This window comes from Sander vitreus, chromosome 4 (genome assembly GCF_031162955.1).
Source record: "Sander vitreus isolate 19-12246 chromosome 4, sanVit1, whole genome shotgun sequence".
Taxonomy (NCBI): domain Eukaryota; kingdom Metazoa; phylum Chordata; class Actinopteri; order Perciformes; family Percidae; genus Sander; species Sander vitreus.
In genome coordinates, this window is record NC_135858.1 from 2,087,194 (window position 1) to 2,158,473 (window position 71,280).

Genomic DNA, 71,280 nt, shown 5'->3' on the forward strand with positions numbered 1-71,280 from the left:
AGGGCGTTACAGGATGTAGCAGGACACAGCAGGGTTCAGCAGAGCATAGCAGGGTGTAGCAGGGGGCGACAGCTGCAACCAAGATCTTGGTGCCATCCTAATCCAGGGAAATATGCTGGGCGAAAAAAAACATAAGGACTCCAGGGAGTAAACTCCCTAGAACTAAGTTAAGGCTAAGTGATGTTAATTCACATTAATACAGTAATGATGTGCACTACATATCGGTATCACTTATTATAAAGTGTGTTTACACAGTGTAAAGAGTAGTTTTGGGAGTAACTATGTCACGTCTTTTACATGATCATCACCTGTTTGTTTTAATCAGAATCACACATAAGTCGGAATACACTTGCACGCTGTTTGTGTGATTTCTTTTTTTTTAACGTGTTAATGTGGTTAATCCATTTTGGATTGATAAATGTATGTGGAGTTTTTGTTTTTGTTTTGTAATATCTTTTAATTAATGGCATATTGTTTCTATTAAAAAAATACATTTTGACATGTACTTGCTGTTTGATTGACTTTTATTTTTTAACACTGTAATCTTATTGATATATACCATCATGAAGGATGGAAGATGTGAAAGTGGAGTAAAGTTGTGAGTTTTAAACTCGCATAATACAATTATCACCCAACTTTTGTCTGCAGTGCTCCTCCAAAACTAAACACTTCATTCCGTGGTTTCTGCAGGTTTCGACCAGTCAAATTTAAGACCTTTTTAAGACTATTATGAATGAAATTTAAGACCTATATGACAATATAAAAGTACAACGAAATGCAGGGTCACAAAAGTGCTTGCAAAGTAAATTAAATTATTAAAATTGAATAAAAGCAACAGAGAAATAATGATCTGTACATATACAGCAAATTCTTTTTGGACTAGCGAAATAAAGAACTACAACACCACAGAATCAAAAAAATATATTTCAATGAGCATTAAAGGAAGCGTTACATGGGCGTAGAAACATTTAAGACCTGTTTGGACCTAGAATAGAATACTTGCGAATTTAAGACATTTTAAGGCCTAAAATTAAATAAATGAACGTGCGGTCTTAAAGGTAAATAAAAACCCGGCGGAAACCCCGTCATCATGATGGGCAGCGGTCTTCCAGCTCTTATGACGGACTCAAGTTATTGAATGATTAACGAGTGCACAAAGGGGGTAATTGGGACCTGAATTATTTGGGGTGCATAATGTGGATGAATAAGTTGTATGTAGTCTAACCCTTATAGACATAAGACTTTGAAGACTGCAATCTATGGTCTTATCCATCCAATGTTTCAAATCAATGTTGACTGAGATTTCTTTTTGCATTTTTACCTTTTTTGGATTGACAAAAGCCGAAATACAAAGATGCATGGCACTTAACTGGGGATGTTGCAATTAGGTGCCAGTTTTCTTGACTCTGTCCGCAGAGGAAGATCTCGTGTAGCCAACCAGACCTTATCTCCGACGGCATAAGCGGGAGCTGGGATACGGCGATGATTAGCCTGGAGCTGATACAGGTCAGAAACTCTAAGGAGGGCCCTTCTGGCCCGATGCCAGGTCCGGTGGCAACGGTGAATGTGGGCTTGGACAGAGGGAACCGAGAGATCCTTTTCCTGAGAAGGGAACAAGGGAGGTTGGTAGCCGTAAAGGCACTGGAAGGGACACATCCCAGTGGCAGATGTGGGGAGAGTATTATGGGCATACTCGACCCATGGCAACTGAGAGGCCCAAGAGGTGGGGTTGGAGGAGACAAGGCAGCGAAGCGTGGACTCCATCTTCTGGTTGGCTCTCTCAGCCTGACCATTAGATTGGGGGTGAAATCCAGACGTGAGACTGACTGTAGCTCCAATGGCCAAACAGAAGGATTTAGAGACAGCTGAGGTAAACTGAGGACCATGGTCGGAAACAATGTCACTAGGCAGACCGTGGACCTTGAAAACTTCCCTAACAAGGATTTTGGACGTCTCAGTGGCAGAGGGAAGTTTGGAGATGGGCACAAAGTGGGCAAACTTGCTGAATCTGTCCACAATAGTCAGAATGACAGTGTTCCCATCTGAAGAGGGCAACCCAGTGACAAAGTCCAAGGCCAGATGTGACCATGGTCGCCGGGGAACAGGTAGGGGGTGAAGAAGTCCAGAGCTGGGCCGATTGGTACTCTTATTCTGCGCAGGTATCTTCTCCCATGGCAGGCCACCAAAATCGTCTGCATAGTCTCCAGTGGTCCCACGCCAGGATGACAAGCCATCTTGTTGGCGTGGGACCACTGGAGAACAGCAGAACGGACAGACTGGCACAAACAACCGACCGGGTGGACCGTTAGGACCGGGCTGGGTCCGAAGGGCCGCCATAACCTCCTCCTCAATCCTCCAAGTAACTGCTCCAACGACAAAGTCCCGGGGAAGAATCGTCTCAGTCTTGGCCCCACTCTCCTCCGTCTTGGAGAGCGTCCGGGACAAGGTGTCCGCCTTGCCGTTCTTTGAACTAGGTCGGAAAGTCAGAGAAAAATTAAAACGTCCAAAAAACAAAGCCCACCTGGCCTTACGGGAGTTGAGACGTCTAGCAGATTGTACGTAAGCAAGATTCTTGTGGTCAGTCCAGACAATAAACGGTTGCTCCGCCCCCTCCAACCAGTGGCGCCACTCCACCAAGGCGAGTTTAACAGCGAGAAGCTCCCGGTTTCCCACATCGTAATTTCTCTCTGCAGGCGAGAGACAACGAGAGTAGAAGGCACAGGGATGGAGTTTACTGTCAGTGGAGCTTCGTTGGGACAAGATAGCGCCAACCCCCACATCAGATGCGTCCACTTCCATGATAAACTGACAGGAAGTGTCAGGTTGAGAGAGAATGGGGGCGTTGGTGAATCGGCTCTTCAATTCCAGGAATGCTCGGTCCACCTCAGGATTCCAACAGAAGGTTCTGGTGCTAGAAGTCAGGGCAGTTAATGGAGCGGCCACACGGCTGTAATCACGGATGAATCTACGATAGAAATTTGCAAACCCCAGGAACCTCTGGAGCTGCAATTTCGTACCGGGCTGGGGGAAATCAAGAACCGCCCTAACCTTCTCTTGGTCCATCTTAATCTCTCACTTGGAGATGATGTATCCGAGGAAGGATGTGGTGTGGGCGTGAAAGTCACACATCTCTGCTTTCACAAACAGACGGCTCTCCAATAATCGCTGCAGGACCTGCTTGACATGCTGGATGTGGCTGGAATGCTCCTTGGAGAAAATGAGAATGTCATCGAGGTAAACAAAAGACATCATATCTCTTAATGTTTTTGTTCTTGAGAGAAACAATTTTTTCAATAATCTTTTTATGGTTTGAACTTAAACTTGAAAATATATTCAAGGACACATATGTGATTATGTTTTGATTTAGTGCATCTGACAGTATGTTAGATTTGACTGGTTTTATTACCTGCACTTTGAATGGAAGTACAGCAAAGAAAGAAGCAACAACAACAACCCCACCATTAAAGCCCGGCCATGCACCAAGAACAATCATACTGATCCATATCGTAGACTCACCAGTGTGGTGCCATAAACACCTGTAAGACCTGTTTACCGGAATGGTTGCACAATATCACCTTTTAACTTGCACAATTGGTGCCTTTTAGACCTGATGGCATTATGAAACCCAACACTTGTAATTAAGCTTTCAAAAGAACCATTTAATGTGGTCATGTAAATGTCACATTATTTTTAATCTATCGATACGTGTTCACGGGCACGTTTTTCTCGTTTTTTACGTGGTGGCCAGCACAAAAATGTGAAGTAATGTATTTCAATGGGAAGCATATTTCGTGGCTACAGCATGAAAATGGTAGGGCGTAGTATAAAGAGAAGAAAATCCGCGTTTTGTTTCCCGTAGTCTTCCTAATCACAACCGTCCCGTTATTGTCGCACGTCCCCCACGGCCGTCTCCTGGCGTGTGAGGCGCCCTTTCCCCGTAGGGTTTTTCCTAAACCCAACCTCCGACTCCCGGTAAAAAAACGTGCCCGTGAACACGTATCAATAGATTAAAAATAACGTGACATTTACACGAACTGCCATGAGACTGGGTTGGAAAATCAACATGCATGAGTAAAAAAAAAAAATCTGTGTTAATAGATTGTGCAGGGGAACTGTGTGTGTGTTTGTGGGTGTTTTAAGCCCCCAACGTTGTCTTCCAGGCAGCGCTGCATGGAAGGCACTAGGGCAGTGGCGTAACGAGCCAACACCGGACCCCTATGCAGGATTATCAAGGCGGGCCCCCCAACTACAGCATGTGATGACGGCGCAATGTCCACGACTAGGCTACCATGAATAGGACAGGATAGGATCATAGAGACACAGCATATAAGAGATGAGATTACTGACAAAATCAGGATTAGCCTACGCACACCACAACAACAAAAAAAACCACACAAGGGCAGTCCCTCCAGGATTTTGCGGCCTTTTATTTAGATTGTTGCGGCCCAAAATGCTTGATTTTGCGGGCGTTTTTGTAAAAAATTGCAATAAAAGTTGCAATGTCTTTTGTATGTTTGTTTCAATGAAGTTGCAGAAGACAGTGAAAGTTGCAAAAAAAGCTTTTTGTATAGTTCTTTAAAAATAAAAAGGAAACTTGTTTTGGGGAGAATAATAATTATTACTATTAATGAATTACTCTGGGCTGAGATTTCAGCGCTCCCTTGAAGTCGACGGTGGGGACTTAAAACACCATTGAGCGTGTTTGTGTAATTACATTGTGACCTTTGACAGCTGTGAGTTACCGACTGACTGAAAACTTTATCAATCTACCATTGTTAGATTTCCAACATAAGATAAGCTAAGATATATTTTATTGTCCCCGAAGGGAAAATTGTTTTGGACTCCGTTCCGCAGCTTTACACAAAATACAGAAAATAAGCATCTCTCAACACATACTCTCATGCAACACAAAAATTTTTTTCATGCTTCTTCCAACTGACACTGACAGAAGGTGGTTTTGATTTCAGCTTGGTTGTACAACAGGTCTGGTCTGTTAGAGATGCCATGGCATGATAACAACTGGATGACTTGTCCTTTGTAAAAGAATTTCCTTAGGTGCCAACGACTGCTAGGATTCAGTGCCCAGTCATACACCAGAAAGTGGAACAGCGGGGTGAAGTTTTAACGTTGCAACATCGTGCAGAATGTTGTTTCCCACTTACGTTTCAGTCAGCGTGACAGTTCAACCCAGTCTCACGGCAGTCCAACCTCCGTAAGGATGCTTCCCATTACGTGCTGACCACCACGAAAAAAACCGAGATAAACGTGTCCGTGTACACGAATCACATATATACAGGCTTACGTGAACCACGTGACCACCCCGCTAGCGAGATCAACAAGTGTCTCAACTCTTGTCTCTCTATGGCTCTGGTTTTATCCTTTACATTAACAGCATGCACTACGCTACGTTAAAAATAAAAGATAAATAAGAACATGTACATTTCAGGACAAGCACGAAAACCAACAAAATAAAATACTAACAAAATGCAAACATATCTTTGGAAAAGTATTGTTAATGATTCAAATAAGGATTTCCATGTTCAAAAAGTAGTAGGAAGAAGTTAAAAAACACTTTTCTGGCCCTGCCCCCTTTTTTCTTCTTTAGTTATATACAAACAATCTAATTCTTCACTTATTTATACATGTATACCTACACATACATGCATATATACCTACTTACAGGCACATATACACATGCATACCCGTATACACATTCGTACACACATACATACTGTATACACATTATTTGTTTCTTTTTCTTTTCCCGCTATCAACTACCGGTGTCCATGTTTCATCTGTCAGTTATAGCATCCGAATAATAACTTATCCAAGCTAGACGTAATATATAACCAGTGTTGGGAGTAATGCGTTACAAAAGTAATGCAATTACAGTAATGTATTCCTTTTTAATTATTAATTATTAATTACATTTTGGTAATATTACACCCGTTACAATGTCGGTAACGCGAGTTACAACGCATTTTAATGCAACATTTAGTGGTATTTAGTTTTTTTTTTAAATTCACCGCGAAACATTTCTGCACAGGAAAAGCCATACATATTATTTCCTGTTGCTGTATTCGATGGTTGAGGTGACTGCAGAGACAGCTACATTTGTGAGATGGATATTATTTTCAGGAGTTATTACGCTGCGTTGAAGCGAGCTGTCCTGTCACTGTTCCCCGTGGTCAGAGCCAGAACCAGAGACGGTATGGACAACATCTGTGTCCCAACAGGTGACGGTACGTCAGCGCGGACAGCAGTATGTCCGAGCTGCTGACAGATAGAAACATGTCAGGAATTCATGTTTAGGCTTGCTGCACGTAAATATCATTGCATTTTATCAGCCGTGGAAAGTAACTATGCCATACTTCAATACAGCTGCAAGGTACTTTTAATTGAGTATTTATATTTTCTCCTACTTGCCTATTGTACGTTATACTTCTCTATTTGTATAGCTTTAGTTACTTTGCATATTAATTATACAAAATATTATGAATAATCAATGATGTATTAAGGTGGATAAAGATCAGACTTTATTGATCCGGTGGTGAAATTCACAAGCTACCTGCCAAGTCAAACTTCTGGTGTTATTTTGGTGAAAGTAACTCAAAAGTAATGCAAAAGTAGTGAAAAGCATTACAATTCAGAGACAGTGTAATATAACTAATTACTCTCAAATGACAGTAACTACGATTCTACAGTATAATGTATTACATTTTGGAAGTAACTTGCCCAACACTGTATATAACCCCAAGAACAAAACAGTCAGTACACAATACAATCACATCGAGTCTTTCTCGTACCCGTTCAACATATTCATTTTAAAAAGTCTCTTGAAAATGCTCATTGTGGCGGTGGAGCAGGTCTGTGAGGTAGGAAGGAGCCTGGTTATTGAGGGCTTTGTGATTAGGAGGACTTTAAACCGGATGTGTTGGGGAACAGGGAGCCAGTTCTGGTTCAGGTTCTAGAGGACGGGGGTGATGTGGTCACGGGAGCGGGTGTGGGAGAGGAAGGCGTGTGTCAGAGTTTCGGCAGCAGGGAAGGTGAGTGATGGGCGGAGACGGGCAATGTGTTTTGATTTGTGTCTCTTTATTGCACTACATTTGATGATCCAAGAATGTATTAATCATTGCTAACCCTGAGAGCCCTTTCAACAGAAACAACACACCTGATACACCTGTTAATTAACTATCTGAGCAGAGCACTCTCAAAAACAAACACGCACACGCACGCACACACACACACACACACACACACACACACACACACACACACACACACACACACAGAGTAAGGTGAGAGCAACACAACTCTCCTCCTACTAGGTCAACATACCTGTCTGGCAGGTAGATTTGGCAACAGGCCAGAATGTGTCAGTAGCACGTAGCTTACTGGAAACTTTGCAATTTGTGCCAGAAAATATAAAAGGGAAGGAGGGAGGGGTGGGTATTTACTGCTATGATCTCAGTGTATTGTCACTGGATAAACACATGAGAGAGTCATTATGCTTATCTCCAAAGTTACTTATTAAACTAACCTCTTACACTTTCATTTTACACTTTTCACACAGTCATCCATCCTGCTATGTTGTATTGTTGTGTATAGTTTAATATAGTTTGTGCCAGTTTGTGCCAATTTGTTACTATTATTATTATTACAGTATTATTATTCGTTGACAGCCACAGTTTCTCAAATTGCCGAGAGCTGGAATAAGCTAGAAGCATACAATGTGAACTGAACTGGTAAGGAAAGCTGGCTCTGTTGTTGGCATTGAGCTGGAGTCACTCACAACAACTGCAGAGGAACAGACCATGAGTAGGATGCTGTGCGATCATGGACTATGACCATGATATATATATATATATATATATATATATATATACATCTTATAACTTATTCCCTGTTATATATTGTTCTTATTCTTATTCAATCAGTCAGTTAATATGTTATTATAATAATATTGCATAGTCATAGTTAATATTTAATAACATTCTACTGCACTGTTCAATCCCTGCACTGTTCACTCTATATTTTTCATCTATCTATCTGTCCAATCTGAGGTTTCTGTTGCACGACTAAAACTTTTGAACGATTGTGATTGGTTTAAAAAAATGCCAATAAACCAAAACACCTTTTTCTCCCATTCCAGAATGCTGTGTGGACTAGCCAGACCCTCCTCCACAGCGCTGTAGAGGAAGGTCTGGCTATGCGAGACTATGTAGTCCCTAACCAATTTTCTATTTATTAGATTGCTACAAACAAAACCTTGGGCTGCCTTTGCCCATGTGATTATCCTGACTTGTCAAGTTAAGCCCTTTCCATTGTGTGAAGGTCATTCTGACAGGTTCCAGCTTATATGGCTCAGACATTTACAAAGTTGGCAGCAACGTTTACTGTTGGCAGTAAAGGTCATAAAAAAACCAAGCAGTAAACTTCCTAGCAGGAGCCTGAGATAGTGAGGGTCATAGTTAAGGAGAGGTCTCTGTCATAACACACATTATACTATCTGTTGTTATCAGTACAGCAATGCCTCTCTGACTGGAAACAACGGAGCAGTCATTGTAAACGTTTCCTTGCTCTTTAGCTTCTGAAATAATAAACGTATGATCCTGTTCCTCGAGCTTTAATGTGTACAGCGTCTCTCTTAATGTGAACACAGCAGCTCTGCTCTCTGCGATGTTCACATTTTAGAGAATGTAATAATATAAATATGAATTCTCACCCACAACCTATCCGCTATTAATCAAATATTGATTTTTATGACCTGACCTGCACAATGGCTGCGGATATAACTGCAATCTCCAAGTGAGTGTGTTTGTGTGTGTGTGTGTGTGTGTGTGTGTGTGTGTGTGTGTGTGTGTGTGTGTGTGTGTGTGTGTGTCACACTGATCTACCAGTTTGTCTTGCGGCTGGCTGTGTGTGCTGTTTTTGGCCTTCTGCATGACTCTGCTGCAAATGTGAGCTACTGGTTAAGAGCGGTATTTGAAATGTGTGCGGTAAGATAACCAGACAGTGACGGTGGTGTTGTATCGTTAACATGCAAAAACAAAAGTCTGCCAGCATGTTCAGTGGCAGACTTCTGTCACTGTCATACTCAACAGACAGGTTGAGGAGGTCTTTTGTCCCCAGGGCCATCCAGCTCTTCAATACCACACAAAGGGGGAGGGGAGAAATGGACTTTTCAGCATGAGCCTGTCTCTCTCAGCCCCTACCACCATTATATCACTTTGTCTGCTGTACACCTGACTGTCTTATAGGCTGTATTAGCCCTCCTACACAATCTGGACTCTGGTCATAACATATACATCTTATAACATATTCCCTGTTATATATTGTTCTTAAAGTATATTATTTGTTTTCTTGTTTGTCAAGAAATCTTTCATCTATCTATCTATCTATCTATCTATCTATCTATCTATCTATCTATCTATCTATCTATCTATCTATCTATCTATCTATCTATCTATTAAATAGAATCCTGCTGGCTTGCAGGGTTTGTTTATTGGTTCTGTGTGGTAGGAGAAGTGGCTGTCATGCACCCATATTCTGCTATAGTGCACACACAGCTTGTGGTGAGATTATCTGTAAAGAGGATTTGCATTTTGCTTAAGAAATGATCATGCAGTAGGCTATAGGAGAGGACACAGTAAGTAAGGCTGGTAGTTTGTTTTTTATCTGATGAGGGAAGGTGGGTTAGAGGGCCAAGGTTTACGAGTCACGTTTCGCTATTAAATGTAATGACTGGAAAAGGTCAGCCTGTGCATTTTGTTTTCTTCAATACTACTTATCTTCTGTGTGTGAATGTAATAAAATATGGTTATTTATAGTCAAGATCAACATCAAGATGAACTTTACTGTCCCACAAAGTGGGAAATTTGTCTTGGGCACTTAACCCATGCTGCAGCCATAAAGTAAAAAAAAAAAAAAAAAACAGACAACATGTACAACAGATGCAGTACAATGTCATACAAAAAAACATAATGGGCCCTATTTTAACGATCTAAGCACACGGGGTGAAGCGGCTGGCGCAGGTGTGTTTTAGGGCATGTTCAAATCTACTTTTGCTAGTTTAACGGCGCATGGTTCAAAAGGGTTGTACTTAGTGTCAGGTGTGTTTTGGGCATAACATGCAACAAACCAATCAGAGCGTCATCTCCCATTCCCTTTAAAAGCCAGGTGCGTTTGTACCTTGGTGCATTGCTATTATGATGGAGGATTTGCTAGGCAGGGTTAGCAGGAAGGACAGATTGTCAGGAGAAGAAACTGATCTGCTCGTGCGTGAAGTGAAAGTGCGTGAGCAGATCATATAATACAATTTCACATTGTAATATGTCTGCATGTGTGTGTGCTGCTGCACGTCCCTGTGTGTGTAACATAGTGTGCGCGCGCTGTGCACGAGCCTAGGCGCATTTTACTAATGCACTGTTAAAATAACAATGAAATGCTGCATTATTGACTTTAGACCAGGTTTTTGTTGCTCAATGGCGTGATCACTTTCCGCTGACTCAAGATAGCAATACGCCTAGAATGCACCTGAACACATCTCCCTGTAAGACCAGCACGCCCATGGGCGCACCGATAGGCGCAGGTGCATTTGCTATTTAAACCACGTGGGCGCTGGACAGGAAATTGACAACTGCGTCGGTCTTAAACTAGCAAAGACACTTGTGTCGGGCTTTGCGCTGCACTACAGTTAAACATTACTCAAGAAATAACTAATAAAAACAAATAGTGTCAGTGCAGAGATCACAAGCACAACAATAACCAACAATAATAATCACATTCCCATCGTCAACACAGGCCTGTTCTGGCTTTTATCTGCAGCTATTTAGGAGCTTATTACACACATGAATAAACCCGTTTTTGAATCAGTTTAGTCTGCAGCGAGGAACTCTAAATCTCCCACTGGAGGGCAGCAGCTCATATTCTGTGTGCAGAACATGAGATGTGTCGCTAACAATTCTATTAAGCTTGTTGTAAAGATGCCGGTTCATAAATACTCTGCATGGAAAAGTGCTCTTTAAAAAAAATGCCGAAAAAATGGCCAAAATGTTGAAAAATAGTCAAGAAATATGAGGAAAAAAACTTCAAAAATGTCGTAAAAAGCCTCAAAAAAAGGGACAACGTGGACTCTAATTTCCCAAAACCATCCTCCGTGGCGGACAAAAGTTGTCGGAGCACAAATCATGCAATTCCAAACATAAAAAAACTAAAATACTACTGTGAATCAAGTTCTATGGACAATTTCTGTTTAAATTAGAGTTACATAACTGTTAATACACAGATATTTCTTAAAGTTTGAACGAAAAAAAACGGGAAACGTGTTTTCACTGTTGATCTGTTTTTTTTTTATTCAATAATTGCAACATCTTTCCAAAAGTCGATGAGTAAAATTAAAAATTAAAAGTTGTGTTAAATTATCATGATTTCAATATTGACCAAAATAATGGTGATTCAGATTTTTTTTCTTTAACACCAATGATTTTCCATGCAGTATGAATCAAAGCCAAGGTTTACGATTCACGGTTCACTATTAGACGATTGAAAAAGGTCAGCGTGTGCATTTTATTTTTTTCAATACTACTCATCTTGTGTGTGAATATAATAAAATATGGTTATTTGTGGAGGAGGAAGGATCATGCATTTTCCCCACAGTCACTCAGGAAGGGTCAAGAAAAGATATTTGTAGCTTCGGGGAGGGTCAAGAAAAGAAAAAAACTAAGTTGGTGCTCATACGGACCTGATAACGCTGATCAGTGGATCACAAAGGGAGAGAGAGGATTGAGGAGACTGGGACAGATCTAACAGCTACAGTAGGCTACAAACAGAGCATTAGTTAGCGCCATGGTTAGCTCACATTAACCAGGGACACAGAGTCTATATCCATGACCTTCCACTTTCGGGATTGCCCTGATGCCGCCGGTAATTCCGCCGTATGTCCTTTTTTTCGGCCGAATGTCTGTTACCTTCTGCTTCCTTTGTGTTGGCATTTTAAACTGGTGGATTTGTGAGGACTATGGTTAACTGCTCCTCAGATCTCTGCAGGGTAAATCCAGACAGCTAGCTAGACTATCTGTCCAATCTGAGTTTTCTGTTGCATGACTAAAAAAAAACTTTTGAACGTTCCACCAAAAACAATTTCCTTCCTGAGTTTATTGGCGATTAGCGCCGCCCAAGATGGTTGTGATTGGTTAAAGAAATGCCAATAAACCAGAGCACGTTTTTCTCCCATCCAAAGATTTGCCAACGGAAAGTGATACAGTAACTCCAAACAGAGGCTCTGGTCTCTGACCTGTTTAGTAATTTATGAGACAACTCCCAAGTCTAATGTATTAATTTCAGATATGTTGAAATCTAAATCAAAAGATGCAACTGTGTGATGTCAGTTTACTAAAACTGTCAATCATTCCAGAGATCCTGCTAGATAAGTTCAGCATTTCATTGCTCTGCGACACAAAATCATTCTTTTTTCAGAAATGTCTGATCATTACATCATTTGGTCGCTATCAAAGTTGTTAATCTTTTCCACAGAAACTGAACCAGTCACCCAACACACAATGGGACCTGTTATGGGAGGACAAAAGGTGATTGAGGTGTCAGTTTACTGGATGGGAACAATAGTGAGACGAGCCCAATTTACCACTTAGCTGACACAGTGACTGACGTCTCAAAGGGTGCCACTTTAATCTTAATTTGCTCACACAACTCAGTAAAAGCACTTACAAAGGCAGCCGACTGACATTTCTTTTTACTTCTACATAACTTGAACATGCAACCCCCTGTGATCAAAGGGTAAACTTACTAATTATATTGTAGAAACAAAAACGTTTGCCTATAGGAATTTTACCCTTTAGGCAATGATGCACACGCACACACACAAGCACGCATGCACGCACACACACACACACACACACACACACACACACACACGCACGCACGCACACACACACACACACCCAACCCTACTTGTTTTCCTGTGTGTATTATATAACAAATTCCCAGGAATGGAAACTATGGCTGCCCTCTTGTATGCGGAAAGCACAAGACAATTGATGGTGTAACACTATTGTGTTTTGGTGCTTTCAGAGGACGCAGGTTTAGATTTTGGCCCAGCATTTTAGGAATAGTTCTCGTCTTTCCTCTCTTTGGTTCCCACTAGACTCTCTGAGGGAGGTAAGATTACGAGAATGTGACAGTGTTTGGGTGGAGTATGGGTCTTGTTAATGCCTGAGAAAAACCTGAAAGTCTCCACTATCAACAGACCCAGGTGTGAAAACTGAGACTGAACTCATGGCAAGTGGGGTTTCATGTGAGAGAGTAACTCTTAATGTGATCAAGGTGTATGGCCCTCCCCCAGGAGTCATCTGCTTCTGCTCAAAGTTGTTTCCCGTTATAGGGGAGTTTTTCCTTGCCTCCGTTGCTCATGGGGGAATTGTTGGGTCTGAATTATGGAGTATGGTCTAGACCTGCTCTATAGGACGTGTCTTGAAATAACTTCTGTTATGATTTGACGCTATATGAAGAAAATGTACATTACTTAATAAGGGACACTTCCAAGGGTATATTAGTCTTCTCTAAAATCAATGATCCAGGCTGACGATCCTATTTTACAGGAGGAACTCAGAGCTTCTCCTTACTAAAGCTTAGAAGTGGTTTACATGCATGCATAGTCTAGCAAGCTGTCTGGATTTACCCTACAGAGATCTAAATAAATCCACCAGAGTTTAAAATTCCAACAAAAAAGAAAGCCGAAGGAAACTGAAACCAGCAAAAATACAGCGGTGCTCATAAGTTTATGAACCCATGCTAAAGTTGACTAAAAAGAGGAATAAAAAAAAATCATCTTTTGGAAATTGATCTTTATGCTTTAATTAGAAAAAGAAGAAAAATCCAACCTTTAAGGACACCAATTTTCTTTGTTAATGAATAATGTATCGTAAATAAATAAATAAATGTTCTTCCTTATAATACAGGGGGCATAAGTATACACACCCCTATGTTAAATTCCCATAGAGGCAGGTAGATTTTTATTTGTAAAGGCCAGTTATTTCATGGATCCAGGATACTACGCATCCAGTTCCCTTGGCCTTTGGAATTAAAATAGCCCCCCATCATCACATACCCTTCACCATAGCTAGAGATTGGCATGGTTTTATTTCAGTTAGCCTAATAGCTGGTTTGATTTGCATTGAGAGATGATCTTATGGAAAGTACCCCATGCCAAATGATTTCTAAAATCACAATTATTATTTTAATAGCTTAGTATTGTATGCCCTTAAAAGCTATATGTGTAAATGTGTAAAGGATTTAAGCCGCCCTACACGTTATTGAAGGCCCAGTTTAATACGCAACTTTATTTGTACAATATATGTAGTAGGGGGTCCCTGATCCATCTCTCTCAGTTAGGGGGTCCTTGGCTAAAAAAACTTTGAAGACCCCTCTTTTAGGGGTAAGGGTTTGGGTTAGGGGTGTGTGAACATATTACTGAGGTAACATAGGCACATATTAATTGCCACATTGACATGTATAGACACAAATATATTTACCTTAAACCAAAGCGACATTACAATTTCCATAACCACATTTACTGTGGGCATCTTGATGCTCCTGTAAAGGAAATATGAAAAAAATACTCACACACACACACACACACACACACACACACACACACACACACACACACACACACACACACACTTGCATATTTTGTTGTTTTGGTCATTTTTCCTGGATATTTGTGCTTCTATCAGAGAATTTCTAATAAGGGGAGAAGTTCCACTCTCGGGATACGTCCGGCTTCTGAACTGGTTTTATTTCCACTTTGGTTCCATTAGGGGGCGCTCCCGGGCGAGTGCAGAATGAATGGAGGTCTATGGAGCTATACCCCTCAAAGTCCATTTTTCTCAGGATATAATTTTTTGTCTAGTAATTTGAATGTTGCATTCGAGATACTGCTTTACGGCAAGCTCTGAGTCACCTTTTTTCTCTCGAGGCATCGACAACACAGCTGACAGGTAAGGCTCTCCCTGTCAATACACGACAACACAGCTGACAGGTTAGGCTCTCCCTGTCAATACACGACAACACAGCTGACAGGTTAGGCTCTCCCTGTCAATACACGACAACACAGCTGACAGGTTAGGCTCTCCCTGTCAATACACGTGCTAGAAAGAGTTTTGCTAATGTTTTAAAGACCACGCCGAAAAAATCACTTTGACATTCTCGTTCCGCATCGGATGCCATCAAGTGAGATCTCTTATTGTAATCAGTCCTTCACTGACCAATCAGCATTCCTTAGCAGAATGCTAGCGTGGTATGGGCAACAATGACTCAACCTGTAAGAAATCGAAAGGACATAAGTACTCGTTCATTCAACTTTCAACCTATAATCGTACCTATAATCGTAACCTATAGTTGAACTTGCAAAAACTACAATCAAATCTGAGATTTCTCAACGACAATCAGGCGAAAGAGACAAATGTAGCCGTCTAGCTCCATAGAGGCCCATTCATTTTGCACTGGACTGCAATCACCCCCAGTGGAACTCTTTGGAATTGCAACCAAATTCGGTATAATGGGGCTTAATAGGGAGTGAAAAGGCTAAAAGTAATTAATCACATAGTTAAATCGTTTCTTCCATTTAAACGGTTATGAAAGACACAACAACCTGTGTGCCTATGTTTGAATGATGAAGCATAATGATGATATGAGAAAGGCCACTATATTTTTTTAGTCTGACCCGATGCTTTAGCCCTTACATTTCTGGTTGTCAAAAATTGCACTTTTCTATTATGCAGTTGTGTGTAGAGCTGAAACATATGCCCTGTTTCTTGGTGTGCCTGTGATAATAATCTTGGCAGATAGGACTTTAAAAACTGCACAACTTCCTGGGAATGGCCAGGGAAAATCCCTTCACACTGCTGTATGCAAATCAGCATCTGCCAGCATGTAGGCAAGGCAAGGCAGCTTTATTTGTATAGCACATTTCAGCAACTGGGCAATTCCAAAATGCTTTACATAAAAAGGATTAAAAAAAAATTAAAAACAGATAAAATACGAGAATAAAAGTTGCAGTGCAGTACAAGAAATTAAACATTAAAGAGCAGTTAAAAACAGTTAAACATATAAAAGATGATAAAATAGGAGATTTTAGGGTGCTAGTATGGGACAATATATAAGCCGTTGCTCTATACACGTAATCCAAGTGCAATCCTTGACATTCCCAGAACGGGCCGGTTCCACCGGTCTTACTTTTTAATTCTCTTTATAAGCTTATATAGATTGTCATACAGTTTCAACAATGCAATTTCAGTATAAGAAATTACTATTTAAAGAAAGGCAACATCAAAAAGGTAGGTCTTCAGCCTTGATTTAAAAGAACTGAGAGTTGCAGCGGACCTGCAGTTTTCTGGGAGTTTGTTCCAGATATGTGGAGCATAAAAACTAAACGCTGCTTCCCCCTGTTTAGTTCTGACTCTGGGGACAACAAGCAGGCCTGTCCCAGACGACCTGAGAGGACTGGGGGATTCATAGTGCAGTAGCAGATCAGAAATGTATTTTGGCCCTAAACCGTTTAGTGATTTATAAACTAGCAAAAGTATTTTTAAATCAATTCTTTGAGGCACAGGAAGCCAGTGTAAAGCCTTCAGAACTGGAGCGATGTGATCCACTTTCTTGGTGTTATTGAGGACTCAAGCAGCAGCGTTCTGAATCAGCTGCAGCTGTCTGATTGATTTTTTAGGGAGACCTGTAAAGACACCGTTACAGTAGTCAAGTCTACTGAAGATAAAAGCATGGACAAGTTTTTCCAAATCCTGCTGAGACATAAGTCCTTTAACCCTTGATATATTCTTAAGGTGGTAATAGGCTGACTTTGTAATTGTCTTAATGTGGCAGTTAAAATTCAGGTCTGAGTCCATGACTACACCAAGATTTCTGGCTGTGTCTGTTGTTTTTAACATTGTCGTTTGAAGCTGAGTGCTGACTTTTAATCGTTCCTCTTTTGCTCCAAAAACAACCACCTCAGTTTTTTCATCATTTAATTTCTAGCACATCCAGTCGTTAATTTGTTCAATGCACATACTCAGTTGTTGTATTGGACTATAGTCCCCTGGCGATAAGGTTATGTAAATTTGTGTGTCATCCGCATAACTATGGTAACTTATTTTGTTGTTTTCCATAATCTGAGCCAGTGGAAGCATGTAGATATTAAACAGAAGAGGCCCCAGAACTGAGCTTTGGGGAACTCCACACGTCATATTTGTATGCTCAGATGTATAATTACCTATAGATACAAAGTAGTCCCTATTCTTTAAATAGGATTCAAATCACTTTAGTACTGAGCCAGAAAGGCCAACCTAGTTTTCCAATCGGTCTAGTAATATGTCATGGTCGACCGTATCAAATGCAGCACTGAGATCAAGTAATACTAAGACTGAAATTTTGCCACACTATCTGTGTTTAAGTGGATGTCATTAAAGACTTTAACAAGAGCCGTCTCAGTGCTGTGGTGTGGTCGAAAACCCGACTGGATTGCATCAAAACTGTTGTTTAGTGACAAGAAACGGTTGAGTTGTTGAAAAAACGCTTTTTCAATGATTTTACTTAAAAATGGAAGGTTTGATATCGGCCTATAGTTGCTCATTAGTGATGTATCTAGATTGTTCTTTTTTAAGAGTGGCTTGATTACTGCAGTTTTTTAGGGCCTGTGGGAAGATACCTGAAAGAAGAGACATGTTTACAATCTGTAGAAGATCAGAACCCAAAAAATTTGAAAATGTTTTGATGGTAAGAAGTTTGTTCATAAAGCAAAAGCAGGCAGTGTCCCTAAACAGGACCTGTTTATCTACAAGAGTCACATTATCCAAAGTGAAGACAACATATTGCCTTTGTAGATTTTACTGGAAGCAATTGTCAAAATGTGAAAACAATATTAATGCTTTTTTTGTTTAGAAGCAGAGAATGTGCCATTTTAACAAAGTCCTCCATGCAATTATAGGACATCCAGAAGCTTTTTAATCCATAATGGAATTACATTGTCTTTGTGTGGAAGTATTAATCCTAAAATCAAGTCACAACATCTCCAATATATCTGCATGATAGTGAGCAACTGGGCCTTTCCAAAGAGTGCTTCGCTGCCTTCGTAGCCTTTCCAGAAGCTTAGTAATCCGACCTGAAACTTCAGTGACATTTCAGAGACTTTGGACCGTAATTCCAGAATGATAAATCCACGACTGAATAGCTATTTGGTCATCTTTTTGTTTGAAAAGTGTTCTTTTACTGTTAGCCACTGCCATCTTGGCTGCTGACTGTCTTGACTGATGGCTGTGTCAACCAATCACATGATGTCATGTCAGAAGACAGGCAGCTTGCACAGCGAATAGATTTTCCTAGCAGGAGGGCTTTGTATGTACTGTGTGTGTGTGTGTGTGTGTGTGTGTGTGTGTGTGTGTGTGTGTGTGTGTGTGTGTATTGCAGGCAGACACAATTATGTCAGATGAAGCCCTGGATGTGTAAATGAGTGTGATTTGGCCTCCTGATGTCTCATAGGAGACAAAAAATGACAGAACTAACTTTTTGGATAAAAGCAAATAGAATTTTCTAAATATCTAAATAGTCTAAACATCTAAATAGTTTCATATTTGTGTTAGTTACAGTGCTTATTTTCATTTTGCCTGATTGCCAAGACTTGGGAGAATAATTTTTAAAAGCCAAAAGTCTTACACATAATTGTTCTCTGTGTGATTTCAATACATTTCTGTGAGATCAAATTTGTAACAATTCATGAATTCATGTGACATCCTTGCAGCATGATGATGAAGATGTCTATAACTGTGCATAACAGAGTTGAGGGTATACCAGCATTACACAAGGAAACTAAGTGTAACCATGTGTGCATATTCATATTTTCTTGCTGTCATTGTCTGGGGGTGTCAATCATGATATCAGCAGTTCTCATCAGCTGGTTACATCATCCTGCTACTGCTGTTTCTTTTTCAGTGTTGGGATGTAACTAATTAATTTGTTTTAACTAGTCTTGCATTGCCAGTTCAATCTCCACAGCACTGTGGAGTAAGGTCTGGCTGCACCACAGATGCATTCTGGGATAGGACCAACAAACACTCTGGGTTGTCCTGGGCGGCACTAAGCTCCAGATGAAGTGACGGTGGTTCTGCTAAATAGTCTCGGGAAGGAACTTGTTTTGGTGGAACAGTTGCACTCCGCAAAAGAAAACGCCACATACAATATTAACGGAAGTTAACTGTTCACACAATACAGTAAGGGAAGCTTAATGTAATTTGCTCTTACCAGTGTATCGCCGTGTGAACTTCCACAACAATCCCACTCAATCCCAATCGGTCCCAACACGTCCCAGTTAGAGAGTAAATGCCGTAAACATATTCTTTGTAAATCTTTATTATCATTCCCTGAAAGAAAAAAGCAGGCCTTCCTTGTTGCATGATCCAAATTTGCTTCAAAACTTGCCATTGTGAGAGTGTAGCTTGCTAGCTCGAAGTTTGTTTACCGAAGCGAACGGCAACACAAAGAAACAAAATGTACTGTCTTGATCCAGACTAGTTAATAGCTAACTCTGGTACTGCTAAGGAGTTGCGCATTGTCCCTTGTCAAATAGATAGATAGATAGACAGATACTTTATTCATCCCGAGGGAAATTTTAGGCATCCAGTTGCTTAGACAACCATAACACAACAAACACATACACACATATATCTCACATACATAAAAATCACTCACAGAAATTTAAAGAGTTAAAGGTGCTAAGGTAGAGTGTGTGCAATGGTGGTAGTGCAAAAGAGAACAGAGCAGGGATTGAACAGTGCAATAGCTTATTATTAAATATTAACTATGACTATGAAAAGACAAGAATGTAAACTTAATGGAATTAGAATTGCTTGACAGAAAATAAATAATATATGTTGTAAGAACAATATATAACAGTGAATAAGTTATAAGATGTATATGTTATGACCAGAGTCCAGATTGTGTAGGAGGGCTAATACAGCCTATAAGACAGTCAGGTGTACAGCAGACAAAGTGATATAATGGTGGTAGGGGCTGAGAGAGACAGGCTCATGCTGAAAAGTCAATTTCTCCCCTCCCCCTTTGTGTGGTATTGAATAGTTGGATGGCCCTGGGGACAAAGGAGCACAACCTGTCTGTTGCGCATGACAGTGACAGAAGTCTGCCACTGAACATGCTCCTCTAAATAAAAAAATAACTAAATAATTTAAATATGTGCAAAAAGCACAAGATCACCGATATGGTATTTTCATTGGTGGCTCAGTTAGGGGTGCATTTCACCCTTTGCGGGTGCTTTGAGAATTGCATGGTTTCTTTTTGTCTCATTTATGCAGCAGCAAAAGCTGAACAATCCTTTTATCAGTCTGATCTTTTCCAGTCCATAACTGGAATAACTACTAGTCCAGCCAGTATGCACTCGTGCCAGGGATCACTCAAATACGCAAAAAAAATAGTTTGGCATTTTAATATGATGCCATTTACTGGTAATATGCTCTAATTAGTTTAGTGACAGTGATGCTTTAACAATAGCTTACTCAACAATGTTTGTGTGGAAACCTTGCCCGTGGTGGATGATGGATTGCTGAGTGTTACATTAGTCTACAGGTTTACAGACCTTCTGGTAAACAGGCAAACCTGTCTTACTACACGTTTACTGATAAAAAAAATGTGTCTTATTTTCTTCTCCTAAAATACCAAACAAGTGTCTCATTCAAGGAAAGATTGCTATATGTAGCCTAAACTCTGTAAACTGAATCAAGCTCCCTAAAAGGTCAGGTTCAGATAAAGCGAAAGGAGACGGTTGCAGCCACGTGTTCTTTATCAGATTATTATTATTTTTTAATCTTTTATAGGTTTTTTGTTATGAATGATTCTGAAAGCACGTCACGAGATCGCGGAGAACAAAGTAACACAAAGCAGGCTTCATTTCATAAACATTTACAATCGCTCTATTCACTTCGATAACATGAGAGTATATACAGTTAGGAAAGACGCTCCATAAAAAAATTATAAAAGATATCATCAGAACATTTGTTTAAGATTGGTGTAGATATTGTTTTAGTCATGCTATTTTAAGGTCAAAGTCTGTAACTGCTATCGGCTAAATAAAGATATCAGAGAGAAAAGATTCTGCTGAATGCGTGGGTGCAGATTTTATGTTTGTGGTGTTAGAATGTTTGTGGTGTGAGTAACCACTGCCAGTTAGAAAATGAATAAGAGAAGGAAAATTTGGAGATGTTCTGTTGGGTTTTATTTATGTAGGTTATGTAGGTTTTAATGAAGCACAGCGTAAATTCCTTCAGGAAGACTTCTAAATGTATCACTTTTCTCTCTCTTCTAAAACTGAACAGCTGTTAGAGGCGTTCACTTCCACCTCCAGTCTTCATCACACACAGCTCCCTGGGTCCTCCTCCGGCAGACCGCTCCCGTCAGCTCCTCGGGCCGGTCTTCGGGCTCCCTTACACCACCACCAGTGTCTAGACTCCATCGGGGGGATATCTTTTGTCTTTCTACCCCTTTAAAAATCATTCTCCCCGTCAGGACGCAGGACACATTTTAGAAGTTCTGAACTGCTGCTAAGCTATGGTAGGTAAATAAGCAACAGTCCCTGTAGTGACCCCTTTACCTATCAAAAGCCGGTCACCATGGTTGCTGATGGTGACATTGACCAAATGTTCATTGTTTTCAATACAAAGACAATTTATTTCTTTGCGTTCGTTAACAGATTGCAGTAATTTCATTAGTTTTTTTCTCACTCATAGACAAACAAAAACGTAACATTCCATTACCGTACTCTCAAAGAACTATTTGCTTCTGCATCCACGACACCAGGAGTTCAGTTACCTTTTGATTCTAATACCTTATTGTAATTGACAGTGAAAAACTGCAACAAGCAGCAGTTCAACATAAACCAAAATGTCTCTTACAGCCCTTTTAGCCCTTCATCGTACCTTTCTTTTTGTGCCTGAAGAGTCTGGTGAGGAAACGACTTTAATTAAGTAAAGACTGCGTCAAGGCTTTGATTGATTCGGTTAGCTGCTTGAAGAATGATGAAAGATCTGCTGCTATCTTTTGTGAGTGTGAACTGAAGAAATAGACTGAATTAGACTGCTAGAGACTATTGAAATCTTTTATTATCGTTTATTGCTGAAAGAACAGAGCAAACAGGAGGCAGAAAGCAAATAGACAGATATATTTTTTGGATCTGAACAGATGATGTCTTTGTGAGCAGCAGCACTCAATTTAGAATTTAGAAATTTGGAAGTAGACAGCCCCACGCGTGAAGCGTTCGTCCAATCAGGTGCAGCCATCGCGGTTGTAGGAGGGTGTAGCCTATTTTTCTTTGCTTGTCAGTGGTCATTGAAGAAAAACTGATAACTGCTAGTGGCGAGCCCATTAAGTGTCCGATGCTGGGAAGCGGGGCGATCCCTGCCGTAAAAGAAACGCCACAGTGGACACAAACCATTAGAGCCCCAGGGGCCCAAAAAGCTCCAAGTTCCATCTGTGTTAGTTGGGTTCTGGTCATTGGATCCATTTCAAAATTATTTGGTAATATGCACTCCAATCAAATGAATATTAACAGTTTTTCTTTTAACGGGGGTGTCAGTCAAGTCTCCCCAAGCAGGTCAGTCTGACCATGTAAACAGATATGTGTCTTTTATTTAACTGTCACAGTCATATATCTATATACTATATGTGTATGCATCTATTTTAATTGATGCTACCTAGCAGGGTTTCAGGAGCAGGGCTACACCTCAAACACGGTGTTCCAGTATTCCTATAAATACCCACCTAACCCTCTCATCTCATTCGCTCCTGCATTCTGCACCACTCCCTCCCACCCTGTTTCTGTTCCTCTCCTTTCTCATATTCTTTAGGTCCTAAGGGTGTCCATCTCCCCAAACGCAGTCAACATCAAGTCAACTAATGACTACAAGTGACTTTAGGTCTTGCATTCCAGCGATTCCATGCCTCGCATTCCCATCATCTTTCCTTATTAAATTGTTCAAAACGTATCTGGTTGATGGTGTGGTCCTTGCTAGTGAATTGTCTGTTGTCTGTTGCCTTGTATGTTTTTGACATGCTCTATTTAATAATTGTGTAACATTGTATCAGTGTGCTATCTTGGCCTAGGCTGACAAGCCAGACCCACATCAAGATGTAGATTAAGGTGCATCTAGATTTCTAGGCTAATCTTGGCCAGGTCTCCCTCAAAAAAGAGATTTTAATCTTAAGGGACTCCCTGTTTAAATGAATGTCGAATAAAAAATAAAAATAAACAATGTGGTGAGCAGAAGACTAAAGCTGTAATACAGCCATTTTAATCCCATCACTTTCTTACAGCGCTCATCTCAACACAATGTACATCAGACACAGTTGTCTCTCACACATGTAGAAGCCACAAGCGGTAAATCCAACAGTCCAGGATACAACCACAAACTAAAGTGGGTGTACCCTCAACTGCTGAGGTAAGTCAGAGGTGACAGAAGCTCAGATGCTGAATGTGGAGGAATGATACAATTGTGTATACAGGAGCTATCTGCTACATAAATAACATATCCTGAATATGAACATATTGTGTCTTTCCCTTTTTTTCATTTCAACACATTCTCACTCCAAGCGCGTCAAAAAACCACACATGATCAAGTGCCTTTGGCGTTAGTTACTGACGCAAAAACTCTCCTTTAGCGTTTAAGTCAGATGCAGCCCATTGGCGTAATTTTTTACTGTGCAGAGTAAAACCAAATAGTTAGGGAATGATTGTAGGTGGGGACACATCCACCTCTCCAACCTTCCACCAGGTACCAACCAACCTTTGGTTGGTACCTGGTGGTTGGTCTTGACCATAGACATCACTTTTTGACGCACTGGTTCGGGACCGATTTGGTGATATTGATATTTTTCAACGTGCAGGGTTAAACTACTTAGTTAGGGTTAGGGAAAGATCGTGGGAGGACTTAAACAATGTACGTTACAGTGACACTTGAAACAAGAATGGGACATGAATCCTGGTCTCCTGGGTGACAGTTGTGTTTTTTTTTGCTTTTTCTTAAATTTTTCTGATTTTATTGGATAGGAAAGCTGAGAGAGAGGGGGGGAAGACATGCAGGAAAACCGTCACAGGCCAGATTCAAACCCTTGACCTTCTGCGTTGAGGAATAAACCTCTGCGTATGTGCTCCCGCTCTACCAACTGAGCTAACCGGCCACCGGTACTGTCTTGTTTGACCCATCCAACCCCAACCTGCCTCCTTATGTGGATGTTAGGTCTTTCATACTACTGGCTACCGTTGTCACTCTTTATATTGCGTCATCTCACAGTGCCGCGGTCAAGCTGCTGCTCTGCCCTGTACGTCCCATTCAGACGCTAAAGGGTGATTTTTGCGTCAGTATTTAATGAGTTGGGAATGAGAATGGGTTGTTGATTTACCTAATCAAGGTGGAAATACTGTAGAACCCCATAAAAATCACTGTGTGCAAAAATGTGCAAAAAGAAAACATACAAGTGTAAAGACCCAATGTCTGAGACCAGGACAATCCCAGATGTGGAAGCCAGATGTCGTCATTACTTCCAGGAGTTGTGGGGAGGGTCCTTCACCATGGCACATAAAGTGTGATTACAGCATTCACAAACACACTAAAGCAAAGTCAACACCCTGACTCATACACACACAGCTATTCTACTCTCACAGATTCATATGGACTATGAATATGAATCACTTTCAATCAACAACAGTATCAACCTGAATCATCTGTAGCGATGATGTACAAGTAATGATGATGATGATGATTGCGGACACATTCCCAACTGGATTCCTGTGTCAACAGAGAGAAAGAGAGAGAGTTTTGAGTTTTATAAAAACACTCCCATGTAAAGTACATTCATTACAATACACTACAATACACTGGTTAATGCCCCACTTCATTACAGTTTTTTCCAATTGATAAGGCCACTTAATGAAACTGGGTTCCACTTGATCTTTATCATCGCCTTCTTAGCACAGCAGAAGTCTTCTCTTGCAAATATTCTACTTTTTCATTGGTTTCACACATTTTTCACACTGTTTTTTTTTACAAACAGTTGACACAGATCTCACGGAAAGACCTGAAACTGTGTTGGATTAACTATGTTAAAAATCAGCAATCAGTCCTAAACTAGGTCAAAGCCTAGTGTATGACTGGTCAAAAAAGAATGAAATGGAAAAATCTGGTGCAGTACAATATATATTTTTTTGTCTCTAAATATTTCTGAGTTTGGGCAAAATTCTTTATTGGTCTTTTGTTGAAGAAGGAATGCAGTGCAAAAGCTGTACCATAATGAATGTCCAATTTGTCTAGTCTAGGAGTTTACTGTTTGGGAGTAAACTTAGGGAGTGAGGAGTGTCAGAGAACGCCAAGACCAGCGGGGAAGGATGTATAGCTGCAGCTGTGCAGCTCTTAGTTATGCTGCTATAGTTTTAGACTACCGGGGGACTTCCTCTGACACACTGAGCTCCTCTCTCCTCTCTCTTTTCATCTGAGTGCCTTCATGTCCCAGTAATGCATGTTCATTGTTTTCTCGCCCCGTAGATTTCCCTGGATTGGTGTGGAACCCAAATCGTGTTTGCAGCTGCTGACACCCTGAAATGCCCTGCACTGCTACTGCTATTATTTATAATCACAGTTCTACTATCCTAATTGTTACTATAATTGCCACTGTTCCTCATACCAACTTCTATAATTATTATGAATCATGTAGAGTCCTACATTAGGCCATGAGGTGGGACCAGGGGAGAACTTGCCTGGACGCCTGTTCTGCGTGCCAATAATCAATGTCCAAAATCTGTCTGCATTTCGGTGCTGTGACCCATTTATTTTCCTGACGGCCTGCTCACCATCGCACAAGCAATACAGTCCATTTAATTTAATTTCTGGTTTAGTTCCGTTCATTTTCTTTTGCACACAAATCAAACAATAGCAGGCAAACCTGACACGGTGAAAAGCTGTATGCTTGCCCCTTTTTCCACACACCTGTGTACCTGTGGCTGATTACCTTTATGCCTTCCCAAAGGCAATGCTCCACCCAGTGCTCAAACATAAAACTGCAGATTAATTAGCATAACCAACGTGGTATATAAACAAAACAAAACAAAGTGGTGTAATGGCTCCAACAAATCATATTTCTGTATATCTGTATCAGTGTCTCTGTGTCCCAACTGGAAGTGTTTTGATTGATTGTCAGTGTTTCTAGTTCATCAAATCTTACTGAAAGTGATCCCAACAATATAGTTCGCCACTGCCATTGTCGTTATAGATAGTGTGGACTCCACCATCCACTGGGGTTAGAATGATTTTTAAAACTATAAAACTAATAATAAATAGCTATGGTTATTGTTATAGTTATCGTTCTTGGTGTGGACTAGAGCTGAAGATCTTTGCGGTCTTAATTTCTATCATTGTACACGGGCTCGGGCCGGGCTCGGGCCAGGCTCGGGCATGCGCTCCGGGTTGCGTGGTAAATGAGCGGTCAGGTGATGCGTTTCGATTTGCGCAAAAACGGATGCTGAGGAGGTGAAACAGAAGCTGGCCTCTGGAGGACTTATTTTATTTCTTTGTTCCAGCTTCCAAGTGGCCTATAGCCTACGTTAGTCATGAATAAATGATGTTAAAAAATGTATAAATGACTCATTCTTGACAAAAGGCAAAAGAGCTGTGTGCGTGCGGCGCAGTCTCTTTTTTCTTTCTCTCCCTTTTTCTCCGAGTGGTGCGTGTGCCCGCTTGCGGTGTGAAGCGCGTGTCCGCGCTATTCTCCGACACTGTGATCACTGCTGATAGACGGCCTTTTGTACAGTCGGGCTGTAAACGGGTTCGGGCTTTTAAAAAGCAAAATGTACTTGTCGGGCTCGGGCCGAATTCTGTCGGGCTCGGTCCTTTTCGGGCCGAACTTTTAAGGCCCGATTACAGCTCTAGTGTGGACGGCCCTTTAGGGTGCTTTCACACCTTAGGAGTTAGGTCCGTTTTAACCGAACCCTGGAGCATTTGGTCGGATAATCCGGTTTGTTTGGGGTGGTGTGAAACCTCATTGGCACTCTGGTTTGGAATAGTCTGTCAGAGACCTTTGTTGCATGTTATACGTCTCTCTCTCTCTCTCTCTTTGCCTGTCTCCACAATACATTATTAAAGATCAGAGTTTTCCTTTCACACTTACTGTGGTCACTGTAGAATGTCAGCCAGCTTCTCATGATAATACTCATAGTTATCTTTGCAGTCCTCCCACAGGTTCAGAGGTTCATCCTCGTGCTCCACAAATGTGTCCCAGGTGTAGGAGAAGTCCAGAGGCTTCATCACCCTTAGCTTACATCCAGCAGCGTGCAAGGCCTTGAGTCCGGCCTGGATCTCTGGTTCCTCCCACTCAAACAGCCGAGCAGCAAAGATGCTCAGCCTGACGTTTTTCTTGGCCTTCAACATTTCAGCTATCTTTAGAGCACAAGCAGAGCATGGACTGGAAGACACATACCTGAAAGGAAAGTGGAAAAATGAAGAGAAATGTAATTTTTCAAAATCATTTCACAAATATCTGACTATCATTGTATAAGCGCATTATGATAATCAGATTAAGATGCATTTAATGTATGGACAAAGAATGTTTTCATTATTGTGTACAAGTGTATTTACATGTATTTTTAGCTCTCTGCTGGTCACAGGCAGTCACTCCAAGACAAAATGAGGAACTTGACACACTCCTGGTTGAACCATAGACTGTAAAAATAATGGATGGAGCTTCCAGGTCTGAAAAGTAAAACCAATACGGAAGTGCCTTAAACCTGCATTCTATCTAATTTCCAGCAGGGGGCGACTCCACTGGCTCCAAAAAGAAGTCTGTTTCTATAGAAGTCTATGAGAAAATGACCCTACTTCTCACTTGATTTATTACCTCAGTAAACATTTTCATAATGAGATTATGGCCTCAATTGCAGTGTCCTGAGCAAGCGCAATGAAAAATGACACCAAAGGGGTACCCAGAGCGACAAATATTGTCGCAATGGGACTAGAATTAGTTGAAAGCCCCCTTTGTCTGACTGAGATGCTAGTGTAGACGTTTTGCACCAAAGGCCCCTGACCAAGCCAAGTCGTTTTTTGACGTGCTGGGAGTAAGACTGTGTTGACCAGACCCATAATATATCATGGATATATTATATGCATGAATGGCTACACAATGTATAGGTTTATGTGTGGATTTAAGAGCATCTATAAGAGTGCAAGTTACAAAATATTCAAAACTGTCATGGAAACAACAAGGAACATATTGTCCAGACTGAAAATAAGTTCTTGTAATATGCCACATTCTCTATGCCACATACCATCTGACAGTTTAAGAGAGGTATGTACCAGGTGACTGTGTATTTGAGTGCAGGGTCGTAGTTCAGCAGGCACTGTGTGAAGAAGGCCTCCTCAGCATGAAGCCCAGCGTGCTCATCCTCTAGACAGCCCCTTTGTAGCCCATCAGCTATCCCGTTATCCAATAGGTAACACAGAAAGGTCTTGTTGCGACCCGAGGAGTATTCCACGTTCTTGAACTGGAACTTATAGGAAAAAGGATCAATCCGGTCCCTTTGTAAAACAGAACAAATGAAAGAAACATTGGAATGTTAGTTAGCAAAACCAATATGGGACTGTTCCATTCATATCTGATGTTGTCAAAACGTTTTTCTATTGACAACCAGTCCAAAAAACAATTGAAACACAAAGTAAAGCCAGATTTCCTTCCCCTAAGTCCCCTAGTACAACATTTTGGTAGATTAGGCTTTTTTTTAATTGCTGAACACAGTCTGCCACACGTGAGGCAGCCTTGGATGCATTCTAGGTAGATAACATGGTCGTAAGCTTAAGTATATAAGTTTAAGGTCAGGGGTGCGTACTGTGGTGGAGTTTCCAGACTATAAACTCTGTTAAATTGTGACGAGTGGTACCCTAGGTCACATTCAGGTCATCTTCAGGTTGATTCGGCAACCCTTCATACTAACCTGTCTTATAACACACACACACACACACACACACACACACACACACACACACACACACACACACACACACACACACATAGTGTGTGGCACTATCTTTGTGGGGATCCGTCATTGACATCATGCATTCCCTAGCCCCTTACCCTAACCTTAAAGGTATACTTCACCGATTTATCATTAAGCTTTGTATCAGTAGAAACCCGGTAGTATTTTCGAATGACCATGCTTCCCGCCCTCATGTCCCCCTGAGACTGGCTTTCTCTGTATTGTGTGCTGGAAAAAAGCCTCTGATGACGCAAAAATTGTCATTTAGCGTCATTGGAGGCATTTTTGCCCAGAGTCTGTGGACTACAGCCAGCTAGTTCCGCATGTTTTCAACCCGCCCATGGGGGGTTGGACTGTCGTCTTTACACAAAGCTTAACAAAGCAAGAGTGTCAGCCATCTTGAAGCTTCGTTAAACAGGGCCTCTTTTCAGCAGAAAACTTTTACAACAATTATGTGCATTCAAACTACCGCACATGTGTACCATCGGGATACAGTACAGAAACGGAGAAATATTCAAGAAACTTTATTACAGACGGAATACTCAACACACGAGATTCGCCTGCTATGGAGACCAGCACCTCAGCCTGCGGTGTTGCTCTATGCTGCTGGCCGGTAAGGGAACATCCTCAGCGGTGAAAAGCGGAGGGAGGGCTGGAGCTATGAGCTAGCTAGGTAGAAAGCTAACGCTAGCCGGGCCACCTGTTCCATCAATCCTGCTTGCAAGTGTGTTGTAATTAGACAACAAACTGGACTACATCCAACTTCAAGGAAACTCCCAACGCGAGTTCAGAGACTGCTGTGTTTTTGTTGTTGTGGAAACATGGCTGAACAACAGTGTACCGGACTATCCAGCTACCAGGCCTGCTGCTCTGTCCCCGGGTAAGACTAGTGGAGGTGGGCTGTGTTAACATGGACTGGTGCAGAAATGGGGTGATTTGTATCCAACTAACTGCTAACCGCTGGTGGAGTTTGTGACTGTTAAATTCCAACAATTCTACATCCCACGCAAATTTACGGCTGTGTTTATACTCGTGTTTACAGCCCACCAAGCGCTAATGCTAGTATGCGTTAGCTGAACTTTACGGAGCCTATAATGTGTGTGCACTAAATGTAGCCTGTTTCGTATGTCGTTTTTATATATTTTAAATGTGTAAACACTAGAGCCACAGTGAAACGTTTCATGTATTTGGTTGAAATGACAATAAAACACACTTGAGTTGAGTTGAATGCTGCCTCACTGTCTGTCTGTCTGTAAACGGTAGGCGTGGCTTGGGCGTGGACTCTAAAGCAGTGTAGCAAGCGCAGTCCGGGATTTGGTGTCTTTCATCCATATGAGCCAAAAAACACATTTTGTTTTTACATTTCTACTACATAAGTGACCCAATGTAAAGATATATTTGTCTTTCCAACGGTGAAATTTCCCTTTAACCATCACAACTAAATGTGTAACCTTAACCCTTACCCTCACCCTAACCATAACTTAATTCTAACCCTAATTCTAACCCTAATCCTAAAACCAAGTCTTAACCCTCAAACAGCCCTTTAAAGTTGTTTGGTCCAGCATTTTGGCATCACAAAGCTGTCCGGACCCCACAAGTATACTGTAGTCCCGGTTTTTGGACCCCACGAATATAGTTAAACAAGAACACACACACACACACACACACACAGTTGAATAAACACACACACCTAAGGATAGGCTCTACTGCAGTATGGTTAGGCTGACATTGTTTTCAGTGTGTGCTGAGGTGTTGGGTTCATGATTAAGATCAGCGTATGTGTTTACCGTGCCCACAGTACAAACGCCAAAGGCACCTGACCAAGCACTTTTTGAGGCGTTGGGAGTGACAATGTGTTTGGATTAAAGGTTAGAGAAAGCCTGTATTTGGTAAACAGCTAACCTTAACACAGACATTCTCAGAGTTGGGATGGTATTATACGACGCTACACAGTGGTTCCAATCCTTAATCCTGATTCTCCTTGATCGAGTGTCAACAAATGCTTCTACGTCTATGTCGCTTGAAACTTATTCAACAAATATTTGAGAAGCCTTGTACCTGAACCAACATATCTGGGAAATCTCCCTAAAGCCAGGTATCTGTGTAAATCATGTGAAACATTAACTGAGTTTGATCTTGACCTCGGCACCTTAATGTACCACTAGGAAGAATTTGTAAATCATCATCATTTTTGAAAGTATTCAGTGTTTACCAACTGTACAGGCCTGGCGGGTCGCCAAGCCAACGGGAACCCCGCCAGGTCAGAAAAACCTTTTTTTTACTGCCAAAAAATAACAGCAAATATCCACTGTGTTTCCCCAAAATTCATTCAGCGTAACACTGCTGTGAGCGGTCCATAAACGAGGCATCTGTCCGTGGTTACATGTAGTTCACATCTGTAACAGGTGAAACGAAGATAACGTTAACAGCTACATGACACAATAACGTGCTGACATATTCGTTTTTGTTTTCTAGCTGAGCTGGACCTGAGAATATTCTGTGAAGTTTGCTCAAAGTGATGTTTTATTTGGAGTGAGTGCTACGCCGGACTCTGTTTAAAGAAATTGGCCTTTTAAATGCTACATTGCTTGTAAGAAAATGACGGAAAAGTGACTTATTTTCTTTTGAAATAAGTCCTGTGCTCCATCCGACCCATGCGGCAGGCTATTGCAGTCAACCTAGGGGTAGTCTATATAGACGACGTTCCACTTTTTGTTCCGGTGCCGCAGGAAATTCCGAATTTTAAACTCCGGTGGATTTGTGAGGACTATGGTTAACTGCTCCTCAGATCTCTGCAGGGTAAATCCAGACAGCTAGCTAGACAATGTGTCTAATCTGAGTTTTCCGTTGCACGACTAAAACAACTTTTGAACGTACACGTTCCACCAAAACAAGTTCCTTCCCGAGGCTATTTTTGCTGCGGCTCCGTGCGGAGCTTAGCACCGCCCATGGCAATTGTGATTGCTTTAAAGAAATGCCAATGAACCAGAGCACATTTTTCTCCCATCCTGGAATGCTGTGTAGACTAGCCAGACCCTCCTCTGCAGCATGTGAAGGATGGTCTGGCAAAGCGAGACTAACCCAAAGGAAACAATGGTATTAAACCTCAAAAAGTCGAGCTGTGAGTTGATTTTCATATTTGCTAATGAATGCCCCAATGAAAAACAGATTAAAAAAATAACAGTGCCGCTTGCATTAATTGGGAAATAATTCAAACAAACACCGTCAGCTTGTTACACTCGGCTGACCATGCAAAAACCCTGGTGTGGACCTTTAAATAGATGGCAGGATCTACAGCAGGATTAGATATCACCACAGCACCTGTTTCTGTTTGAGTCGAGGGAACATGAAGGATGGTGAGAGGGGTGTCAGGTTGATAAGGTGGGGGCAGGATTGCAGCAGCAGGCAGAGCTAATTTCAAACCGTCTACATGGCTGAGACTGGAATTCCAATGCATTATTATTAGACTGGTTGTCATGTGACCCAGCTCTTATGGTGGTTCCCAAACGTTTTTCTGCAGAGGCCCCCCCTTTTGTAGATACAAATATTTTCAAGCATTTTCAAGACAGTCCTTTCACAAACTTGTCCATGCTTTTCTAACAGTGCAGCATGGGGGCGCACCCCCCAGTTTGGGAACCACTGTAACCAACCAGTACAGGCTTCATCTCTCTCTCTCTCTCTCTCTCTCTCTCTCTCTGTGGAGTCAGTAAATAACTTTTGAAAATCAGTATCATTAAATGAATAGAATGATGTATGTATGGCCGTCTCTTGGCTCCCACCCAGCTGAGTGGTTCTCCAGAGCCAGGTGTATCCTTTGGGGCAGGTCAGCTGCTGTTGCTCTTGCTCTCTTTCTTGCTCCATACTTTAAAACCAGCCTGCTTACTTGTACCAGAAAAGAATAAGGTGGTGGGGAAGCAGATATGGATGCATGATCATTCGCATGCAATCAAATCGCAATCACGTCTGAGCACTATTTTTTATAAAAGAAATTGATATTGAAAATAAGTTCTGCAGTAACAAACACATGGTGCGTTCCATTTGTATGCGGAAGACGGAATTTCCGAATTCCAACTTGAACATTTTAAATGGAACGCCCCTTGAAGTCGGATTTCCGACTTGGTTAATGGAACGCAGCAATACAGGGAATGTTTTGGACTATACTGTACTTTCTGCAGAAGCAGGAAACCAATGGTGAAACAGTGTAATCAATTTCAGCATTTTTATTTTGGCGAGAGAACTTCATCGTAAATATAATCACGGTGCAAAAGATTAAATTATCCCATTTTGTCTAATGAAAGAACGAGAATGAGTCCCCCTCAGCATTTCTATTTGTCTCTCCATCTCTCCTGTGGGCAGGGCGTCTTTCAGTTCAACAGTCAACACACAACCTGCCATTTGATTGCCATTGAATGTGAATGAACATTGGCATGCAAATAAGTTTCAATGTCCCATTCATTGTCTCAATGCGCTGTAGGTCCATCATGCTGCGGAGGAGAGTACCAACGTAAATCTACGCTGCTCCTGGCGGCTAAAGGGTGTTTATTGGGTTTTCTGAAGATTATCCTATCATTATGACGATACAGGCATGCGCAGAATAGGTATTTTGGGAAAGTCATTGCAGGATGGAAACAATAACAACGGCAAAACAATACCAATAACAACCAACAACATTTTACTTATTGTGTGTTGGGGCTAGCAGCAGTTCAGTCCGTAGGGACTTGGCTTGAGAAACCAGAGGGTCGCTGGTTCAAGTCTGCTGAGGTGCCCTTGGCGTATGTGTGTGTGTGTGTGCGTGTGTGTGTAATGGCCGCGACTGTTCAAAACAATGGCGGACAGATCTGTGTACCAAACCATCTGGCGCGTCAGGTTAGTCTTGTCATGCATTTGTCAAAAAAAACGTTCCACTATACAATCACAGCTTTATTTTTATTTTTTATAAACTGCAGAACTTTGGAGAAATGCTATGCAATAAGAATTACAGTGCTTAACTTTTCGTAGCTATATGTACGAATGGTTTATGAGAACAACCTGAGATACCCATGTAAATTCATACTGGTTTCCCCATGTGCAGATCCACATACACAACATAGAGGGAGACACATAGAAGACTTCACACAAGCACCTAATGATGCTGCTAATCTTAGTAAAAACATTCTAGTAAAGAGAAGTTTGTAATGCTTTTATTTTGAAATACGTTTAACAAGTCCCGAGTGATAGTCAATGGCAGTAGTTTAGTAAGTTAGTTATGTTTTTTTTTAATCAATTCTAAGTGAAGTTAGCAGTTGGTCTGAATCTATATTTGGACATGTTATGGTAACTGCAATAAAACAACCTGCACAATGCACCACACAGATCATAGGTTATGTTATGTTAGGTAGGTTTGTCACTTTATAAGTTACTGGTTCAGGTACTTGGCTGATTTTAACTCATGTTTAGTATGTCACACATTAAAAAATGTTACCACATTAGGCATTAAAAGGAATTCACTCTTAAATGCCAGACAGTTCACTGTAAGTGCTTCTCAGTGCAAGCATGTGGGATCAGTTCATTAAATCTGATTTAGACAGAGTAAAGGCATCATCAGCCAAAACTTTGGAAATAAAACAAATGTAGAATGAGGATAGGATACCTCAGCTATGCACAGTCTTAGCTCTGTCTATTAAACTGCTTCATGAACCATACTTGGTGATATGGACCTACCCTTTGATGATTTCAAATGGAGGTAGTTCCATTGGCTCAACCTGAAAATCTCCATTCTGACCGTTGGCTGCTGCACCATTGGCGGCTGCTGCCTCAGGGGACGGGCCCTCTCCATTATGTGCTGCCCCTTCTCCTTGTGCTCCTTGATTCTTCACTTTCTTTACATCCTTGGTCTTTTCAGCCGACTCTTTTTCTTTTTCTTCTTTCTCTTTTCTTCTCATTGGTGTACGACTTTTGTCAGCCATGGCGAAAGAACGTCTTTCGAGGGAATTTGAGAAAAGTTCTGAAAGTCTGCGTGGAAAGAGTTAAGGTGAATTTAAAAAAAGACAAGACGTAGAAAAAGACAGGGCAGAACGCAGGAGAAGACCTGAAACGAAAAAATAAATGACTAAACAGAAGACAGGCAGAAAGGAAGGGAGACCAAGTGAGGGGGAGGAGTGGAATGGTAGAGAGGGCAGAAGAGGGCAGGGGGAGAAAGAAGTGCAAGGAGCTAACCAAAGAGAGAGAGAGAGAGAGAGAGAGAGAGAGAGAGAGAGAGGGGGGGGAGACAGAGAGAGAGAGAGAGAGAGAGAGAGAGAGGGGGGGATCAAAGTGGTCATTGAGGGGGTTCCCCAACAAAAAGGGGAATCATTTATTTACACTATAATTCCAACCATGACTATTTTGGTCATGGGTTTTATACACTTTCTGTAATAAAACATCTAAAAGCAAACATCCTATCAAATGGGGGACCATCCGAAAATGAAATCTTATCAAAGGGGGGTCCGTGGTCTAATTTGTGTCAGATTGGGGGTCCTTGACGTGAAAAAGTTTGGGAACCACTCATGTAAATAAGTGATTCAATGGGCTCTCAGAAGGAAACACTGGATACTTGATATTGTTTTTTTGGCACATAAATTGAAAGATTTAAAGTTAAAACTCAGCATACAAGCAGCTTCAATCTAAAAAATATGTGTTGGCACTGGCCTTTAAAGGCCCATATGGGTCAAACCATGCTAGATACACACAGGCAGCTGCAGCTCACAGACCAAGCACGTCTATTTAAAGAGCCTGAGAGAGGGGGGAGGCAGGGCCCCAGCTCTTATCTGCATTTTGACAGACTAAGATTGCAGCTACTGATAGTAAGACACATGCAGCTTTTTGTTGGCAGTGTGGAGAATAAACTGCACATTGTGATTCTGGATAAGTAATGAAAAAGGCTTAATATGGCGTAATAGGAGTTGTCTGTTAACTTGCATGGAGGCAGAAGACTTTTTAGTATCTCACAGATATGTAACAGGGTATAGACGGACTGAATAATGCGGTCAGTATAAATGCCAGCTGGCTAAAACGTGGTTGGCTTGAGTCCACATTCAGTATTCTCATTAGAAGACTCTCTGTCCAACAAGTCAACGTAAACGAGGATATGGGTGGTTTATTCCTATCCTCTAATACAGGGGTCTTCAATGTTTTTAAGCTAAGGACCCCTTAACTGAAAGAGAGATGGAGCAGGGACCACCTACTACATATATTGTATAAAATCAAGTTGCATATTAAACTGGGCCTACAGTAACGTGTAGGGCAGCCTGAAGCCTTTATGGAAACATTTTTGGCATAGAAAGCTATTCAAATAGCCTAATAATTGTTGCCATGATTTTATAGTAAATCTTGCTTTAATGTTAAACATACATGTGGCACAGTGAATCCTTAGGATGAATTGTACCTGTCGATGGCCTTACTGACTAAAGTACCATATATGCCAGTAAGCAGTGGGGATTTATATTTGCTAATAATATGTTGGATTCATGTTAAGACTTTTTATTTTTTGAAAAAACTTTCAAAAAATTACAATAATTTGGTGGCCCCCCTGCATTGACTCTGAAGCCCCCCTAGGGGTCCTGGACCCCCTGTTGAAGATCCCTGCTCTAATAAGACCCACCGGAGCATTTCATAAATTAGCGCCCCTGGCAGTGGTGGAAATACGACATTTTATCTAAAGCACAGAATGTAATGTTAACAGTCACAATTTTAAACACGTCTTTAAAAAAGTCCCGGTTGGTGTAAAAGTTGCCTCAAATCTGCTTTCATCGCCCTCATTTTTCAATCATCTGTTATTTTATTTTGTAGCCTGTGTGTTTTTCCTCTCTTACCGTCCTGGGTGAGAAGCTGTGGCGTAGTTGGCGTTCGCCTTTTACGGTTTCCTCCTTCATCAAAACAACATCTGGATCATCAGCTCCTCTGCAGCTCCTGTCAAAGAATCCTGAGGGTAGAAAACAATAAACACACATGCCATTTAACATTGTGAAACGGTCACAGTTTGGTTATGTTTAGGCACTAGAACTACTTGGTTATGTTTAGAAAAAGATCGTGGTTTGGGTTCTGTCTTCACAGTCTTCTGCCTCCATGCAAGTTAACAGACAACTCCTATTACGCCATGTTAAGCCTTTTTCATTAGGCCTTCACTTTTATCCAGAATCACAGCTTGCAGCTTATTCTCCACACTGCCAACAAAAACCTGCATGTGTCTTATGTATCAGTAGCTGCAATCTTAGTCTGTCAAAATGCAGATAAGAGCTGGGGCCTTCAGTTCCGGTTACACAAGCAATGCGGAATGTGATGTTCGTAAAGTTAAAAAAGCCTTGCCAGAGTTTGTACCTTCAAGGTTGAAAGCACGTAATTGGAAGCCACTTTGGATAAAATGACAGGTAATGAAATGTACAAAAGTCTAGTCTAGTATGGCCCAGGTTACCTCTGGGCCAGTGCACCTTAAGGTAGGTCTGCATCATTCCCACCAAGTGTTTTTTATTCTTTGATTTAAAACAACAAAAATGACGCAACAGACATTATTAACAACTGTCTCTTACATTTTTTGCTCTCAAACAACAGAATAGACAAAATGATGTGTATTTCACATTTTTGGGGTATTTCTTTTGCGCTTTGCTTTCAAACAAAAAGAACACAGTAACAGCACCTGTCTCTTTTTATTGAAGGAACTGTGTTTTATTAATTATCTTCAAACCAACCGAACAAAAACCTTACCCAAATGACTTACTTATTCACAGCATTGTATTTAAGATGGAAAGCTTTAAGGTTTCTGGCAGACACAAAGTAGTCGCTGCACTCACACAGCCACTTCTCTCTGAGTTGTGGCTGGATCAAGGTCCACAAAGGCCAATTATTGTGTTGTCCGATGTTAGTTTTTTTTAATTTGCAGCCACAAAGCTGCTTTGTGAAGGCTCAGGCCGCACCTCATCAGGCTCCACATGGATGTCCTCGTCATTGCCGTGGTTGGGCTTTCCGTGACACGCGGGAACTACGGGACGGTTGGGTTTAGGAAAGGGTCGTGGGTGGGCGTACGGTTCTGTTACACGCGGGAAGAACGGGACGGTTGGGTTTAGGGAAGGGTCGTGGGTGGGCGTACGGTTCTGTGACACGCGGGAAGAACGGGTCGGAAAGAAAAAAAACGACTATTTCCCTGTGTTTGACCCATCCACCCCCCCAACCAACCTCCTTACGCGGAAATTCACCCTTACATACTATTCGCTACTACGTATCTAACTGCTGCTCTCCCCGGTGCGTTACACAAACACGCTGAAAGACGCCTTTTTCATCGCATCAGACGCTGACAGCCACTGTCCAAACGTCTTTTTAATTCAAATTTAATTAACTCGTAATTAATTTTACGAGTTCGGAATGAGAACGGGTTGTGAATGGAATGGCATCATGGAGACGCCACACCAACAGATTTTGGGGAAGATGAAGCGTGGCTGTATCTTGCAGCCGTTGGAGCTCTGCCTGGGACATCCCCATGTGCTTGATTAGCAGTGCCAGGAGATGTAGTCTCCATTCATTATCACTCCCACACAGGAGAGGAATGTCAGGACTTTGGGCGCCTTCTCCCTTCCCAAGTTCTTTGGCACCCTGGCCATGCAGCACTCCATCCATGGCATGCCATAGCTCCTGTAGCGCCAGGGGCAGTGAGGGGTGGGCAGGCTTCTGGGGCTCCATCACCGAATGCTATCTCAAAAGCCCCTGATCTTTTAGGGTTGAAAATAGCTTCGACTTTGTGTCATTTCCTTTCAATCTCTCTGACAAATCAATAGAGCAAAAGTTCTATTACTGAGGAAATACTGCCATTCATTCTGTGAACTCTACTCCAGCGTAGTGTAACAAAAATGTGTTTCAAGATTAGTAACAGACATGTTTTGCCCCTTTTTAGGTGGCAGCAGTGACAATTAGTCATCATCAACATTTGTTGTGTTCTGCTTTCAGAATAATGAAGACAATTGGTAGCATGACAAGCCAGACCCACATCAAGATGTTTGGTCTGGGAACTCACCATTGACGGAGCAGCCATAAGCCCGCCTACCAACTCTATACACGATGTGATTGGCCTGACCAGAGTTTGGTTTTTCCAGCTCGCAAGCCAACGGAAAGTGCCTAGACCCCCCTGGCTGCAAATTAAATTTGCTGCCGCTAGGGTGCGTCTAGATTTCTAGGCTAGACAACTGGAGAACAATTAGATGTTTTTTTTTCCTTGACAACTATCATGTTTCCCCCCAAATGATGTACAGATTTGTAGGCATTCTATTATCAAATATAATGCCGTAAATAGAAAAAAAAACATCTCCCCTCCTGGTCTGGGCTGAGCCCCGAATGTTTCCAACGTCTGGCTCCAGCCCTGTGTAGCGCTCCAGGTTCTGGCTGTAGCTGAGGGAGTGTGTTACCATAACCATCCAGGATGCCATAAACACACTCACTGCAACAACTTAGGGCTGCTGTCTGGAAACATACATGGATAATCATAAAGCAGCAGCTTACAATGTGAGAAGAGCAGTAAAGGAGGCCAAAATGGACAACAGAAAGAAAGTGGAACTACAATTCCAAGAGGGCAATCCCAGAAGCATGTGGCAAGGTCTAGGCACTATGAGAGATAACAAACCCACCCCTTCCTTGTCAAGGCCTGATGACAGATTACCATTCAATACCGTGTTATCACTCTTATAAATTATTTTATTTTTGTCATGCCCTGTACTTTTACCCCTCTCTGTCTAGGGCACACTCACTTTTAAAAAATATCGTATACCCAGACTATATCTGTGCAAATGCCTCTTTTTTCACCCCATGCCACAACAGCCATGCTCATTGTCTATATTTATTCTCTTGACGAAACAGCTGTTGAGTAAACCAATCCCTTACAAGTAGAGGGGACAGCTGCCATTCCACAGAGAGAGACAGAGAAAGAGAGGGAGATCAGTCAAACCATCAGAGAGAGACAGTGTGACAGAGATGATTGAGACAAGTTGAGAAGGGTTACGGATGAATGGACAGACCTAGTCCACAGGATTTTGAAGTCTTTGACAGACCTTTTGGAATACCACCTTCAATTTAAAGTACAATTGGTTCAACAAACTCTTGAAGCCACAATGACAGACAGCAGCAGTCCACCATTGTCGTCCTACATCATGGATGAGGAAACTCTGAAGAGAAAACAAAAGGAGAAGCTAAAGAAGCTGATGGCCACAGGAGGCAACCCAAGGCCTGCACGCTCTCTCCTCTTCTTGACATTGAGGAATCCCTTCCGCAGGGCATGCATCAGTATCGTGGAGTGGAAGTATCCTGCAGTAGTAAAAGGGCCTTAGTCAAAGGGGCGGCTGGATCAAACATGTTATGTGATTGTTGACCATATTTACTTTCAGTAATAGTTAAATGGTAAGCCCATTTCAGACCAAAGATTCGCGAAACTTGCAACTACTTGCAACGCGCCCGTCTGCAACGTTCTGAAACCTGCCAGTTTAGACCAGACGCTCAAGACGTTGTATCATCTCTCTCAAGTCTCCGTACTTTTGTTCTAACTTCCGACTTTCAGTTGTTTTTTTTGTAGCTGTATTAGTATAGTGATAGTGAAATGCTTGCTACAGTTACATTTCTAGTAGTGATGAATCAGTGAAAACATTTTATTTTTCCGATTACGCTCTCTCTCTTCTGTGTTGCCCAAAACATTTCATTTTGACCAGTTGACCGTTTGTAACATAGAAACAAAATGGATTATGGATCATTTTATTTTGATTGTTTGTAGCTGACTTTTCTGTTAACTGGAGTCGAGCTGAGATGGGCCGCTTCAGACCGCTGCAATTTTTCACTGTAACGTTCTAAAACGGTTTCGTCTCGTCACCAATCTTTGGTCTGAACTGGCCTTTAGATGTTTGTTGTTCTATTTATAGCACAGCTGTAGGTGTATGTGTAAGTGTGTCAAAGTGTTGTTTAATTTGTATGATGTGGGGACATCTAGTTGGCATGGAAACTTCCTATGAATCTCTTTCAGACCTTTTGAAATCATAATCCTCGTGGCCATTTTTGCCAACTGTGTGGCCCTGGCTGTGTACTTGCCCATGCCTGAGGAAGACAGCAACAACACCAACAGCAACTTGGTGCGTCAGCATGCTTGTGTTTGTTATTAAAATATGCTGTGGTTTACGCCAGTGGTTCCCAAAGTTGGTACCCTGGGCTGCCTTGAGGACGGCCCATATATCATTGTTCATTTATTGTACGTTTTTAAAAAGGTTTCAACACATTAAAAGAATCTGCGAGCATGAACATGAAATATAGAAGAAAGGAATAGATACTTCTCCGGGAACCATCACCTTATCGTGGTGGAGAGGTTTGTGTGTCCCTATGAACCTGAGGGCTGTGTTGTCTGGAGCTTTGTGCTCCTGGTAGGGTCTCCCAAGGCAAAGTGGTCTCAGGTGAGGGGCCAGACAAAGAATGGTTCAAAAATCCAATGAAACATCGAGGAAGGGATGAAGTGACCCTGCCCGGAGGAAGCCCGGGGCCCCCGTCTGGAGCCAGGCCCAGATGGAGGGCTCGTCAGCGAGCGTCTGGTGGCCGGGTTTGCCACGGAGCCCGGCCGGGCACAGCCTGAAAAAGCTACGTGGCGGACATCTCTCCATCCCATGGGCCCACCACCTGTGGGAGGAACCGCTGGGGTCGGGTGCGCTGCCACATGGGTGGCAGTGAAGGTCAGGGGCCTCGACGGACCAGACCCAGGCAGCAGAGGCTGGCTCTGGGGACGTGGAATGTCACCTCTCTGTGGGGGAAGGAGCCGGAACTTGTGCGGGAGGTGGAGCGCTACCGGTTCTGGAACCATACTCCTGGATAGGGGTTGGACTCTTTTCTTCTCCGGAGTTGCCCAGGGTGTGAGGGGCCGGGCGGGTGTGGGGATACTCACAAGCCCCCGGCTGAGTGCCGCTACGTTGGAGTTTAACCCGGTGGACGAGAGGGTCGCCTCCCTACGCCTGCGGGTTGTGGGGGGGAAAACTCTGACTGTTGTTTGTGCATATGCACCAAACAAGAGTTCGGAGTATTCGGCCTTCTTGGAGACCTTGAGTGGAGTCCTGCATGGGGCTCCAGTCGGGGACTCCATAGTTCTGCTGGGGGGACTTCAACGTGCACGTGGGTAATGATGGAGACACATGGAGAGGCGTGATTGGGAGGAACGGCCTCCCTGATCTAAACCAGAGTGGTTGTTTGTTGTTGGACTTCTGTGCTAGTCATGGATTGTCTATAACGAACACCATGTTCGAACATAGGGATGCTCATAAGTGTACTTGGTACCAGAGCACCCTAGGCCAAAGGTCAATGACCGATTTTATAATCGTTTCATCTGATCTGAGGCTGTATGTTTTGGACACTCGGGTGAAGAGAGGGGCGGAGCTGTCAACCGATCACCATCTGGTGGTGAGTTGGGTCAGGGGGTGGGGGAAGACTCTGGACAGACCTGGTAAGCCCAAACGGGTAGTGCGGGTAAATTGGGAATGTCTGGAGGAGGCCCCTGTCCGACAGACTTTCAACTCACACCTCCGGCGGAGCTTTTCATGCATCCCTGTGGAGGCTGTGGGCATTGAACCCGAGTGGACAATGTTCAAAGTTTCCATTGCTGAAGCTGCGGTGAGGAGCTGTGGTCTTAGGGTCTTAGGTGCCTCAAGGGGCGGTAACCCACGAACACTGTGGTGGACACCGGTGGTCAGGGAAGCCGTCCGACTGAAGAAGGAGTCTTTCCGGGATATGTTAACCCAGACAACTCCGGAGGCAGTTGCAAGGTACTGAAGGGCCCGAAGGGCTGCAGCCTCTGCCGTGAAAGAGGCAAAGCAGCGTGTGTGGGAGAAGTTTGGAGAAGACATGGAGAAGGACTTTCGGTCGGCACCAAGGTACTTCTGGAAAACCGTTCGCCACCTCAGGAGGGGGAAGCGGGGAACCATCCAAGCTGTGTACAGTAAGGATGGGACGCTGTTGACCTCAACTGAGGAGGTAATAGGGCGGTGGAAGGAGCACTTTGAGGAACTCCTAAAGCCGACTAATACGCCCTCTATGGTAGAGGCAGAGCTGGAGGATGAGGGGGGATTGGCATCAATTTCCCTGGTGGAGGTTGCTGAGGTAGTTAAACAACTCCACAGTGGCAAAGCCCCAGGAATTGATGAGATCCGTCCAGAAATGCTTAAAGCTCTGGGTGTGGAGGGGTTGTCTTGGTTGACACGCCTCTTCAACATTGCGTGGAAGTCTGGGACGGTGCCTAAGGAGTGGCAGACTGGGGTGGTGGTTCCCCTTTTTAAAAAGGGGGACCAGAGGGTGTGTGCCAATTACAGGGGTATCACACTTCTCAGCCTCCCCGGTAAAGTCTACTCCAAGGTGCTGGAAAGGAGGGTTCGGTCGATAGTCGAATCTCAGGTTGAAGAGGAACAATGCGGATTCCGTCCTGGTCGTGGAACAACGGACCAGATCTTTACTCTCGCAAGGATCCTGGAGGGAGCCTGGGAGTATGCCCAACCAGTCTACGTGGTCTAGTGGTCATAGTCTCTATGTGTTTTGTGGATCTGGAGAAGGCGTATGACCGGGTGCCCCGGGAGATACTGTGGGAGGTGCTGCAGGAGTATGGGGTGAGGGGGTCCCTTCTCAGGGCCATCCAATCTCTGTACGACCAAAGCGAGAGCTGTGTCCGGGTTCTCTGCAGTAATTCGGACTCGTTTCAGGTGAGAGTTGGCCTCCGCCAGGGCTGCGCTTTGTCACCAATCCTGTTTGTAGTATTTATGGACAGGATATTGAGGCGTAGTCGGGGTGGAGAGGGGTTGCAGTTCGGTGGGCTGGGGATCTCATCGCTGCTTTTTGCAGATGATGTGGTCCTGATGGCATCATCGGCCTGTGACCTTCAGCACTCACTGGATCGGTTCGCAGCCGAGTGTGAAGCGGCTGGGATGAGGATCAGCACCTCTAAATCGGAGGCCATGGTTCTCAGCAGGAAACCGATGGAGTGCCTTCTCCAGGTAGGGAATGAGTCCTTACCCCAAGTGAAGGAGGTCAAGTACCTTGGGGTCTTGTTCGCGAGTGAGGGGACAATGGAGCGGGAGATTGGTCGGAGAATCGGCACAGCAGGTGCGGTATTACATTCAATTTATCGCACCGTTGTGACAAAAGAGAGCTGAGCCAGAAGGCAAAGCTCTCAATCTACCGGTCAGTTTTTGTTCCTACCCTCACCTATGGTCATGAAGGCTGGGTCATGACCAAAAGAACAAGATCCAGGGTACAAGCGGCCAAAATGGGTTTCCTCAGGAGGGTAGCTGGCGTCTCCTTTAGAGATAGGGTGAGTAGCTCAGTTATCCGTGAGGAGCTCGGAGTAGAGCCGCTGCTCCTTTGCGTTGAAAGGAGCCAGTTGAGGTGGTTCGGCCATCTGGTAAGGATGCCCCCTGGGCGCCTCCCTAGGGAGGTGTTCCAGGCACGTCCAGCTGGGAGGAGGCCTCGGGGGAGACCCAGGACTAGGTGGAGGGATTATATCTCTAACCTGGCCTGGGAACGCCTCGGGATCCCCCAGTCGGAGCTGGTTAATGTGGCCCGGGAAAGGGAAGTTTGGGGTCCCCTGCTGGAGCTGCTACCCCCGCGACCCGACCCCGGATAAGCGGAAGAAGATGGATGGATGGATGGATGGATGGAGGAATAGATAGAAGAAGAAAAGAGCATAAATATCAAAACCCTTGTATTAATGGTTTATGATCGGTTAACGAGGGTTGTCTATCGGTAAGATTAGATAAGAAAATTTGTCTTTGACAGGGCAGGCTCAAATAACATAAAATGCCTATAAGAAACATATTGGATACATGAAGAAACAGTGCAAAAACACTGACAATACCAACAGTGGCTAAACAGGCCAAAAAGAAGACTAAATGGAGTGGGAGATGTTGCCTATGCTAAGTGTGACTGTTCAGTGTGGTGATGGCAGTGGGGATTTATATATGTTTTTACATGCCAACAGGACTTTGTAACCTCACCCTGATGGCAGTAACTGAACGGAGGGGGTGGGTGGTATTGTGTGATGGTTAGAAATTAAAATCTAAATTAGCATCCCTACTTCAAACAATTTGTTTCTTAGCACTTGAGAGACGGTTGCCATCCAGTTCCAAGTTTCATGGGTTAGAAGTTGGGTGGGTAACGACTCTTTGCTGAAGCCCATAAATAACCCGCACTCAACAAAATAAAATGAAAAGAGAAAATCCAGGCACCACCACCCACTTCTAGAGGGTCGTAAGAGATGATAACGAGGGATTACTTTTATATTACTCCTTACATCATTTTTTAGGATAACACTGCATATTATACATTGAAGAAAAAAAGTAATATTCTGGAAGAACAAACATTTGTTAGATAAACACAAACCTTGTCCAGATGCCTGTACTACGAATCAAGATCAACATGCCCTGGATTTATTCTAGTGACCCGGCTTCATCTAACCTAACAACCGCGGTCCCGCATAAGCTGTGTCACGACGGTGGTTAACAACTAGTTCAGTCAACCCACGGTTTCCCAATCCAGCGACGCGCGCGTTCACATAAAAGAGGCGGGGTTTGCACAGCACGACCAATCGCAAACATCTACCAGAGCCGCATATTTTACATAAGAAGAGCAAACTATAATTCTACATAAATATGAAGAACACAGACACAATTTTACAGGCAAAACGCAGGAAGGAAAGCTGGCAAAAAAAAAGCTGATGCTATTATGTATGTATATATATATATATAAATCACAACGCTAATCAATATCATTTCCTCATCAGTCAGGCACAAGATCTGACCATAATTACACTTGTGCTTTCCATAAACTGTTGCTTTAGGCTTTTATTTCAGTTGCAACCCTGGCACTGGTAAGAAATCGTGAGAGAAAATAAAAAATAAAAAAACATAATTCAAACCGATGTGTGGCATTGGCAACACACGGCTCAAGAAGCCGACAAATAGCCTATACGTAATTCCCTCCGCTGAAAATATATATCTTTCATAAAAATACCCATCAGGGATTGGGAATATTAACGTGGTTGGTACCCGGGATTAGTATCATCTGGGGACCTTGTGTGATTTAGAAATTAGCCCCCCAAATCTGAATTTCGTGTGGCGCATTAGCACGGGATAAGCGTAGCCTGTGATTTTACTAAAATTTACTGACTTATCTGTACCCCAAGCATTGGTTACCTGGAGGCACACAGGTCATTTGCGGGGGAATTTTTACTTTACAAATTACAGACATGGATGATTCGCACTGGGATAAGATCACAGACGATCTCCGTAATTATTACAAATGACTAGAGGTCACAAGGAAATACTAACTCTGTGCAAATATGCCTTTATTAATGATTTAACTCTCTTGGGCTTTAAGTGGCCAGTATCTAGAATGCCTCCCTCTTAAACTTGATTTATGGTTCTGCGTTGAATCTATGCCGTAGGTAAGTAAGTAGGTCCGTACGTGTAGATACAGACCCTACGCTGTAGCCTTATGTGTATACCTCCCCAGAAATGTAACTACATGTTACGTTTCATTGTTGTTTCCCGGAACAACACACAGAGAGCAGAAGTTGATGGGCAAAGTTGACGTGTCCAGACTAAGGACAAGGATCCAAGGACAATATTAGGCTCATATATCAGTTTAAATCTCCTGAAGGGCACAGCCTGTATGGTATGCATTTAAAATAGCTTCTTCTGGAATGGGAGAGGCAATAAATAATTGGAGTGTGAGTTTGTAAGTGACATGAATAGACAGAAGTAGATTAGTGTGACGTGCTACATTAAACTCTCATGAATAAATATAAGTAGGGGAGGTGATTTCACTACTCAACCAACAGTTTAAGTCCTAGTACAACAATGGAAATAACTCAAGAACTTTATAGCTTTACCCTATCACAGTCTGACATGTTTTATTTGTATAAATATATCATAATGTTGTCAATAAATTATAACAAAAACCTACGCATGAAATAACACTACTAGAAGTTATTTGACGCTAATATACGTGTAACACAGATTCAAACAAAAGCCACTGTTGTTGTTTTACAGGAAAGCCTGGAGTACATCTTCCTCATCATCTTCTCGATAGAGTGTTTCCTGAAGATTGTTGCCTATGGATTTCTTTTTCATGCAGATGCATACTTAAGAAACTGCTGGAACATTTTGGATTTTGTTTGTGTATCCGTTGGGTAAGTTGATAAGTTGTGTTGAGCCCACTTAGTTCTTTAGTTCAGTATGGTAATGTTCTGAATGGCCATATTAATATAGGCAATGTTTATGTTGTCTCATTACTTTGCAAAAGAGTGGTGTTAGGAACATGAAGGCTCAGTGTTTCTGTCCGCTCATGCCAAGAGGGTCCCTGGGTTTGATGCAGGACTTGGTTCCATTCTCTTTGGATTTTGCGTATAGTCAGGGAAGATGTTCCCTGCTTCTTACAGTGTATTCAACTGTGTTGGCAACCATCTGATATCTTGATATCAGAGAAAAAAAATTATGTTTTCTGTTTTTATCTCTTCAGTTTGTTCAGTGTGGTTGTGGATGCCATTAACCATATCAGTGGAGTGGAGGCTCCAGTAGGAGAAAAAGGTGGAGGATTTGACATGAAAGCTCTGCGGGCATTCAGAGTTCTCCGGCCACTTAGACTGGTCTCTGGAGTCCCAAGTGAGTAACTGCTCTGGCGTTGAATCAGAAACTTTGCACAATTAAACAATATAATTTCATCATGCTGTAACAAATAAAGTTCATTTTTCTTTTTGTTGTTATTTTATTCATAGTAGGAATAAAGGTTTATGTCAATGTTCTACAGTCATGTGGCAGCCAGAGGCAATGTTTTATTTCACAAACAGTTATTAACTGTAGGGGATTGATTGCTTGCTTGGTGAAAACCTATTGTGTTGTGGTACATGATACAAATACTGATTTGATATATTTATGTTTTCCCCCTCAGGCCTTCAAGTGGTGATGAACTCCATCTTGAAGTCCATGCTGCCTCTTTTTCACATTACCCTACTGGTCCTTTTCATGGTCACCATTTACTCCATTATGGGATTGGAGCTCTTCAAGTGCAAAATGCACAAGACCTGCTACTACACAGGCACAAGTACAGTATGCAGCACAACAGGGTTATATATGGCAGTAATCTAACTATAAATGTGTGTGTGTGAGTGTCTGGCTGTATGTCCTTTGCATATCTGTTTATAACTGTTTATCCGATCTACTTCACACTTGGCACGTGTATTGCTGGGTACCCAAGGTCCATTACTGGGATGAAGTTTAGTTTACAGCAGTTTAGTACAGCATTTGAAAACTTCACCTAAATACTTTCCTCTTTTGTATGGGAAGGTTGAGACCAGAACAGTGAGTGCCCCTGAATTTAATGATAAAGTTTACTTTTTTGCAGATTCAGTTTGTAGCCTGTAAACTATCCAAATAGTTTCAGATTAGACAAGGTGTATGAGGTAGTGAGGACACTGGGCTAGCAACACATAGAAGGAGATCATCAGCGTATTGGAAAATCTTCTGTGTAATATTGCTCCGTAACCCTTTTCACTGACGGAGAGGTGCTGCAAGTAGTTCTATTGCAAGCGGGAAGAGTAGTGGGGACACCGGCGCCCCTGGCATGTACCCCTGCGTAATGGAAAGCATTTCTAATGTGAGTCATTAGTATGGACAGATTGCAGCATTGTTACTTTGTCACAAATGTACTATCTGACAGTAGAAGAGGATTGAAGCCTTGGTCAGATATTATAATTGTAATAATGCAATTACATAAATTAGTAGTAGAAAATGTGCAGAATCCTAAAAAGAGAGTGTATGAACATACTCGCTTATGATTAAGAAATAAGTTTCATGTGACCTTACAGATGGAAAAGTGATCCCATTCAGTTCCATCATAGTAAAGTTTATACATTTTCATTTTAGAAGTAAAAAGCACTGGTAGGAGATTTGTACTCTGTACCAATACTGAATTTAGGTGGAGTTGACATTGGGAGGGGAAAAGTCAGATAGGTGCTACAGTACCATGTGTACAATACATGCACACAAAGATCAACCTAACCATAACCCTACTCTGGCCTTCAGATATCATTGCTACAGTGGAGAATGAGAAGCCAGCTCCATGTGCCCAAGCAGGAAATGGTCGGCGGTGTACCATCAATGGCACAGAGTGTCGAGCTGGGTGGCCAGGCCCAAATCAAGGAATCACCCACTTTGACAACCTAGGCTTTTCTATGCTGACTGTCTACCAGTGTATCACCACACAAGGTTGGACCGACATCCTCTACTGGGTAAGCTATAGAGCACAGTAGTGACCGCATACTTTTTTAATTGAATATCTCTGTTGACGTTTCATTAAATACTAACGAGTTTGAAACCTGGAGCCAAGCCAGCCATCTACGAGATGAATCATGACCATAAAACATGTCATTGGGTGCAAAATAACATTTTGAAAACAACAAAAAAGGCAAAGGTACAAGACTGTATACAAAAACGATCATAGACTTCAATGGTAGCAGCTCGCTAGCCATTTGCGGGTGCGGTTAACATTTCCATGGTAACAGGAGTTCCACCAATCATTCACCAATTATTACAAAAGTTATTACAAAATGTAAGTTAAACTTACCTATTTATTTAATAAATACATACAGGTGTGCTTTGTCTGACAGGTAAATGATGCAATAGGAATGGAATGGCCATGGATCTTTTTCACCACACTCATCCTTGTTGGCTCCTTCTTCGTGCTTAACCTGGTTCTGGGTGTGCTCAGTGGGTATGAATACCCTAAACCTAACTACTACCAATTTATTTCTTTAGCCATCTTTAGTGTCTGCACTTCACATTGCTTATACGTGTGTTCTGTCTTTTTAGTTGAGATTGGTTGTCTTTTTTCCCACTAGTGAGTTCACAAAAGAGCGAGAAAAGGCCAAGTCCCGTGGAGAGTTTCAGAAACTGAGGGAAACCCAGCAGCTAGATGAGGACCTCAAGGGCTATATGGAGTGGATCACTCAGGCTGAGGTCATGGACAATGACCAGGAGGGACAGGGTAAGCCACAAGACACAGAATACAACAGCTTGTGAATAAATAAGAGAATAGAATAAAATGCCAAGGAACTGCCTGGAATGTTTTTGCAGCTGTCAGAAACGACTAGTAGATTGACTTCACTATAAATTTCAATAAGATTATGGAAAAAATCATAATCATGACTATTTTGGCCAATATTGAAATCACAATTATTAAACACGATGACCCACTGACTTTTGGAAAGTAAGTAAGTGGTTAACATCAGTGACATGATTTGAGCTGTTGCAGAGTTTTGACTCTAAATGTAACATTATTGTTAGCTCACGTACTGTAAATGTAAACTTTGACTGCTGACTCGTTAGCTGTTAACTGTAATGTTACTGTTAACATTTAACAGGCTAATTAGTTAGTTAGCTAACTGGTAACGTTGCCAATAACTTTAACAAGCTAAGAGCCAAAATCGGAATCTTGATTAAAATTTGATTAATTGCACAGTCCTAATGTCAATGTCAATATAATTTGTATGTAGTGCCGCGTTGTGTGGTTGAGCTTCACTACACTACATGAGTGTGGTGAAGAACCCCCCCTACACCACACTATTCAGAGGCCATGAATGAATTTAATGCTTTTTCATAATTCATATATCGTTATTATTACAATGTTTTAGCGCCTTTTATTTCTCAAAAAGCAAGGCAACCATTTCTTGATAGTTTGATTATTAATCGAAAAAAGTTATTTTTTGGGATTTAGCAAAGTAGTGCTTTAATGCTTTAAAATATGTTTAATTGTACAATGGTGTATCTGCATTTAGTTGGTGTATAAGTATGCTTCTATAAAAGAACAAAGCTGAGTGTGTGTGTGTGTGTGTGTGTGTGTGTGTGTGTGTGTGTGTGTGTGTGTGTGTGTGTGTGTGTGTTTGTGTTTCTCATCAGGCCTGCTTATCACAGAAAATGGAGGATCAGAGACCGGAAGTGTTGGCAAAATGGACACAATGCAGCTGATCGTTTATTACTAGTCAGTAGTGCACTTTACTGTAGTACTCTTTACAGTATGGAACAGTTCACTTTATGTAATACTTTATGGGTCGTTTTCAACTTGTCTTTCTTCCTCTTCTGTGCAGTAAGCTGGCTCGTAAGTGGAATCGTTGGTTACGTCGTAAATGCAGATTTTATGTAAAGTCCAAACTGTTCTACTGGTGGGTGATCATGCTCGTCTTCCTCAATACGCTGGCCATCGCAACCGAACACCACAAACAGTCTCAGAGTCTCACCAACTGGCAAGGTCAGAGCATTACACACCTTACATGCCAACATGCATTTTATCATGTGTTAGGTACAGGTATCAGTTAGTGTTTCTACCTTCCCAGTCAACAAAAGCTGATCAGCTGACCTCAATTGGGTTTTTGTGTTTTGGTTACTTATAAGGTAATTTTTAAATATTGAAAGTGGAACCTAAATTGATTCAGTAAGGGATTTTGCTGCTGGATTTAAATCAGCTAAAAAGCCAAAGAACCAACTCCAACAGTAGTTCACTTTTTTGTTGCCTCAGTTTTGATACATTACAAAGCTTAAAATGACCAAAGTGCTGTACAAAAAAGCACTACGGTGCTGTATAAAAGAACATTGAAATGTAAAAATGAAAAAGTACAAAGAAAACACAAAAAGAACATACCAATGACAACAACAAGCAGCAATTAACAAATACACAATTATAGATATGATAACAGATTGACATAACAGATTAGTGCGTTAAAAAGTCCATTGAGTAAAAATGTGTCTTTAGGCTAGATTTGAAAACAGAAATTGAGGGATGTTAATTATAATTAAAAATGTATAAAACTATTTATGTGGCATGCTCCAAACTCCATATTTTCCTTGCTGTTGACTACTGATAAACTATAAATAACTCTAGTTGTTTGTCTTTTTCTTTCTCTCATTATGTCTCTTGCCTTCCTTTTCATACTGTTGGCTCCAACAATCAACAGACACTGCCAATAAGCTTCTGCTGTCTATGTTTGCCCTGGAGATGTTCATGAAGATGTATGCTCTAGGCTTACCTTCTTACTTCATCTCACTATTCAATCGCTTTGACTGCTTCGTGGTGTCCACTGGCATTATGGAGCTCATCCTTGTCCACATGGGCATCATGTCAATCATGGGCATTTCTGTGCTGCGCTGCATACGCCTGCTTCGCCTGCTCAAAGTCACCAGGTGACATATATATTTGTTAGAGGTGTCACGATTTTGATTTTAAATTGAAAATCGATCAAAATGAGCTTTTGAATTTAAAGCTATAGTGCGTAGTTTCTGTCGCCCCCATGAGGAATTCTAAGTAATGACAACAACACTGCCACCGCATCCACATGACGCAAGCCTTCAGTGATCTAGCACCATCCCCACCCCTCTTCCACGCTGTTGCTAGTAGCGTTTACCCCGTCAAATCAAGGCGGGATGATGGACTCTTCAGAAGAGGTAATTATCTTGTAATGTCTATGTCCTCTTCGTTTCCAAAGCTGAATACTGCTGTTGTCCTTTCTCAGCGGTGGCGTAAAACGCATCACTCAAGCTTCTGCACGCGAATGTCATTGGACTAAATAATTTTGAAAACATAGCCATACTGAGAAATACAGAGAGAGTTATGTGGAGCTGGTAGGCTTAATTAGCTTTGTATCAACTCATTTTGCAATGGCTTAAATGTAACGGACGTTTATTAGTATAAAAAAGTTGCGCACAATAGCTTTAAGAGCAGGCTCAGCCATCCCCGCCTACTTGCGGACGTCTGAATAAGAAAAAAAAACACACAGGTTAACATTAGCTTAGCAGTAGCCTGCAGCTGCTATTTTCCTGACACCATGCGCACGACCAGAGTCGGAGATAACAGAGAAACAGCAGAACTGAAAAATCTTACGAATTCCCTAAAATTACATGTGTGGCAACATTTTCCTTTCCCTATAAGTGAGTTATGGAAACAAACAATGAAGGTAAAGCATGTGGGCTCTGACGGGAATTCATAGTGCTTTCATGTGCACCTCTTTAAACTAATGGTGCATTAAATTGCACTTTGTTAATTTTGAGATTATTAATTTTGACAACCCTGAAATTGAAAGTCAGATCGAATCGTGACGTTAAAATCGAAAGTCAATTTGAATCAGGGATTTGGAGAATCGTGATACCCCTAATATTTATATGTAAGTTACAAATCCTTTGTTGTAGCCACATTTTATGATTAAATACAACTGGCAGAATAACTGATGACCTATTCATTTGATGTTGTGTGCCCTAGATACTGGACATCTCTCAGTAATCTGGTGGCTTCCCTCTTGAACTCGGTCCGTTCCATTGCCTGCTTGCTGCTGCTCCTCTTCCTTTTCATTGTCATCTTCTCCCTGCTGGGTATGCAGGTGTTTGGAGGGAAGTTCAACTTTCCTAACCAACCCAAACCCCGCAGCACCTTTGACAGCTTCCCTCAGGCCCTCATCACTGTGTTCCAGGTACAATCAGGGCCACTGATCATGAATTGATTAAATAAATGTAAAATCTCAAAAATAGAGTTGAAATATTTAAAAAAATATATATACCTTAATTATGCAGTAAATTAACTTCTTTCTCTGATTGTTTTCCTTATGATAGAAAGTAATGTGGCTAATGTGATGCTAATGTTAGCTTATATTCTGTGCTGCAGTTTAACTTCCGACAGAAACCCTGCTGGAGGCATTTAATGGTTTCTCCTGAAATTCCAACACATTTTCATTCCCAGTGCTGCAAAAAGTCTTTTGGCATCAGTTTTTGACGCTCTGGATTGGAACCAATTTGGCGTCATTTTTCAATGTGCAGGGTAAAGCCACTTAGTTAGGGTTAGGGAAAGATTGTGGGTGGGGTTAAAAATGCACGTTTAACTGACATGCGGCACAAGAACCCGGTCTCCTGGGTGAAAGTCCTCCGTTGTTCCCATCCTGCCTCCTTACACAGAATTTCGTTATTTCATACTACTCGCTACCGTTGTTGCTAAAGGTTGCATTTTGCATTGATATCTGATGCTGACAGCCACTGACGAAGCGTCAGTATTTGACGACTTGGGAATGAAAAACTTAATTATTCACTGTTGTACGAAGACACCCGAGCTGCAGCTTTGAAAGGTCACGATATTTTTGGTGAAAAACTTGTATTTTGTTGTAGTATTGTTAAATTATGTGTGTTTTAGATCCTGACAGGTGAGGACTGGAATGCTGTCATGTACGATGGCATCATGGCTCATGGAGGACCCAGCATGCCGGGTATTCTAGTCAGCATCTACTTCATCATCCTCTTTGTGTGTGGAAATTGTATCCTTAAAGAGTGAGTGTGAGTGTCTTTAACCAAGATTAAACTCCAACCATAACAACCGCAGTTCAGGTCAAATCACTGTCATAATCTTTGACTCCCCTGTCATTCAGTCATCCTTCTAAATGTCTTCCTGGCCATTGCCGTTGATAATTTGGCAGAGGCTGAGTCTTTGACTTTGGCACAGAAAGAAAAAGCAGAGGAGAAAAAACGCAAGAAAGCACTCAGGTAAGTCTTCCTAAATGTTAAAAATAAAACATATTTAGTTCATCAAAATCTTTTCATGTTCTGTACTTACTTGCAATCTTAACTATAGAGACAGAGTGAATGTAACTCCTGCCCCCACCGGAGGGGAAAATGAATCGCTCTCTATGGATTTGTATTGCGGGAAGTTACCTCCTTGTCAATTACATCTGCTAGCAAACAACAGAAAAAGGCCTAAAAGATGCTTGAACCCTGTTATAAAGCCATCTCATGTCATTCCTACAATGATTGTGTACAATATGGTGTAAAATTACAATATGTAACATAAAGTTGTTATACTCAGAACAACATGATGATTTAAGTAAAATATTGCATTTTTCTTTAACGCCACAAGCCAACAACCAGTTGAATCAATCACTCTGTTGATTTATAGGGCCAACATGCCTGACAAGGCATCAGAGGAGAAAGCCAATCTGGCAAAGAAGTTGGCTGAGCAAAGGGCCAAGGGTGTAGAGGGCATCCCTACAACTGCCAAGGTGAGGCATCCAAGAGCATTCATCGGCCATGTAAATTAAACAATATATCTGTTCCCCTTTCTTACCTTTCAACTATTTAAAATTTTCAAATCTGCAGCTCAAAATCGACGAGTTTGAGTCTAATGTCAATGAGATCAAAGACCCATTCCCTCCAGCAGACTTTCCTGGTAAATCCCAATGGCTCCATACTGAATTTGTAATCATACTAATCCAAACTCAGAGGTACGAAAGTCTTCTGCTAATCCATCGCTCTTTCTGTTGGCTAGGTGATGATGAGGAGGAGGACCCTAATATCCCAGAAAGCCCTAGACCTCGTCCAATGGCAGATCTGCAGTTGAAGGAGGAAGCAGTGCCGATGCCAGAAGCCAGCTCGTTCTTCATCTTTGGACCTCAAAACAAGTATGATAACGGTGATTGTTGGGGATTGGTGGTAATGAAAATGTAGTGATAATACATGAAATGAAAGTGGGGTGGGGCTCAGGATTACAAATGACATAAATATAGATATTGACAAAAAAGCAGAAAATTATAAATATAATAAATGTCATCAATATTTAATAAGTATGCCGCACATTGACACAAAATTACATATTGCAAGCATATTATTACAGCTATATCAGGTTAATTGTCTGCTTCATGCGAGCCGTGCCAAACTGCATGTTTGTAATACTTATCTTTTACTTATACCTATCACATACAGTTTTTAGGTTGTTAAAAAATGGCCCATTTGTGTGATGTCCTGTCTTGTTATTTAACCCCCAAATGGCAGTGATAAAGGCAGTGATGTTTTCCCGTTTACCGTACAGGCGTCAGGGTGCGTTTCTCCAAAAGTTAAATCTGTCGTAAGATTTTGCCGCTAGCCACTGCAGGTTTTTTTCGGCACCTAAAGGCACTACCTCCATTCAAAATGAATGGAAAGACCTGTGTTTTTGCCGGACCGTCTGAGGACCACCGCAGTCTATGTAAATGCAGCCTTATGGTTCCAGATTAACTTTTTGTAAAGTGCCTGTCCGAGAAATATCACAAGTTCTTTTTCTCACGCTGTCATGAACATGTCTTTTAACCATTTCAGGTTCCGGAAGCTCTGCCATCGTATTATCAATGCGACTACTTTCACCAACATCATCCTCCTCTTCATCCTTCTGTCATCAATTTCTTTAGCTGCTGAGGATCCCATCGATCCCATGTCCTTCAGGAACCAGGTGACAAGTGCATGCCAGTCCCATTGTAATTTAAAAGTTGCAATTGAAACATTTCAGTTTTCATTCACATTGTAAGCATTTAGTATATATGTTATATTATTAATGATTTTACAAATAATGTGACATTTTTAGGTGTTGGCCTATGCTGATATAGTCTTCACTTCGGTGTTCACAGCAGAAATTGTGCTCAAGGTAATTACAGGTACCACAGTTTATATTGTTGATATAGATGGGTGACAAATGGAGACTGGTGATGGTGATTTTGGGGCTATTTCCCTGAATAACCTGAGCCTGTCAGTGGCAAAACAACACTTTTAGTGAATGGAAATTGATTGCACATATGCCCAATAGGGTTATATTGCAGCCCAGTTCACGGCTGTTGGTCACAATTTTCTCACTCCACATTTGACCAATTTCAAAGATTTTTGTTCACATCAGTCACTTAGACACCACTGAATGACAAAATAGGATTCAGGTTGAAAACAAACAATTTAGTTAAAATGTAAGCCCCAAATTCTCTGGACATTCAGACAACCTTATGAGATGCAATTAGATGCAATGCTTATGTTTTGTTTGTGATTCTGCTTTTTTGTTTTGCCTTTTTGTTGTTGTCTATAAGCTGTAAGTTATACCTACCACAGAAACTTCTTAGTACAGTTGTGGTGTTCATAATGGACAACATGTATTCATTTTTAGATGACAACATATGGTGCCATTCTTCACAAAGGGTCTTTCTGTCGGAACTCTTTCAATATCTTGGATCTTCTGGTGGTCAGTGTATCTCTCCTCTCAATGGGCATGGAGTAAGTGGAGTCTAAAAAATGTACCTTATTACTTCCTATTGACTGACCTCTCTCATGCAAAGAGCTCTTTTTCTGTTGACTTCTGGATTTGATAAAGCAATGCCATGTGTTATCACACCATTAGGTCTTTTTAGACAGTAAGCGATACTTTGGCTGTATACCTGTTTGGCTCTGCGGGGTCTCACTGCACTCCTCATGATAATAGCAGACAATGCGCCGTGAGTAAACGCCAGGCGCTCTGTGCGTGGTTGGTGGTAACCATGGCATTTCTGTGCAATATGCCTGTACAACTGAATGACATTAGTTGACTGTGGTATCATTTATCCATAATCACAGGTTGATTTATAACATATAGTGGCAAATCATTGTCTTTGCTAACCACAGACTGTTTTTGTTGATAGATATTATACATATATATAGTTAGCATATTAATAGCTTTATAGCCTAATTTAGGTTAAAACTATATGTAACATTACCCAATACATCCAGTCTTATGTCGATGCTCTGACATGCGAAAGCCCCACTGTTGATGTCCTAATAACTGTTATTATAACAACAAAAGTTAAAGACAATTCAACTCTTGCAACTCTATTGCGACAGTTTCACGGGATTGTGGCCGCTTGTCGCGTCGCCTGTCATGCGATTGCCCGCTTGCCTCTTATTGGAAATAAATTACTAGGCTCGTAAATCACTTCCCGTCTGAAAATACCTTTAGACTTAACGACAAAAAATGACCATGGAGTGAAAATGATTAAATCACTTAATGCGATGTGCCCTTGTTTGTATAATCTAGATCCAGTGCCATCTCGGTGGTGAAGATTCTCAGGGTGTTAAGGGTACTCCGTCCCCTAAGGGCCATCAACAGAGCCAAGGGACTCAAGGTATAAGATGTCTATCAGTAAACTGCAGTTATAAATGGCCATAACATTGACCTGATTCATCATCTGTATTATCTCTGTCTTTGTAGCATGTCGTCCAGTGTGTGTTTGTTGCTGTAAAGACCATTGGAAATATTGTGCTGGTCACCATGCTACTGGACTTCATGTTTGCCTGCATTGGAGTCCAACTTTTCAAAGTGAGAAAACAAAGAAATAAAATGGCAAAACTGTTGCTTAGCTCTGTATTTTGGTAATGTAAACCTTTGTTTACTGCCTTCTCATAAATACTCTTTTGTTGCCTTCTCAGGGCCAGTTCTATGCCTGCACAGATCCTGACAAAATGACTGAGGAATCATGCAAGTAAGGATGTTGTTGTGTTTATTAGAACAGTAATGCTGCGTTTCTCCTAGTTTAGTTTTTGCCTTGGGCACCTCTAGCCATTTAACCCTAAAGAAATACTGATTAAGAGGGCATTTACAACTGCTTCATTTAGTTTGGTTGAATCAAACTAGAGTTCATTTTCGTCCTCGGTGCAGTTCGTTTGGGCGGGTGTGAATGCAGAAATCGGACTCGGATGCGCACTAAAAGCGGACCAAACAAGCGTACCGAGACATCCTTCAAGAGGTGGTCTCAGTACACTTTCAAGCAAACTCTGGAGCGGTTCATCTGTGGTGAGAACGTGATCCGACCTCGAATAGACCCAACTACAGGAAGAACTGTGCATTTTTGGACTAAACCAGCTGCCGTAGTCAGCTGCGCTGTGCTGACCAGGTCTACAATCAACCCGTGCTCTTGTCTCTCCATAGTAGGACTTGCAAAAGCGGCGTGTTGTCTGCTGGCTTTTCCTCCTCTCTTTGTTTACCTCCAGAAGTTCCGTTGGCGTTTTCCCGCATGTTAATTCTGACCAATCGAAGAGGAGTCTAGGAAATATGTTCAATAACACATCGCCATTGATGTGAATGTTGTCACGTGAATTGTGTTGCTGCATTTCGATTTATTTCACCAACTAATCAGTTGATTCGGACCAGAGAAAACAGTGTGTTGGGAAATGGAACCAAAACAGCTAAAAACTGCTACAATGTATATTTTTTATGCCTTTGGTCTGGACCAAATGAACCGACCTACAGGTGTGAAAGCACCCCCAGGTGATCTTGACTGTAGCGCTGTCTGTCTGTCTCTTTCCCTTCCACTTTGTGGCACAGAGGCTGGTATATAAAGTACCAGGAGGGAGCACTTCATGAAATGGAGGTCCGTAAGAGGGAATGGACCAACTCAGAACTAAACTTTGACAACATCTTCAATGGCATGTTGGCTCTCTTCACCATTTCTACCTTTGAAGGATGGCCAAAGTGAGTCGTGATCTCTTCTGTGCTAATTATTTATTGGTTTCTATTCATTTCAGCATTGACAACCTAAACATTCATATAGTTTAATCAATGGTACAGCCACAATCCCCTTTTTATTGATTGGGTGAATAATCTTTTTTCTGTCTGTGTATTGCATGTGTTTGGATTTGTGTGTGACTTTTTTTATTATTTACATAGGTTACTATATAAAGCCATTGATTCAAACTTAGAGGATAAGGGCCCAGTGTACAACAACCGAGTGGCCATCTCAATCTTCTTTATCATCTACCTCATCCTTATCGCCTTCTTCATGATGAATATTTTTGTGGGCTTCGTCATCGTCACCTTCCAGGAGCAAGGAGAGCAGGAGTATAAGAACTGTGAGCTGGACAAAAACCAGGTATGTTAATAATGACTGGAAATGAAAATGAGGTCACAATTGAGGTCAGGACTGAGCTCTTCCAAATTGCCTGAATGAGGCACCTACATTTAATCTAGTTTTTTTTAAATTGTGGGCAGAGACACATTGATATAATCTCAATTCAAAAAGTCCTCCAAACCATACGACGATATGGGTGGTTTATTCCTACCCTCTAATGGAACCCACAGGAGATATTCATGAGCTAGTGCCCCTAGTGGTGGCAGGAAATACGACATATTATCTAAAGCAGAGAATGTAACATTAACAGTCGGGATTTTAAACACATCTTAACGTTGTCAAGCAGTCACAGTTTGATTGTTTGGGCACCAAAACTACTTAATTAAGTTTAGAAAAAGAGAGTGGTTCGCTCTTATACTTACTTCCTGCTTTACTCCCATCATAATTACTATGGCCACTAGAGGGTGCAGCCACTAGAAATGTAAATATAAGTCTTAATCCCTGCTTGAACAAACTCTATGGGAGCGTTTTTTTGAGGGAGGACAGTCTCTCTCAATGTAAGAAAATATCTAAATTTGTTTGTTAAACTTCATGCCCTTGCCAATGCCAAAAACATAAACTTTAACCTAAACCTAAAAAAATTTAAGAGACCCTTGCCAAAAAGTATTATTTATGTAAAAAAAAAGTTTCATCTAATATATCATTGCTAGATTTTGTTTTAGTCTCAACTGTCTGTTGTTGCTACCAGCCTTAAAAAACCCATAATCCTGATTTGTCACGTTTACTTTGTCTAAGCCCTGCATCTCTCTCCCCCTTCTATTTAACCCCTCCAGCGCCAGTGTGTGCAGTATGCTCTTAAGGCCCGACCACTGCGATGTTATATTCCCAAGAACCCCTACCAGTATCAGGTGTGGTACATCGTCACCTCCTGCTACTTTGAGTACCTCATGTTCCTCCTTATTATGCTCAACACCATGTGTCTTGGAATGCAGGTATGAACACAACACACGTCACATACATATACCACAGTATCTGTCATTCTATCTATCTATCTATCTATCTGTCTGTCTGTCTGATAGTGGGGGAGAAAACATTCTGGTGTGACAAAATATTTTTTTCAATCTGTCCTTCTTTAACCCACAGCACTGTAATCAGTCGGATCACGTCACTCACCTGTCTGACATGCTGAACGTGATTTTCACTGTGCTCTTCACTGTGGAGATGATCCTTAAACTCATGGCCTTCAAAGCAAAGGTTTGTTAAAATTGAACGTATTATTACATTTTCCAAATACATCACGCTAACCCGTTCTCACTCTCAACCCATCAAATACTGACGCTTGGGTCAGTGGCTGTCAGTGTCAGATACCAACGCACAAAGCACCCTTTAGCGTCTGTATGGAACACACTGGGCATAGCAGTAGCTCGACCCCTGCGCTGTAAGATGACGCACTATGAAGAGCGACGACATATAGAGGCAGGTTGGGGCGGGGGACCGAGGAGACCGGCGTTTGTGTCCCATTCTTGTTCTGCGTGCCAGTTAAACGTACATTTCGTAACCCGACCCACAATCTATTCCTAACCCTAAGTGGTTTTACCCTATTCGGTGAAAAATGACGGCAATAGGGGGTTCGCAAGCATCAGTATTTGACGGGTTGGTAGTGAGAATGTGTTGATCAGGGAAACAGTGATTTAGCGATAGTAAATTTAAAAAGTTAAACTGCTGTGAGCCATAAAATGCACATTTACAGTGACAACAAACCTCACACACACAAACACAAAAAGGTATTCAGACCACATACACACTTTTTTAAGTGTACCTCTTTTCACATTATCATGATTCGTGCAGTACTGCTAAAACAGTGTATGTATTTTCTGCCTTTAAAAATGTTTTCATTTCTTTATTAACCTGAAGTCACAAATGAACATGCATGCATACATGCATCATGACAAGTGAAGTATCATGGCGAGTGACATCCATACTTCTCTCGTTTTTTTCAAAGGGTTATTTTGGAGACCCATGGAACGTCTTTGACTTTGTCATCGTCATTGGAAGTGTCGTGGACGTGATGTTGAGTGAAATTGATGTGAGTGCCATTGCCCTGCTCTCTCTTTTCTCTCTCTGTCTCTCTCTCTCTCTCTCACTCACACACACACACACACACACACACACACACACACAAACAAACATTACACATAACTTTCACATATTTAAACACACATAGATTTGGGGGCATTGCATTGACATTTGCCTAATTTACTCGAATCGTAACCATAAACTGTACATATTTGTTGAAAGTCTTCAGAATACATCCAGATAAACTTGAGAATCCATGCAGTATATAGTGCATACATGTACATCTTTTGTTTTATGAATGGTGACGTTAAATGTTGTCCTTCTCTGCTTTCCCTGTTCATGCCTTCATCTCTCACTGTCATTTATTTTTTGCCACAGACAGCAAGCAAGCTCTCTTTCTTTCCTCTCTGACGTCACTTCTTGACTTGTGTTTCCCTCCCACAGGCAGCACTGGCCTCCTCTGGAGGACTTTACTGTCTCCACGGCTGCACTGTAACTATTCACTTGCTTCAGTTTTGCATGACATTTACATGTTGTCGAACAAGGATTCGACTGAAATGAAACCATTGGGCAGAATTATGCATTAATTAAGTTATTCTTCACTTGACTGGGCTCTGAACATAAATCTGTCTAGCTTTTGTTCAGCACTAATAACACTCATGCTCAAAAGAATATCTTATTTAGTTTGAACAAGCTCACACTTCAGTTCTGTTTCTCATGCAAGAGTTTCCTTTATGAAATGATGTGATGTGGTTGTGTTAACACTAACAAAGTTTGGTGAAGGTGAGCATTACAACAGTTCAAGAAAAACGGATGCACGTAGCAAAACGTGTTTGTTAAAGCCATTTGTCAGAGTGTAGCAGTAGAAAAACAATATATTTGTTTCTGCAGGCAGTGGATCCCATGCAAGCAATTGCGGTGAGTTGCTTTAACTTTTCCTGGATTTGAGTTTGGTGGAATTCTGGAGTTGGCACAATGTAATGACCAATGTGTCCTCTCTCTGACAAGTCTTCTGAGAACATGAGCGTATCAGTCACATTCTTCAGACTGTTTCGTGTCATGCGTCTAGTGAAACTTTTGAATCGCTCTGAGGGGATACGGAATCTTCTGTGGACCTTCATCAAATCCCTTCAGGTCAGTATTATCTCTCAGCAAAAATCAGCCTGTGGTTTAGAATTACTATGTCTGTCTGACAGCATCATTGGTTGTTGTGTTTCAGGCTCTTCCATATGTGGCCCTGCTCATCCTCATGCTGTTCTTTATATACGCTGTGGTTGGAATGCAGGTACACACACACCACCCATTGATATTTATATTATGGCCACTGAGTATTAACAGTAACAGTGAGGCTAAGCTAAAGATCAACATCGGAAAGGATAAATAGCTTGTCATTATGAACCATGCAAGTGTAATTTAAAATCTGTTGATATTTGTTAGTCTTGCATTGCCATACCTGTCTCGACAGCGTTGTGGAGTAAGTTCTGGCTACACCACACATACATTCTAGGATAGGAGAAAAAAAAACGCTCTGGGTTGTTTGCATTTCTTTAAACCAATCACAGTCATCTTGGCCGGCGCTAAGCTCCGGACACAGCGACGGTGGCTCTGCAAAATCGTCTCGGGAAGGAACTTGTTTTGTTGGAACATTTGCACCCGGCAAAAGAAAATGCCACATACAATATTATATGAAGTTAACTGTTCACACAGTACAGTAACGTGGGCTATTTAAATTAGCTGATACATGGTTAAACATAATTTGGTCTTACCAGTGTATCGCCGTGTGTACTCTGTTCACAGCAATCCCACCAATCGGTCCCAAAACGTCCCAGTTAGAGAGGAAATGCCTTAAACATATTCTTTGTAAATCTTTACAATCATTCCCCCAAAGAACCAAGCAGACCTGCCTCGTTGCACGATCCAAAGTTTCTTCAAAACTTGCCATTTTCAGCGTGCTAGCTCAAAGTTTGTTGTTGTTTCTCGAAGTGAAGGGATTTGGAGAACGGCAACACAGAGAGCGGAAGGCAAGGGGCAAAGCCTGGCCGGATGTCAGGCATTATATTGGAAATGTATTTCCGTTGATCCAGACTAATGGTTCTGTGAAGCTGGATGTCAAATTAGACCACCCAGTGCAAACCAGGTCACCCTAACATAACCTTCTTTTTTCTGCAGATATTTGGTAAAATTGCATTGGTCGATGGCACATACGTCAACAGAAACAACAACTTCCAGACATTCCTACAGGCTGTGCTGCTGTTATTCAGGTTGGTGGTCTGTCTTCCTCTGTTAAGGCTACAGAAAAGTCCATCAAACAACTCTAACAGCACAGCTACGTTCAGAAAACATCGGTTGTAAATAGGTAAATGACTTGTTATTGAATGAAACCTTTTATTGGTTCCCATGTGCAAAGCAGTGTATCTCCGTGTGTACTTCGTCCACAGCAATCCCACCAATAGGTCCCAAAACCTCCCCTCTAGAGAGTAAATGCCGTAAACATTATTTGTAAATCTTTACAATCATTCCCCGAAAGAATCAAGCAGACCTGCCTTGTTGGACGGTCCAAAGTTTCTTAAAAACTCTTCAACGTGTAGCTTGCTATCTGGAAGGTTTTTGTACTTTCCTGAAGCAAAGGGATTTTGAGAAAGGCAACACGCAGGGGGCCACACAGAGGTGAGGGACATCAGGCAGTTATCCTGGACATATTTCGTTGATCCAGACTATATACGAGGTTGCTAAAAAGCAAGACTCATGGTAGGAAACAAGAGCACAAAGCAGGCCTGCCTTGTTGCACGATCCAAACCAAGAGAGCACGGCCTTAGATAAAGTATTTTTCTTTGTTGTGCAGATGTGCTACAGGAGAGGCATGGCATGAAGTGATGTTAGCGTGTATGTACGGGAAGAAATGTGATCCCAAGTCGGACTACTTACCTGGGGAAGAGTACACCTGTGGATCCAACTTTGCCATCATCTACTTCATGAGTTTCTACATGCTCTGTGCCTTTCTGGTAAAACAACACACATTCACACGCTCTCAATACACATTAAAGAGCATCCTAAAACTTCAATTAACCATTTCAGCTTCATAACACTGCCTTCACATGTTAAAAAATTCAGCTGTCTGCACCACCTGCGTGATGGCTCGCATTTCACTCACGCTCAAGATCGACCTAATGTGTAATTTGTGCCTGACAGGGAAAACAGTACAGTGTCTCCAGAAACCAAACTAGGGATGATAATGATTAATCATCGATCATTTGGTTGGTTGTTAAGATTGTGATCGAACACGTGAAATTTAATCGATCTACTATCAAATAAAGATCTGAAAGATTAACGTATACACTCCTATTACATTCTAGCCAGGGGCGGAGCCAGACGTTGTAAACATTTGGGGCTCCTCCCAAACTTAGGGGGGTCCGGGAAGATTTGTTTACAATTTACGGCAGCTATGTGCACTATTTTTAAAGCCGCTTGAGATTATTAATTTATTTATTAGAGGTTTTTATTAGTAATTTTATGCTATAAAAATGGGCTAAAACGTCATGATTGACAGCTGTGATTAACTCGTACTTGGTCGGGCAGGTGTATGGGCGGGACTTCAATAACGTGGCTTCACTGCCCGAGAACTACTGTGCAGACTCTGGCTCCAAAATGTACTTTTGTACAGTGGGAGGAAGTGGAGACACGTCGTTCATCTTTATATACAAGGAACATCGTAGTGTTTCTATACTGTACGTCACTGCTCCTGGGTTGTGTTTTTTTTTCCTTTCATTGGAAGGAGACATTAAAAGGAATCATTTAAACAGGACATGAATGACATGACGTGAATCATACTTACATATGTATTGCCTCTATCGTTCACAGATCATCAACCTATTTGTGGCTGTCATCATGGATAACTTTGACTACTTGACACGAGATTGGTCTATCCTTGGGCCACAGCACTTGGATGAGTTCAAGAAAATATGGGCAGAGTATGATCCTGAGGCTACGTAAGTGTGTGTGTGTATATCTTATTCTCTCTTCTCTTAAATAAGAGGAATCGCAGAAAAATGCCCAATGTATATTTCAATACTTTTTTTTTTACTTAAGTATTCCAAATTCATTATTTTGTATTCTTTGGTACAGGGGTCGTATTAAGCACCTTGATGTGGTGACACTCCTACGAAGAATACCTCCTCCTCTGGGTTTTGGCAAGTTTTGTCCTCATCGTATCGCCTGCAAGGTGAGAGAAAACTTCAGGCTGATGTGTGGTGTCACATGGCAATCCTAATGTAATCAAGTATTTTGCTCTTCAGCTAGATAATGGCAAGTTAGGACTATGGGTACGTCCCAGGTCCTTAAATTGCATCCCCGTTTCCTTCACTTGCTTCCCTTCCTCGCGTCTTAGTCCGTCCCACCGAGGAAGCATGGGAGAGATGGAGGATATAATGCGAGGAGAGAGGAAATGTGTTTTTAGAGGGATGAGACGTCATTTCCTCTGAAGCGTCACAGGAATTTGTTATCTGTATGGGCGGAGTTAGCAACGGCTTTCACAGCTGCACGGCTTCCGGGAAGGATGCTCTAGTGTATCCTCACTCATAGCTCTTCAGAGAGCCCTCCTCGCTCCTAGCTCCTCAGAGATCCATCCTCCATCCACGCAGCAGGAATAAGAGCTTTGAGACGGCCTTCACAAAGGCGGACAAGAACGACTTTCGTTTCAAGCAAGGAGCAAGGAGATATCAAATAAAAGACTTAGGATCCACCCTAGGCCTCTATGTGGTTCTTCCAGTTCAGTTGTTTATAGTGAATTGTCAATTCTATACTTACCCAAAGTGCTCTGAGGGCAGAATGAAATCAGTAGGCAGGCCTTTGTGTTTCAAGCCGGACGAGATTATGCAATGTCTTGTATAGTTTTACCAACACAAATGTATTTAAATACTTTCTAACTTGCTTCTAGTAAGCATCTGTTTATTTGGCCAGAGACTAGCTAGGTAGCTTACAAAATTAGCTTAAGGTTAAGCTAATTCTTTCAACTAAAGTTGAACTAAGTAACAGTGCGTGGTACAAACCTTGATATGTTTTGTTGTTTTTAGTTTTTTCAATTATTTTTCATTGTGGTGTAAATGTTTAAATATTTAATTCTACTGCATTTGAATTTTGCGGAACAACATAAAAACTTTATATGTAAAAAATTAAAAAGGGAAAATTATCTGAAAACTGAACAAAAGAAACCTACAAAAGCATTGATTTTTTTCTTTCTTGTAATTAATTTCTAAAACCAGAAATTAACAACATTTTTACATTATGTTGCATGTGTGTGTTTGTTTCTCCAGAGGTTGGTCTCCATGAACATGCCTCTCAACAGTGATGGAACAGTCACCTTCAACGCCACACTGTTTGCCCTGGTTAGAACTGCACTGAAAATAAAGACCGAAGGTTTGTGTTATCAACAATGTTTGTGTGTAGTCATTTATGTGAATATGGGTTTAAAATGTATACGAACTCATTTCCAGAAGGTCACGTAGTTTCATGCATGATCGGTCAAAAGAACATTCATTGCATCTTGGAAAAAACATACCACTGGGTTGAGAATGATCAGCCTGGTCTCCCAGAATTCTGGTGGTGGTTGGTATACGTGATGGTTGCACAGAATGTGTAAAAATTCCGTGTGGCCACCATGGAAAACAATGCCAATGTAAAGTCACTGAGAAGATGACGTAGCATTAAGAGCAACTACGGTAGCGAGTAGTATGGAAGCCCGAAAAGCCGCATAGGGAGGTTGGTTGGGGGGGGTGGATGGGTCAAACAACACGGGACTTTCACCCAGGAGACCGGGGATCATGTCCTGCGTGTCACGTTTCCTAAACCCGTCGCTTTCTTCTTTTACTAAACCCAACCGTCCTGTTATTGTCCCGTTAGTGTTTTCCTAAATCCAACCATCCCGTTCTTCTTTTCCTAAACCCAACCGTCCCGTTGTTGTCCCTCATGTCATGGAAACGTAAACCCACCCACGACCTTTTCCTTAACTTAAGGGGCCATGTTCATTTCATGAAATTCTTCCGTGGGCCCATCACGGAATTTTTGCAGATTCCGTGAAATTGCCACAGATTTTAAGTTAAGGGGCCGTGTTCATTTCACGGAATTCTGTGAGATCAGGTTGGAATGATATGTGTGTGTACTGTGCAGCGAGTGTGTGCGAGTGAGAGAGACGGCGGCTGTCGGCTGCGCTGACAGCAAACAGCATCGCTGTTGGCGATCGGAGCGGAGAAGAAAACCTGCAGTCCATGGCACGTGGCTGACTCGTGCTCACAACTTATATTCATCTTGCCCATACTGCCTAAACAAAACAGAATGTATCGCCGTCCAATCCAAAAAGAAATGCCATGTGTAGGTGGAACCAAAATTTAAAAAGATTTTGCGGTTACCGTGGAATCTTTTCTAATTTGGAACCAGGTTTCGGTTCCTAACCTTACACCACTGGAAACATGATTTTGAAACTTGCCCTATGTGACCGCTACTGGAAAATACAGTGAAACTAGTAGCTTTGTTACATTAACACTGGTTACGGAGGGATTTTGCCAATCTAAATTTTAAATGTCTTGAATTTCAGTAACACCCTTTGTCTTATTATCATCCTTCTTTCATTGGTCAGGTAATTTTGAACAAGCCAACGAGGAGCTGAGGGGAATTATCAAGAAGATCTGGAAGCGCACCAGTATGAAACTTCTGGATCAAGTCATCCCACCTATAGGAGGTTAGCTTTTCATTATGAAACCTCGAGATAAGTGCACATTTTTCAACTTGCACAGATGCCTCATTGCATTTTCAAATGTCGGTCTATTTACTTCTTTCCATTGACTTGTAAAGCAACTGTGCCACATATAAAATTCACTTTGCTTTCTGTCGCATATTACACACCTATAATAATGTAAAGCCTGATATGTCTAAGGTGTTCTCAAATGGCCACTGTACAGGGGATTTTAATAGCATGGCTTTTCCACACTTCACATGCATTTTTGTGTTCAAACAGATGATGAGGTGACAGTGGGAAAGTTCTATGCCACTTTCCTAATTCAGGATTATTTCAGGAAATTGAAGAAGAGACAGGAAGAGTACTATGGCTTCCGGCCCACCAAGAAAAGTGCCACCCATGAGATACAGGTAAGTAGTTAATGGTATGTGACGTGTAGTTAATCATTCTTTGATCTTGATCAATTCAGAGGACTTCCGGTTACGGCATCAGGGCGAATGGAAGCAGAAAGTGAGAACTCCCAGACTGGTCGACTATTATCCTCAAAATTAGGATGTTTTTTTTTCTGTTTTGTTATTTAAATACAATGATAGAAGGGGAAACTAACCAATAAGGCAAATTATTACAAGGACCCCCAAAAGAAATGAAAAACCCACAGCGAAAAAAACAACAAACACAATGCCATGGGTAGCCTGCAAGCTAACATCGGTGCTATGTATGCCGAGATAAAGGCTATCCGGTCAGCTATGAAGGCGGAATTACACCGCTTTTACGACAGCTTTTCTAGAGACATGAAAAGAGATCTTGATTAATTCAATAGTAAGGCTAATACCAGCATCTGTGTAGTGTGTAGTACATGATAATGCTCTAGAATCCAGAATTTACTGTTCATTAAATGTGCATAGAAGTGATGTTTCAGTGTAAAACTGTAAAAATTAAGACATTTAAATATCCAAATAAATACCAACAGCTTTATGTAGTATGATGGGAGAGAAAATAAAGGGATGGTATACACAATTTGGTGTTTGTTAGTTAGAAGTTATCTTAGTACACTTTACATATAGATTAGGTCTAGACCACACTCTTTAATTCACAGAGATCCAACGGTTGGAAGAGAGAGAGAGAGATGCAGAAAAATAATACAATTATTGAGCTGCAGATGATGGTCTCAAACATGCACACATGCGTGGCGGGCCTGAATGGATTTTGTTCTTGTTTTCTTCCCTGACCATATGCTTCTCTGTGTCCATCAGGCAGGGTTGAGGAACATTGAGGAGGAGGGCGTTCCAGAGCTCCACAGGGCCATCTCCGGAGACCTTGTGACGGAAGAAGAGATGGACCAAGCTATTGACGAAGCTGGGGAGGGCATCTACAGGGTAACAGGGCAGACTATGAGTTCATGTCCAGGGAATAGTTAAGAAGACTTTCACCCAGGGAATGGGTGTTCGTAATCATCCTTGTCATTTGGTGTCTAAACTTAACCGCCATCGCCGCATGACGGTCATGTTTTTTTGGTTAAACTTAACTGTAAAGACCGCTGAAATGGTTGCGACCTCACGGTGATCGACCAGCTCAGAGTTACCTTTCGTCGGCTAACCTTACTACTTTGGTGTCCTCTTTACTGAAGCCAAAATGTGTCCGAAAGGATAGGACTGCGTTTTTCTTAGGCTACATTTACATTGCTACGTTTTGGTTTTCAAGTGGAGTTTTGAGCCAAAAGCGATCATCCTGCAAACAAGTGTTTTTAGCTCCAGTAGAAGACAAAATATTTGTTCAAACTAACAAGCCCACACCGCATATCTCATTAACATTCCGGTATACTGGGCATGCACGTGCCACAGTAAACACGAGGCAGCATGTATACTCCGCCTATTGCTGGTAGTTGCCATGGCAACGTTGAGAATGAGACCAATAAGACCCAATCAGGCGGAAAAACATTGGCGTGTCGGTGTTGCCAGAGGTCTCCGTTTGCGGCCGTTGAGACTGCAATACAACCCCGGAGACTCCAAACCAAAATGGGGTCAGATGTGTTTTCAAATTTCTCCGGTTTAGGACTCTGAAAAGCCACAGCAGTGTGAATGTGAGGTGTAAACGTAGCAAAAGATATTCGTTTTTAAACCAAAACGTAGCAATTTAAATGTAGCCTGAGTTGGCAGGAGTCACGTGATCAAACGCGGCTGTATATGTATATGTAATATGTTCTTAAATGGAAAGTACATGAACACACACAGCGGGGAATGTTTTAACTGAATTAATTAAAATTGAATTAATTAAAAACCGAAACAACCGACACGGGGAAATTACGTAGGTTAAAGGTTCGAAACGTTGGTTTCAATTCGGTTTTCGATTGATCGTCCAGCCCTATGTGATGCAAATTTATTTATCACTGACAGTCCCAATACTGATGTGTAATGTTTTTGACATATTTGACGTACATTTAGACCCCAATAGCTGTGCTTTCTTCTCTTAAACAGAGACAAGGTAGTCTTTTCGGAAACCACTCTGACCCTTTTTCTGTGGAGAGTGAGATAGCCGATGCTACCCAGGCCGCTAGCCAGCGTCCACTGCAGATGGCAGAAGGAGTCAACAACAATATCACCAACAGCCACGCAAGTCACAGGTCTGTGTGCTCATGCTTATGTTTGGCTACGCCCAGTTCAGACCAAAGATTTGCGACGAGGCGAAACCAAACTATAGACA

General features: G+C 41.8%; 2 protein-coding genes and 1 long non-coding RNA gene across 3 annotated transcripts in view; 2 read left to right on the forward strand and 1 right to left on the reverse strand.

Annotated features, from left to right (window-relative positions):
- The first annotated feature begins 6,843 nt into the window (after positions 1 to 6,843).
- Positions 6,844 to 26,502, forward strand: LOC144516436 (uncharacterized). The gene is made up of 4 exons (XR_013501842.1): positions 6,844 to 7,046; positions 21,396 to 21,630; positions 23,389 to 23,513; positions 25,614 to 26,502. It is a non-coding gene; the product is annotated as an uncharacterized LOC144516436 (long non-coding RNA).
- apobec2a (apolipoprotein B mRNA editing enzyme, catalytic polypeptide-like 2a) lies at positions 23,478 to 36,971 on the reverse strand. The gene is made up of 5 exons (XM_078247699.1): positions 36,919 to 36,971; positions 34,790 to 35,080; positions 28,413 to 28,634; positions 27,232 to 27,540; positions 23,478 to 24,860 (listed from the first exon to the last, which is right to left on the reverse strand). Exons 2-4 carry the CDS (start codon positions 35,032 to 35,034, stop codon positions 27,237 to 27,239), a joined length of 771 nt encoding a protein of 256 aa, XP_078103825.1. The 5' UTR covers positions 35,035 to 35,080; positions 36,919 to 36,971; the 3' UTR covers positions 23,478 to 24,860; positions 27,232 to 27,236.
- A 3,223-nt stretch (positions 36,972 to 40,194) lies between these two features.
- Positions 40,195 to 71,280, forward strand: part of LOC144516372 (dihydropyridine-sensitive L-type skeletal muscle calcium channel subunit alpha-1-like) — a 33,905-nt gene continuing 2,819 nt past the window's right edge. The window contains exons 1-41 of the mRNA XM_078247598.1: positions 40,195 to 40,382; positions 41,094 to 41,199; positions 47,140 to 47,279; positions 47,609 to 47,751; positions 48,038 to 48,190; positions 49,171 to 49,376; positions 49,755 to 49,858; positions 49,986 to 50,131; positions 51,043 to 51,124; positions 51,231 to 51,391; positions 52,095 to 52,320; positions 53,393 to 53,600; positions 54,311 to 54,431; positions 54,543 to 54,657; positions 55,067 to 55,169; positions 55,267 to 55,336; positions 55,436 to 55,568; positions 56,242 to 56,371; positions 56,504 to 56,563; positions 57,068 to 57,174; positions 57,968 to 58,055; positions 58,142 to 58,249; positions 58,360 to 58,412; positions 59,255 to 59,401; positions 59,597 to 59,798; positions 60,611 to 60,769; positions 60,921 to 61,031; positions 61,780 to 61,863; positions 62,298 to 62,345; positions 62,745 to 62,771; positions 62,862 to 62,987; positions 63,073 to 63,138; positions 64,023 to 64,114; positions 64,696 to 64,855; positions 65,712 to 65,839; positions 65,976 to 66,072; positions 67,163 to 67,265; positions 68,482 to 68,583; positions 68,860 to 68,990; positions 69,834 to 69,956; positions 71,055 to 71,200. Coding sequence (XP_078103724.1) covers positions 40,195 to 40,382; positions 41,094 to 41,199; positions 47,140 to 47,279; positions 47,609 to 47,751; positions 48,038 to 48,190; positions 49,171 to 49,376; positions 49,755 to 49,858; positions 49,986 to 50,131; positions 51,043 to 51,124; positions 51,231 to 51,391; positions 52,095 to 52,320; positions 53,393 to 53,600; positions 54,311 to 54,431; positions 54,543 to 54,657; positions 55,067 to 55,169; positions 55,267 to 55,336; positions 55,436 to 55,568; positions 56,242 to 56,371; positions 56,504 to 56,563; positions 57,068 to 57,174; positions 57,968 to 58,055; positions 58,142 to 58,249; positions 58,360 to 58,412; positions 59,255 to 59,401; positions 59,597 to 59,798; positions 60,611 to 60,769; positions 60,921 to 61,031; positions 61,780 to 61,863; positions 62,298 to 62,345; positions 62,745 to 62,771; positions 62,862 to 62,987; positions 63,073 to 63,138; positions 64,023 to 64,114; positions 64,696 to 64,855; positions 65,712 to 65,839; positions 65,976 to 66,072; positions 67,163 to 67,265; positions 68,482 to 68,583; positions 68,860 to 68,990; positions 69,834 to 69,956; positions 71,055 to 71,200 — 5,003 coding nt within the window. The remainder of the gene's footprint in view (positions 40,383 to 41,093; positions 41,200 to 47,139; positions 47,280 to 47,608; positions 47,752 to 48,037; positions 48,191 to 49,170; positions 49,377 to 49,754; positions 49,859 to 49,985; positions 50,132 to 51,042; positions 51,125 to 51,230; positions 51,392 to 52,094; positions 52,321 to 53,392; positions 53,601 to 54,310; positions 54,432 to 54,542; positions 54,658 to 55,066; positions 55,170 to 55,266; positions 55,337 to 55,435; positions 55,569 to 56,241; positions 56,372 to 56,503; positions 56,564 to 57,067; positions 57,175 to 57,967; positions 58,056 to 58,141; positions 58,250 to 58,359; positions 58,413 to 59,254; positions 59,402 to 59,596; positions 59,799 to 60,610; positions 60,770 to 60,920; positions 61,032 to 61,779; positions 61,864 to 62,297; positions 62,346 to 62,744; positions 62,772 to 62,861; positions 62,988 to 63,072; positions 63,139 to 64,022; positions 64,115 to 64,695; positions 64,856 to 65,711; positions 65,840 to 65,975; positions 66,073 to 67,162; positions 67,266 to 68,481; positions 68,584 to 68,859; positions 68,991 to 69,833; positions 69,957 to 71,054; positions 71,201 to 71,280) is intronic.

Excerpts from the sequence above, each read along its gene's own strand:
- apobec2a (XM_078247699.1), bottom strand. The coding sequence starts at position 35,034 with ATGGCTGACAAAAGTCGTACACCAATGAGAAGAAAAGAGAAAGAAGAA. Across the intron at positions 28,635-34,789 it reads CCATTTGAAATCATCAAAGG|GGACCGGATTGATCCTTTTT; the intron begins GTAGGTCCATAT and ends TGTTTTACAAAG. Across the intron at positions 27,541-28,412 it reads CTCAAATACACAGTCACCTG|GTATGTGTCTTCCAGTCCAT; the intron begins GTACATACCTCT and ends CTTTCCTTTCAG.